A 55630-nucleotide genomic window follows, 5' to 3' on the forward strand; every position below is an offset into this window, starting at 1 on the left:
AATGTTTTAAGTCTTGATTTAAAAATATCCACTGAGCCTGCCTCCCTAACGTTGTACCCTTATGTCATCTAGTGGCTCTTATTGCAGCATTGCAGTCACTGCTGAAAATAAAATGTTTACATTGAAAATTGAATCGTGATTTGGAGTATTTGATGACCCCCCTATTTTCTATGTTCTTCAAAACATGCCACTTTCAGCGTGTAGCTTGGTAGCACAAAGTTTGTGGTTTCCCGAAGCAAACAATCTAGAAAATGTACTTCCATTGATCAAGATTAGCTAGCGGTTATTATACCGATGTATTACATAAGCTTTCAATAACAATTCTGACATGTTCTGTATCTCATGGCTCAAATATTAAACATTCATCCACATTCTTTTGTAACAGATGAGCCGGATTATGTGAATGAAAACGGCTGACTGCATGACTGACTGATGTGGACGCCGGCAGAAAACATCAACCTGCACTCAAAACTTTCTGTTGTGTTAAACTGAACTTTGTTTAATTTTAATTTTTTATTCCTGCGCCAGTGACGTGGACGGATTTGTGAATAAAATGCTCATGATCTCGATTGTGTGTGTGAAAACTGAGGCTGCCATCTAGTGGTGATACATAAATTACAACAAACTGTGAATACATAGAATACTGTGGTTTCTCAAAGGATCAGTTGGGAAACTCAATATTAAGTACTCCTAAAAGTGACATTTAGAACTTTAGTGGCTTATATCTACTCACAAAACTAAAGTGAAAGCTTTAAAATCTAATTTTGGCCACCGCCAAAGGCTCTTTGTTGACACACAAAATGTAAAAAATAAAATAAAATCCAGATAGAGGGCAGAGTCTCTGCAGATAACCGACACCACCGCTCCTAGTGGGTCATATGTGATGAATGAGTGGAGTTACTTTTATAGGACTCTATACATTGTTTTTTTAATGAAATCTGTTACATATACCGTAAGTCATCAGTGAGTTGATGGATGACTGAATAATAACCTGTGTTATCACACCATAGTACCGTGAGTTACCCTCGGATTAAGCCTTAAAAATGAGGAAACAGTAAAGGTTTTACAGAGACGGTTTTATTAATCTGAACAGATCAGGTGAGATCTACACCACGTGTCCGTCTGAAGCAGCTCAGAAACAACCAGATTTAAAGACATAATGTCTACGTACACACACAAAACACAAACGTTTCTTTATATATATCCTGTATGTATACACACGGAGGGTGGTGCAGTGACGTTTCCAAAGGGTAAGTATGCAAAAGTGACACAGCAATCACTCACATTCACAAAGGAGCCGGTGTTTAAGTGCCTAAGGGGTAAAACCGTCGGAATAAACCCAGATTCAGGGGACAGTAACATGTTTTTTCAGCCGTTTAATTTAGCAGGTCAACAGAAAAATATATCATCTGAGCAAACAACAACATCCACCTTAAACCATTTGATCTAATGGTTTCTATTTGCAGCATTTTGACTTTTAGAGTTTCCTCTGCGTGTTGAAGTAAGGCTCGTAGAACTCGTTACAGACAGCATCGACAGTGATTATTCTCTGGTTTTACTTTAAAAACCATCACTGAATAGATGATTAAATGGCTGGTAAAGCAGGTGCGTTTGTTGTTAAGGTTTCAGGAGTAAACCGGAGTAGATACACACCTCTCGCACACACTTCCACGCACACATTCACACAAACGCCAGCGGGCTGATGGGAAGTTTAGGCGCTGCTCAGTGCGTCCACACCTGGCAGCACTTTACCTGAAAGACAGAGAGGGCAAACACAGTCAGCGCCACGCTTTAATAACACAAACGTTGCGGTGAGTTAAGGTTGAGGTTGGCGTTTCGGTGCCTCACCCTCCAGCAGCTCCAGGCTGGCTCCGCCTCCTGTGCTGACATGGCTGACCTTGTCTTCTGTGTTCCACTTGGCGCAGCAGGTGGCGGTGTCGCCCCCGCCTGGACAAACACAAATCATTCACCACTTAAAAAGGTTAAATCACAACATCCTGTAAAGCCAGAGACACACCGAGCCGATAATCGGCCGTCGGACAGTGTGGAGAGGTCAGTGACTCGAGTCTGTTCGGTCATCTGTCCGAGGGGCCGTCCGCCTTCATTTTGGCCGATTTGACATGTTGAATCGGAGGGCGGGCACTGCTGCCAGTCGGACTCAAATTACCAATCTGATTGGTGGAGAGTCTCTCAAAAATCTGACAAAAATCTTTTAATCTGACCTTTAAAAATGTATTCGGAAACACGTTTCAGTGAACTATTTTAGTACAATATGAGATCGTATTCTGAATGAGCCACCATGACAGTCTGGCTTTAAATTTTCCAGAGAAACCAGAACCAGTGGTGGGAAATATTCATGAAAAAAAGGACAAGTTTGTGAACGGGCAACACAGATTTTGATAACAACTAAAACACGTTACACAATGGACCCTCATGCCCTCCTTTTAAAAAAAAAAAAAAAAAAACTCTCGACACCGTGGCAAAAATGTAAACGCACACAAAAACAGTTATTAAATCATCATAATATATTTTTCTGCTTTTTTTTCATAAATCACTTAAACAACTTGTAACCTAATCAAAATTACCAAACATTCAATCATTTTCAGGATTTTAAACCTTTAAATGCCACTTTATTTATTTGAAGCATTTCATTTTTTATTACAAAAAAAATAAAATAATGAATAATATGTAGATGGGGCTTTGGTGGTGATTAGAGGCTTGGATATGTCAAAGATAAGCAACAAAACTGATTTGATTGCATTAGTATTTTTTATGTAGTTCCAGATACTCCCTTTGGACACCTTTGAGGCAAAAATGGCCCCATTCACTTCCATTATAACCACATGTTTGGATCTCCCTGCCTTTACAGTATAAAACCATGCATTCTGCAATGTCAGCATTTCATTTGGAAGAAAACTAGTCATATTTGACATTTTTACAGTATTTCACCAGATTCAACCATTTTGCCCTTGTAGGCAGATGCATGAAGTCATTGTATTTTTGCCAGTTATACTATGGAGCCGTGTGTGTGTGTGTGTGTCTCATGTGTCTTTGAACACGTTTTGTTGCTTATCTTTGACATATCCAAGCCTCTAATCCCCACCAAAGCCCCATCTACATATTATTCATTAAATGGGAAAAAAATCATTTGTGTTTTTTTATAAATAATGACACACTTCAAAATACATAAACTGGCATTTATAGGGTTAAAATCCTGAAAATGATTCAATATTTGGTGATTTTGATTAGGTTACAAGTTGTTTAAGTGATTTACGAAAAAAAAAGCAGAAAAAAATATTTATACTAGTATATAAGATTGTTTGTGTGTGTATAACAGTTTGTGTGGGGACATTTTTGCCACAAAAGGTGTCCAAAGGGTACAAAATGTATCATTTAAGTATAAAAGACATGTAAGAGTAAAAAACACTGGATTTAAAAAAATTTGGCTGAAAAGAAAGGTTCCTACAAAATTTCATGCCGTAAGCAGTAACGCAGCAAAAATGATCACAAAATGAAAAAAAAAAAAAAAGACTTGAGAAAAATGTACAAAAATGACCGAGGAGGGCATGAGGGTTAAGGATAAAGTTGTTGATGACCGTGCCAGCCACGGGACGAATATAGCTTTGTCTTTCTTACCGATGATTGTGATGCAGCCTGATTTGGTCACCTCGACCACTTTGTCCATCATGCTCTTCGTCCCTTTGGCAAAGTTGTCCCACTCAAACACACCTACTGGGCCGTTCCACACGATCTGCTTGGCCCTGCCCACCACCTCCGCGTTGGCCTTGCAGCTCTCTGGTCCACAGTCCAGACCCTGCAGAGGAAAGAAATCATTACCCAAACAGAAGCAAAGAAAAAAAAAAAAAAAAAAAAAAAAAAAAAAGAAAAAAACATACAAATACATCTTGTGGTTCTCACCATCCAGCCGGCGGGGATGCCGGCAGCGACGGTTGCCGTGCCGGTGGCAGCTTTCTCGTCAAACTTGTCGGCGGTGATGAAGTCGACTGGCAGCGTGATCTTGACGCCGTTCTTCTCCGCTTTGGCCATTAGGTCCTTGACGATGGCAGCCCCCTCCTCATCGTACAGGGATGTACCGATCTGACACGAACGAGAGAGAGATTTTATCTATCTATCCATATCTCATTTATCTTGAAGCAAACCTCTTCAGTTGAGAGTTTAGAGGTTGGCAGATTCAAAATATATTCAGGAAGAAAACTGATTAGTTATAAATATTTGATTTAATATGATCAAACAAATTGAATGGTTGTTTAATTTAGTCTTTAAAGCCTGGAAGGGTTACGAATAATGGATTAATTAGCATTGACTTGGATTACTCCAGCAGTGATGTATGAAGTTACATACATACATACATACATACATACATACATACAACAGTGTATTTTTACATAAAACGTTTTACTAGTGCCACTTTTTTACTAGTCCCGTTCAGGACCTAAATTTGATCTCCAAACAAAAAGATTTAAAGAGATAGGCTTTTTTATAAAAAGGGTCAGTTCACCCAAATCACAAAAGAACACATTTCCACACTTCACCGTAGCGTTATCTAGCCATGCAAATATAGGTTGTATTTGTCCATTTTCTGAGATATCAGTCTCTGGAGACAATGGAGTGTCTTTTTCTTGTGATTTCTAAGCAAATCTAGCAACATTTATTCATGGTGTACGTCAGAGATAATGACATCCTCAGGAAGTGTAAGTCGCACTCAATCTAAAAATATATGCATCACGTCTATATGTTTTTTGTATGAGAGTTACGTGCCGGAGAAGGAGTACGTTTATTGGCGCTAAAGGTTTAAAAGTACCTCAATGAGACACTGCTGCAACAGCTGCCTGTGTTTCAGTTCTGTGAGCATTATATTGGAGTGGTTGTGGATGACGATATCTCAAAATCTGTCAAAAATAAAACCAAAAAAATTTCCTTGTCCAGACACTGCTTGTGAGAAAATATGCTCTTTTGTTTGAGTGAACTGACCCTTTTTTTTTTTTTTTTTTAAAACAAAAAGCTTGTCTTTTCAAATCATTTTGTCTGAGGTCAAATTCAGGTCATGAACGTGATTCTCAATCTCTGCTGTGAGACTAACAAAAGAAGGCAGTGTCACAAGACTGTTTGAACACCAGAAACATTCAACCGTGAGCCCAGCAGCTCTATTAGAGAAGCACGTTGGCTTTGCGTCGGACAGTTCTGGCATCCTCGGTTGCCCAGTCGTTCCTGACAAGAGACAAAAGGCGCACAGGAAACAATCCTTCACCGTAAGGACCAAGCAGGCCTGCCATGTTGCGTGATCCAAATTTTCTTCAAAAACTTACTATTTTCAGCATGTAGCTTGCTAGCTCAAAGTTTGTTTTTGTTTCCAAACCCCATTGTGTAACCCGGTGTTGTAAAATGACAAATAAATAAACCTTGCAACCTTAATGTAGCATGTTCAGCTAACTAATATAATCACAGGAGCTGGGTGTTTGGCGAAATATAGTAGGTCATTTGCGGGGGAATTCTTCCTTTACAAATGACAGACATGGCCGATTCATGCGAATAGGGCTCAAGTAGGTAAGTTAAAGCTTTGGTGCGTAACTTTTTGATATTAATGAATGTCCGTTACATTCATCCATTCAGCCATCGCCAAATGAGTTGCTGCAACTCTCTGCATTTCTCAGTATGACTATGTTCAGAAGATTGTGGCGTCCGGCGACTTTCTTGCGCAGAAACTCAAGTGAAGATAATGACCTCTTCTGAAGAGTCCATCATGTTTTTTAAATCCTCAGTGTCCTCTTTGGCTACTAGCAACTATGTGGAGGAGGGTGGGGGGTGGGGGGGTAGCCTCGTGAGACCGTCACCGTAATAAACTGAGCTCCAGTTTTCCACTAGCAGATCAGTCTGGCATCTTTAGAGAGAAAATTTGGAGCCGTTCGCTAAACGACCGACCAATCAGCGTTGGTTTTGAGGAGGGTTTAGGTGGTGATAGACAGATGGTTTATCCAATCAGCTAACCAGTATTTTCAGACAGCGGTAGCCCTAATTCTGTTAGCCACTCGCTAATGCTTTTTTTCTCTTGGATCCTTCTTTTGGAATATGGACCGGGAACCTGAAACGGTGACTTTTATTCCTAAATTCTCGTTAAACGGCAAATAACCGACATGTTGCTTGCTTGCTGAGCTAACGAGCTATGCTTTGCCTGCAGCAGCAGGGACGGGCTTGTGGTTGTATTTTCATACGCTTCGTTGATCCGATTGGTTGATTTGGCCCGTCTATCACCAACTATAGGTGGTGATAGAAAGATTGTTTATCCAATCAGCTAACCTATATTTTTCACCCCTTCCCAAAAGTTCTCCAACGGTAAGTTCCCAGATGGCTATGCCATCTGAGAAAATGTGAAGCAATCCATCTGGCGGAGTCAGGTTAGGGTGGGGCGCGAGCACAGAAGGCTTGTATCATGTGGACTCGCTGACAGTTTTGAGGTCATTGCTTAGAATTCCTCATGGGGGCGACAGAAACTACGCACTACAGCGTTAATGCAGTGTTTCTCAAATGGGAGTACTCCTAGGGGTACTTTGTAATACTGCAGGGGGTACGTGAGATTTTTGTATGCATAATTCCTAAAATATATACTAGGATAACAAATTAATGTATTAATGCGTTCTACACACTTGAGGCTAGACTTTAAGTGTTTTTCAGTTACACGTTTGTTGTTCAGCCTGAACAGGGACAGCATTGTACCTCTTTATACTAGGTTTTTTCCCCCCACTCACCTCCATGTTGTTGAGGACTTTGAGGAAGGTGAAGGCCATGCCGCCACCGATGATCATCTCGTCAACCTTATCCAACATGTTGTTGATCAGCTGGATCTTATCTTTCACCTTCGCTCTGAAACAGACGGACAGAGGCGGCACACATCAGAATAGATAAGAAACACACATATAGAAAGCAACATAAATCAAGGTAAAAACAAAAGATACAGTTGTATTTATGTTCGGACAAGATAGGCATGGGTTTTGTATGGACTGATCTGTACACGCAGTACTAAACCGGTTTAATTACTTCTTATACAATATCTGACCTGGGTTTAAATAGCTTATTAAACTTTATATTCGGGTTTCCTGCGATGCTCTAAAGCTGTGCTAACACAGACCTTAGACCTGCAATCAACAATTAATTTCGTTATTATTCTGCCGATTACTTTGTCGATTGATTGAGAAATCTTTTGGTCTGTGTGTAATAATTATTTAAAAAAAGTTAATAAATAGTGAAAAGTACCATCAGTTTCCTAAAGCCAGAGGTAACCTTTTGAAATTGTTTTGTATGATCGACAGTCCAAAACACAAAAGATATTTAGTGGACGGTCATAAGACAAATAAAAGCAGAAAATATAACCAATCGAGCTTGAACTTAAACTTTTTGGCATTTTGGCTTGAAAATGACTCCAGCGATTAATGAAACCTTCATTTTCCGTTTAATAATAGTTACTGTACTTCATTCAGCACTTTTTCAAAATAAAGTTATTAAATGCTTTACATAATAATTCATTACATTCATATAATGCTTTATCATATACAGTCAAAGTGCTTCAGATATGGTTGAAACAGGATAAAAACATTTCTGGACTGCGATGAGGCGAATAAAATCAGTTACAATAAAATATAATAAAAATGGCATACCCAACAATGATAGGACTAAAACAATAAAACAGAAAAGATATGTTGGAAATTAAACAGCGTGGTAACTAATGAAAAACGTCTTTTACAAAAATAGATGAGAAGTGATTTAAAGAAGATTGGGCAAGCATTAATTTATCTTTGTAGCATGAATGTTTGCCGTTTAGCTCGCAATCGTCGCAACAAAAAGATAAGAGTCGTAAAATGCTGTCTCATGGTATTATAAACTGTTGCGTAGTTGGGTTTTGATCTTTAATAAGCATTCAGATGAATTAAACCGTTACTTAAACTGACTTTCTGGGTCGAATAACATGTCAGTTATTAATAACAATTTTCTTGGGATCATAAATACGGACACATACGAGTCCGCCCAAAAACAATCCAACTCTTGACTGTGCATCAACAAATCACTGATGAAAAAACATCTTTGACCCAAATTAGAGCCATCAAACAAATGATATATCCGTTTCTCTGCGGCCTAATGAACCAAACTCTTCGCTGGCTGATCATTACACACTAATGATCAATGTCCTCTGTCCGTGTCCTGGAAAAAGGGGATTGGTTGTGCTGCTTGACGCTGAGCAGGAGTGACAGTTACACAATGCACTTTAAAATGGACTCTGACACGAGGCCAAAACCCACACGTGGCCAGCGGAAGCTCTGTTAAACGGAGCGTCTGTAGCAGCAGCTTCGCCCGCAGTTTCCTCTTAATTTACCCAACTGGGACGCCACAACTCGGACCAACATAGAAAAACAAATATAAAACCACCAGCAGCACCGACCCATAAAACCACAGGAAGTTGTATAAGGTGGCAACATTTTGTTGCTTTTATTGTATTAGAAAGGAAAGATTGTTAAACCCTCTAACCTCAATTACAGATACATTCAGGATTGTGAAGTCTAACATATTGTAGTTTCTGTCACTGAACCTGCGTAGCATCTGACAAAATACGATGGTTTGCGCGTAAAAAGGACAATACAGATACAGTACAAATATGAATAAAAAGATAAAATAAGTAATGCATTGCGTAATGCCGTGCATCACTCAGTTTGGGGCGAATATGCTCTTATTACTAAAGTCCTGCTTGATGATAGACATTGGCTGTAGTTTTAGGACTGTGTACATTAGAGCTGGGCAATATATCGATATTGTGATATGAGACTCAATATGGTCTTAGATTTTTGATATCATAACATGACATAAGTGTTGTCTTTTCCTGGTTTTAAAGGCTGCATTACAGTAAAGTGATCTCATTTTCTGAAATTACCAGACTGTTCTATTATCTGCCTTTACCCACTTAGTCATTATATCCACATTACTGATGATTATTTATCAAAAATCTCATTGTGTAAATATTTTGTGAAAGCACCAATAGTCAACACTACAATATCGTTGCGGTATTGGTCAAAAAATATCGTGACGTTTGATTTTTGTGTATACAATATTTGTATTTTAGATCAAACTAAAGTGCCCTTCATTTTCACTAAACAAGTTCAGCTCATCTGCTTGTTTTATTTAGAGCAACTTTAAACTAAATCATCCAAACAACCCTGAAAATATCTCTGGCATCACAATAATAATAATAATAATAATAATAATAATAATAATAATACCTAAACTAAAATACAAAACCCTGCGTATGACTTCTCATGGCTGCTACTCGCCATCTGCACACTCAGTGCTGAGCAGTGATCGTGTATTAAAGAGAGCAGTTGTACCGTGACACCCCAGATTACATAATGTGCTTATAGTCTCTATTCCTGGACGGTCACCTGGGTATTTGAAAAAAACAAAAAAAACAAAGAGGCTGCAGTGTGATATCTAAACTGCAGGAGAGGGAGCGAGGACAACGCTGGCAAAGAAGTTTTTACTTTTTAAAAATCAAAAAATGGTCCAGACAATAAACAGGCAGTGTTTAATGTTTGCAGCCTGTTTTTGTTTGGAGGAATCCAACCAGCCGGTACACAATGTCAAACACAACGTAGGAGGTTCAAAATATACACGTTCTACTGGGGTTGAAAAGGTTCCTGTGAGGCTGCGTTCAAAATGAAGAAAAAATAAAATAAACTCAGCCCTCTTATTCATTTCAAGCCAATACGGTGGGTGCCAACTACGGCTGCCAAGGTTATGTAAATTTCAGGAAAATTTGTCCTTTTTTAAAATTAAATTTATTCCCTTCTCATTTCAGGTAAAATATATCAAAGTGACCAGCTTTAATTTAGAGGCATTGGTCTGGTAGGTGGGTTGGATTGCCCGTTTGGATCTTGTATACACCAAAAATGTTTAATAAACAGACCTTGATCAACAAAAAAAGTATTATAAACCTCTGTGCAGTGGTTAGGAGTCTGGTAAGTCTTTAGATTCATGGATCTGATGCTAAAACTGGACTTCCTAGACTGTATTTCATGTCCTTGCATGGTTTCTTTAACGCAGTTCTGTTTACATTCTAAACTCCTGGCAACACATCCAAACTTAATGAACTGTTCTCACCCTCCAAGGATGGCCAGGAAGGGCCTCTGAGGTTTCTCCAGAGCCATGGCAAAGTAGTCCAGCTCCTTCTTCATCAGAAAGCCAGCCGCCTTCTGCGACAGATTGACTCCCACCATGGAGCTGGGAGAGAGGAGGAAGAAGAGGAGCAGGAGACATCACCATCACATCGTCTCAGCTATCACTGCAGCCGTCCTCCATTAACCACCATCCTGCTCACCTGTGGGCTCTGTGAGCCGTGCCGAAGGCGTCATTGACGTAGACGTCTCCGAGTTTGGACAGAGATGCCCTGAAGGAGTCAATGTCCGCCTGGGAGGCCTTCGTCTGAGGGACAAAAACGAGAGAAAAAGAGTGAGAAGAAGGGGAGGATGGAGTACAACTGTTAAGCAGTGCCAGATGGAAACAACTGAAAAGGGCATTTGATTTCCAAGAGAGGATGTTGGCTTTTTTATTCTTTGTAAAGAAAGAGTTACATTTTTATTTTATTGAAACATTGAAATTCAGGCACTAATGTCATTGTTGTGAGCAGCTGCTGCACCTGTTGCATCATTATCCTGATGCAAGATCCAAAGCATGCCTGCAATGGGTTTGTTTTTCACTAAACCAATATCTAGTGTCCATATTCACATCACAACCGTTGCTAACAGGACTACTGATTCCACTATTGAAGTTTCAAACTTTAATCAAATTTCAAAAAATAAAATAAAAAATAAAAATCTGAATGATTGTGCGTTAACTCCCACTTTAATTCGGATTTATGGTGAAATAGAAGCGGGAATAAACCAATCATACTCTTAAAATTCCACAGTCGAAAGCAAAAAAGCTCCTTTTGTTCAATTTTAGATTTAAAGTAAAAACATAAAATAATCGGGACACCCCTGTTAATTTATCAAAGCAAATCACAATTTTGGGAAAATTGGTGCCGGCAAATGTCTCCGTCTTACCGCCCCCACTGATGTGGGTGTGTATGAGAGGCAGTAGGTGGGTCATTGTGGATCAGGTTCCTGCTGCACTTTAACAGTTAAGTTCGTGACTGTGTGACTGGAGGGGAGAGAAAAGGTCAAGAGATCTCTTCAGTGCCGTTCAAATGTCAGACGAGTGCTGCACGCAACAGTTCCCGCATTCAGATTTTACAGTTAATAATGAACGTCTGTGTTTTTCATTTTCACGGAAGGGAAAGGGCACCACGCTTGCATTTGTTGCATTATGCACTTAATAGGATCATACGTATGGAGCTGGGACACTTCTGGGATTCTTCTGAGATAGTTTCAGCCTCTGTCTCTGAGAAAAGTTTGTTTAATGAACTAAAAATAAAGTCTGATACAGTAGACCAGTACAGTAGAAACCAACCCACGCATACCAAGCAGGCCGCTCAGGCCAGGAAAAGTAACAGGTCCAGCCAGGACCTTCAGGGTAAATGTCAGCAGGTCAGAGCTGCTGATCTGTTGCAGACAGTCCTGAGCCTGGATCTGTAGCTATTAATCAGACCATCTGCATCTCAGCTTAACATATGAGAAAGACTCCAGATCATAGCAGACCCACTGCATCCTCTACGGCCTGAAGACGCACATTTGCCCTCAGGGGGAAAGGTCGGCCAAGGTATAGCATGCCCAGGATGTGGACTAAAAGAGGCATCACATCCTTGTTAAGCAGCAATCAGTTATAGTAAGTAATACAAATCATAGAGCACCATGGAGCATCATTGATGGTTTGAATCATCAACACTCCATGGTCAGAGCTTCACAAAATAAATTTCATTTTAAAAACTATGCCTGGTTTTGAATTCTTTGTTCTTTTGATTTAATCTTCTGAAATCTTTTGTTCACAAATGTGTCCGATATCACTCCATCATTCACTAGTTTTCTCTATAGTGAGCAGTAAATTGAGATTTCAGACACTTATGAATCAGCATCATTGACTGGTGCAGAATCACATTAAAATTACACATCTAATAAAGAAAATAAAGTAGTTTACATGCAATAGACACAACATATTTTGTTCCATTCGAGATGTATTTTACAAATAAAACCATGTAACAGTAAACAGGTTGTGAATTAAAAAAGGTGGTTTCGGACACAGCCAGAGTCTCTGCACCACTCCCCACTATGTCATCATCCTCAGACAGTGACGCAGCTATTTCAGAAGACGCTGCAGCTGGAGTGACTGTGCGTTTTCCTCCAGGCGACAAAACAGAAAGAAAAGCACAACCAGTGTGACCAGATTTAACACTAAAAACTGCCCAAAGTACATAAAAGCAGCCTCATTTTTGTGCTTCAAATAGGTTTTTTTTTTTTTATCCTTCCAATTTGTTAAGTATGAAATAATTGTATTTTTTCAAAGTGTGAAATGAAAGATGATATTTTTGTTAAAATAACACAAATCCAGCTTTGTCTGCATCATGACAACATTGGTTTTGTCCCATGAAAATGTTTGGCCCCTCAGAGCCTTTGTTATGATCTGTGGCTGAATATGAAAACTAAAATACGGTGTTCAGAAGATGCATCTCTGGTCTTTAGGGCTATACGTTTAAGCATCCCAAACCAGTTAGGTTACTGAATTGAAAGTCTCATATCAAACAGATCTTTAGGTTTATGAACAAATAGTAATCTTTAATAGGCTTCCATTATGAAGCTGTAACGTTTTGGTCAGTCAGTCAACTGTGATCATCATTGTGAGTTGAGTGGTTGAGCCAAACTCAGTGCCCTGTCAATCCTTTCTTCCTATTCTTAAAGTTGTAGCAGACTGGACACAGTGACTTTGTCAATCTTTATACCAGGGGTCTTCAACATTTTTTTAAACCAAGGACCCCTTAACTAAAGAGAGACTGAGCAGGGACCCCCTACTACATATATCGTAGAAAATTAAGTTGCATATTAAACTGGGCCTACAATAACATGTCGGTAGCCTAAAGCCTTTATACCCTTTTTTTGCATAGAATACTAAGCTATTATTAATTGTTATTAATTAATGTGCCCAAAACCATTTTGACGTGACAAATCAAATACAAAAGTTGCTCAGTGGAGCAGAAAATTCAGTTAACCTTCAGTCCCCAAGGGGGCAATTCAGTTTTACAGCCAACCCATCCACACACACAGACACTTGACAGCTTTGTATATAGCAGAGGGAATGAATGAGTTGGCATAGCGGTTAGTTTTTCATATCGGCACATAGTACCCCCGACCTGACTGCATGATAACCAATCCATTACTAAGTACATGATTTGGTTGGCACAATATTCTGTCTGCTTTCTGGACAACTGGTGTTTTCCAGAAAGAAGATTGATCTTTTAACTGGGTAACATTCATTTTTGAGCATACCTTAACAATGTCGCTCAAGCTCTTTTTGTCTTTCACAGATAGTCCATTAAACCAACAAGGAAATGGTAAAAAGCTCTCAATAAAGGCTTGCTAAAATGTGCATAGAATATGGCCCACTCTGGCAAAACAGAGCACCACAGCTACTTAATGTGAAACAACCATCTCCACACAGACGGGTGATTGACAGACCGGGCTGCTAACAACAGCGTTGCGTCGATGTGTCTCAAGCAGACTGGAAAACCACCCACAGCTGATATGATCATGTATTGTTCGGAGACTGAATAAGATGTAATATTACAGGATACAAGTATAAAATTGCACCAAATTCTGCACAAACATCTTCAAATGCTCCCTCAAATCAGAAGAGGCTGGGAGACAGCTCACCTTGTTTCCGGAGGCATCCTTGCCTTTTCCCTCCTCGGCGACGTGGAAGCGAAGGTTCTCCAGCAGGATGACCGATCCGGTGGCGGGGTCGGCGCAGGCAGCCTCCACCTCCGGACCCACGCAGTCCTTCAGGAAGGTAACGTCCCTGCACAGTCAGAGGAAACGCTCAGGACGTGTGTGTGTGGATTTCTGATGCTTCATTCTCCGCCAACAACGTGTAATGTGTTTGGTGGATGATGGACCCAGTGTGCTGTTGTAATTAGATCTCTTTGATAGGTCAAGAGAGAGATACTGTACCTCCACGACAGCCATACTGCTAACGCAAACTGAACATTTCCAACTTTCCGCTGCTTCACATTAAAAGCGTACCAACTTTTAACCAACAGGGTGGCTTTTATTGTGACGAGGCCACAGGAAATGCAATGCTTTGGTCAGAGAGGTTAGCATTTACTGATTATTGCTCACTAATCAGTGTAACCGGTGTCTACGCATACACCGATAACTTTACCTGCCCCTACCATCGCTTGCTTTTTTTTATAAAATTGAACCCATTTAGATTATTTTCGCAAGCAGGAGTCAGATTTCACTCATCCCCCAACAAGATGGAGGATTTGGTGTCAAAGTGAAAAGCAAAGTGCAGAATCAGGTGATTTACACAATAAAAGAATATTTGTATTATTTATAATAGATTATCAGTGCATTTTGTTGCCAGATTCACTCGCAGAGATAAAAAAAAAGACACAGCAATACACAGTGAGCCTATGGTTTGAACAGCCCAATTGGTTAACACCCATTTTATATCCATGTTATCATATTCTTCTCGGTGCTTTCACCTCCTGTCTCAACCCAGCGGCTGCTGAAACGCGCAGCGCAGCGAAAGCTCGACCAGAAAGTCAGAGAGCCACATTTCATTACTGTGGCATCCCCACTACAGAGCAAGACAATCCTAATTCCCAGTGATTTGTCAGCATATAATTAATTACTTTATTAAAGTGGCTTGTAACTTTCATTTCTTCAATATAAAAATATATGAATATTCTAGTTATGAATTTGCTGTATTATATGTATGTATTTATCCCTAGTTTAAGAAATTAAAAAAGGAGGAAACGGGTTATTAAGTCCATAAACTAACCTCCCCAGCAGGGTCTTGAGCTCGGCAGCGACGGGCTGCAGGGAGTATTTCTCAGGCACAAAGTTCCCGTCGGGGCGGCCCAGGTGGCTCATCAGCACAACGGATTTGGCTCCGTGGTCCAGGCAGTGTTGGATGGTGGGGACGGCCGCCTTGATCCTGAAAAATCAACAAACTCTTCCCTTAAAGAAACTGTGCACTCTGCTGCCAATATAAATTGTTGTTATTTTGAGAACAGACGCTTTAGAAATATATTATAAAAAAAAAAAAAAAAAAAAAAAAAAAAGACTTTACCTCTGGTTGTTTGTGATCTGCTTGTCCTTCATTGGAACATTGAAGTCCACCCTGAAAGAGAAGAAAACTTAATTAACTTAAATACCAGAAAGAAATGGCATACTGAGATACTGTTTGATGCATTAGGGACATCATTTGTCGCTTTGTGATTTCCCAGATTTCTACAATGCACATCTGGTGTTCTCCAGCTGTGGTAAGTAAACATGGAGTCAAACACCATCAGCGAAGAGCCAGGCTTTTTTGACAAGAAATGTACGGTACAGGCCAAAAGTTTGGACACACCTTCTCATTCAATGAGTTTCCTTTTTATTTTCATGACTATTTACATTGTAGATTCTCACTGAAGGCATCAAAACTATGAATGAACACATATGGAATTATGTACTTAACCAAAAAGTGTGAAATAACTGAAAACATGTCTTATATTTTAGATTCTTCAAAGTAGCCACCCTTTGCTTTTTTGATAACTCTGCAAACCCTTGGTGTTCTCTCAATGAGCTTCATGAGGTAGTCACCTGAAATGGTTTTCACTCCACAGGTGTGCTTTGTCAGGGTTAATTTGTGGAAGTTTTTCCCTTATTAATAAAAAAGCAAAGGGTGGCTACTTTGAAGAATCTAAAATATAAGACATGTTTTCAGTTATTTCACACTTTTGTTAAGTACATAATTCCATATGTCTTCATTCATAGTTTTGATGCCTTCAGTGAGAAACTAATATAAATAGTCATGAAAATAAAAAGGAAACGCATTGAATGAGAAGGTGTGTCCAAAGTTTTTGCTTGTACTGTAAATCAAAAGGTCTACTTAAAAAGAAAATAATCAATCAATCAATATAATACATATTCAGACTACTCCAAAACAGTTTAGTTAGCAGTTAATTGAATAAAATAACCTCCCCCCCCTTCTTAGCAAAACTATAAATCCAAAGATAGGGGAAATACTTTATTAGAGGAAAGGTATCAAGGAGGGAGTTTTTACAGGGAAAAAAAAAAAAAAAAAAAAAAAGATTAAATCTTTGAGTGGATGGAAATTGAGTACCACGTTCAAAAGAGTTTTACCACTCATTTCTGAGCAAGTGCATCCAACTGTACGTGTCCATGTCGGAAAAAATACCCAACCCTGCGATCTTTACACTACACAGCTCATTTTGTTGCTGCATTGCATTCTGGTATCTGTAGGATTATTGGGTATCAGTACAAAAAGGCAGTCAACACAGACACGTTCGGATATTTCTATCCAAAATGCCTTTTTGGCTGGTAGCGTAGCTCTGACCACTCAGCTGGTGGCACATGCAGCGCTGCACGCTGGCAGCTCATGAGAACATGCTGCGTCCCTCGTACTCCAGGCAGTTACATAATCAGCAACTCCTTCCTCCCTCTCGGTCTGTCTGTCTGTGGACCTGATGCACTGAGACGCACTGAGACACATGATCCACACGCACACCAACTCATTGTCTTTAGCCTGAATCCCGACAGTCAGCAATTCAGTGGCTCAACAGCTCCCGTGCCAGCTAACAACTGCAGTAGTTTTCCACTCTTACATTGTTTCATCTGTTGCTGCATTGTTTAAAAGAGCACACACTTGACTCACATATTTGGCTGAGGCAGAGCTGCACAAATTAGCTCAGTGGATGATTTAAACCTTGAAATAACTTTAGGGCTGCAACTAACGATTATTTTCTCGATTAATGGATCGGTTGTTTGGCTTATAAAATGTGGATCAGTGTTTCCCAAAGCCCAAGATGACGTCCTTAAATGTCTGTCCACAACTCAAAAGATATTCAGTTTACTGTCTCAGATGTGAGAAGAAACTAGAAAATATAGAGTTTCCTTTAGGATTTTGTTTTTTTTTTAGCAGTGGGGGCAAATCTGTCCGAACAACAACAGTGACGTTTTTGGTGGAGCTGTTCGTTTAATAGTCGACTTGGAAGAAAGGGACAGTTTTGACAATAAACTACATCAACACAACAGTATGTGGAGTTAAACTGGACAGGGCCAATAACATCTGAGTAGTTCTACTTGTTACGGATACTGTGGCGGCAGAAATTTTGCTGTGGTGGGCTGCCACTACAAAAATCAACATAGAGGAAACACTGAAATAATATTCACATTTAAGGAGCTGGAATCAGCAAAGTTTTACTTTCCACCACAAAAACAGATAAAAAAAGTTGGCTTAGTTAGTTAACAAATAATCAATTAATTTTTGCAGCCCTAGGTTAGTTAATGGCAAATCTAAGATCCTAATAATTACAATAAAAATAAAAAAAAAAGTTTTAGATTTGCTCCTTCTGACATAGACAGCTATTCGGTAGGAAGGCTAGTTGAACTCACCATGTCTGCTTGTTTACTAAAGTAACTAAAGACTAACTTTTTTATTGGCAGCAGAATGGTAGGCTTTAAAACAATAATGTGTCTGGGCTTCAGACAGAAAAAGAAAACTTGTTTCGGCTCCATTTTTTGCGATTAACTCAACCAATAAGATTATTTCTGTTTTTACAACTTTAATCCTGTTTTGCTGCAAAAAAAAATAAAAAATAAAATAAAAATGAAATGAATGCTGCTACAGTGAAGGCCGAGCAGGCGTGATGCTTCTCCAGTTAGTCAGTTCATTGCCTCGATTGGATTTGGCGTCTGAACAGATTTCTGTCAGACACTGCCGGTCTCTACAGCAACGTCCCGCCTTCTTCCTTTTAAATCTGGACCAGCAGCTGAGAAAAAAAAAACACCTTCCCATCTACAGCTCCAAGCTCATAAAACACATACACAGCATGCTGGGACAGGCCCTGGGTGTGATAGGAGTAACTTATTGTATTATGGTTTGTCTCTACGCTGAGACTAACTCAACATGGAGTGAATGTGACCTTTTAAACACTGAGCAGTGAGACCTGGAGGCTGCTGCCGGTGAACCTTGTCCTATGCTGCCCGTCGTTGCATCACCAAACTGAGCCAACCAAAATGGCCCTTTGACATTTCCACAGGGTGTCGGTTTCAAGTGCACTTCCATCGTCAATGGCCATGGCACTCTGTAGAAACTAGGTCTGTGCTCGATTGAAGAAATTCTTAGTCGACCAACACTCATTCAATTTTATCGACTAATCAATTAGTTGATTTAAATCGACAGATCTGTAAATCTGAGTTTCTCCGCAAAGAGCCATGCTAAAAGCACCACTTTAATTCTTGTGTTTACCAGAGATGTGCTTGTACGTTTCTTGGAAATAAGTCATTCAGCCTGAAAAAAAGCATCAAACATGACTAAATCAACTAAAGAAATCCAAGTTGACTAAGACCAAAACGACCGATTAGTCGACTAAGAGGGATCAGCACTAGTAGAAAAATCCCACAAGAAAACCTAAGTATAACGCTGGTGTATAAAATGGAAATACTCAAGTAAACTACCTCAAATTTGTACTTAAGTATTGTACTTAGTTACATTCCACCATTGACTAAAATACAATGCTGAGATACTCCGTAATGGGAGTAGCACTCACTACTCAAGTACTGTAACGTAGGATTTGTAAAGGTCAATACTCTAAGAGGTTTTTATAGACTAACCGATAACATTAATTACACATTAATCAAATAGACAACAGATGGATTACTACGGAGATACCTCGGATTATCAATGCACTGTGTGTCACAAATATATTGGATTATTTTGATTATTACAATGATGTTACTGCACCCATAGACTGTAATATTAACGGTCTATGGGTGCAACTCAAAAGATTGACTAACTACCGTTACGTGCCGGATGCAGGCGGTTGCATCCATGCAGCATCTCCCCACAGGCACGTACCGTAACAGGGAAGGACAAAAAAAAACGTGACGGCCAACACGTTAACACCGTTAACCATCAGTTTAATGTCACCGTGGGAATACCACGCAGTCTGTTACCACATGATTTAAAGGTTTGCAGAGCAGAGCACCTCCGAAATGTCAGGTACCGTCACGTTTAGCTAGTTTAGCAAACGGTGAATAATCCAATTTCCGCGTTGGTTCGGGGCAGCTAGGCGATTTCCGCTTACCTCATAATGACTCGCTTCCCCTTGACGTCCACCTTGTCCAGGGTGAGTTTTGTAGACAGAGACATGTTGCTTGTTTTTGCCGGTTCTTTCCTGCACCTTCCTTTGCTGGGTCTCCTCCGCTGCCTTCGGTCGTTAGCTACCGAGTGACAGCAGTGACCTTTAATGCGCAGCGGAACGGCGGCAGGGCGGCGACAGTCACAGAGCACGCCCCCCACCCCGCTGCTGATTGGCTACAGCGGGATGACAGCCTTGTATTCGATTGGATCTGGTTGCTGTCTGTTCTCTGACGTAGACATTTTGCTGTTGCTGTTAAAACAATTTTGATTGGATTGAGGTCGCACCCCTGAAGACTACAAGTACTTTTACTTAAGTACTTGTACTTTACTTGTGTTTCTATTTTCTTCTACTTTATACTTCTACTTCACCACATCTCAGTGACAAAAATTGTACTTTTCACTCCACTACATTTGACTTTTAGTCACTTTAATCATAAAAAAACCTGTTTATATATGATGCGGTTTACTATACTACTTTTCACTCGTCACCTGACGAAACCGACACGAAGATGGGATTTGGAAAGTATCTTAAACTGGTTCCACATTAATGAACTACATTAAACTCTTAAATGTTAATTACAAAAAATGCTCTTAAATGTGTTAGTAATTCATTAGAATTATAATATTCTATACATTTGGTCATTTAGGTAAAATCTTGAATGCATGGCTTTTCCTTGTAAGATGTGAATTCAACTTTATCATCATCTTAACATGTCAACTTAGGGAACCAAAAACCTACTATGTTTGAGTTTAGAGCTGTGATAGATAATGGTAGCTTTTGATGCCGAGAATTCACACAGCTTGAAAAAAGAAAAAGAAAAGAAACAATGACCAGTGGAATCACACTTAATTTATTTGGACAAAGTAACATGTTGGAATAAACACAGGCATTCATTGTTATTCATCTGTACAACCAGAAGGTTTATTAGGTGGGATGCAGGTCTGTCATGGCAGCTCTTTACTCGTCGGCCTCCCTCCACGCTTTGGGCATGACCTTCCCAACAGGTGACAGATTCCAGGTGATGCCAGTCTGAGTCAACACCTGCACAAAGACAGGAGGAACACTGTTTTTTTCCAAGGGCAATGACACACTTTTTGGGACCTTGTTACTGCGAAGAAATTCAACTATAAATCCAAGTTCACGCCAAAGTTAAGATAAAGACTAAAGAAACAGTATCCAACTGAAATGTCCCCATAGAAGTACACTGCACATTAGTGCCGCATTGCCAGACTTTCCTCAACAGCGCTGCAGAGGAAGGTCTGGCTAATCCGCACAACCTTTCTGGATGGGAGAAAAACATGCTCTGGTTTATTGGCATTTCTTTAAACCAATCACAATTGTCTTGGGCGGAGATAAGCGCCGAACGCAGCAACTCAAGTAGGGTAACTGGTGGGGGATTTTGTAGTTTATGAAGCACATCATATTTCAAGGAGGATCATTAAGAAGTTGTAATGTTTGCAATTTTACACGCATTTTATTTGAATTAAAATTAAAATTTTCAGCATTGTGACTGAAATCCCAGAACTCCAAACTTCTTTTTCCACCACCACTTAAACCCTGGAGGTATACTATATTACTTGTTTATTCTCATTGCCATATTACGTTCTTTACAGTAACAAAGTTTATTTTTCAATCGAATAACTACAATTGCCATAGAGGATATTATTGTTGTTTGGTTGTGCAGCTTTGTACTATTTGAATACCTGTCATTTATACTGTATGTTAACCAAACAAAAATAAAGTTACATAAAAAAAAACTAAAAAAAACCTGCACTTTTGATTACATCTATGTAAAAATTTGTCAGCAAGCTGTGTGTTCATGTCATACATATAAATGAATGTGACCTAACAGGACAGCACTACTTACGTATGACCACACAGCAACGCAGAAGACCACGCCACCAGCAATCACACCGTTGCCGTACTTGGCGTGGAAGTCCTGGGGGGCGGAGGATCCATGCCTCACCTGCCTGGCGGCCTGACCTGGACGACAACAAAACGCAGCATCAATACACTGCACTATTGCCATTTGAAGTCCTCCGCCCCTTCTGCACATCACAGCAATCACAAGTATTAACTATATGATTTTTTTGGTAAAATAAAACATTTTACAACACACTGACTACGAATGTCTTGCCCCTTTCTTTTAAAGACAAAGAATCTCTAAAGAGTCCATTTTCTCTTGATGTGTTTCTGCTGTATGCTTACTTTTCATATGTATTCACCTGCTGTGCAATGGCTGATCTGTTTGATAAACTCAAGATATTTTTTAATAAAAAGTGCAATTATGTCCTGTGGAAATTAAAACTGGCAGACACATAGTTACACAGTAAATCATAATAAGGACACAGGATGGAATCATAATCAGGTTCATTGCCAAGTAGGTTTTCATAAACCATCAGATAAAAAGCGAGTACTGCAAAAGTCAAGCAGCAAGAAGAAAAATAGACAGTAAAAATACGTACAATGTTTATTTTTTAAAACGAAAGCTGTACCGTTTTGTGCAGGAATGTACAAAACATTGTCCACATTGTGAAGCATAAAGAATGCATGTGTTCAATGTACAGAGATGATAATTCAAAAGATGTGGAGACTGTAAATGCAACAAAGACGTTTTGAGGCCTTGATTTAACTACTGTATGATCTATAAAACCACCCGAATTTGTGGGTTGCGATAAACTGTGCAAGTCATTGTATTGCTTTCCACAGAAAAAGGTAACATATCCAATCAAGGCAGTGAAATGTCCCATAATTGAGACCCTTTATTAAAATTATGAATGACAAATCTGAAAACGCTGCAAGACAATTAGTCCAAATCCTTTCAAAATGATTTCTGAAAGTTATCCGATGCTGTATGTCCACTGCTTCCACACAGTTTTGTGTCTGTTGCGTTCACAACTTATGTGAATAATAATAATAATAATAATAATAATAATAATAATAATAATAATACGCATGTGTATATGCCTTAAGTGTGTGCGTTATTCCTTCTATTATGAATTCTATTATTTAAAAACATTCAAGTCTGTGTATACTTTTTACGAGTGATAGTTTAACTCAAAACTAAAATACAAACCAGTTTGTCTCACGGAAGAGAATTCGGGGTATTTAGTTAGGCAAAGAACTGTTTTTAAGACATTTCACGACTTTTCCGGGAGTTGCTAATGTTAGCTTGGTTAGCAACTTTAGCACCCTGACCTCGGTCACCAACCAAACAAAGGCCGGTCAAATTTGTAGTCGCCTGATATTTAAACTGTCGAACGACATACATATACACAGATAACATACATTTATATAAACACTAGTTTCCTTACCGCTGATGTTGACTGCAGCTTTAGCAAACCTGTACATGTTGTGTAGCTTGGTGCCTTCAGATACCCTTGAAGAACGGAAGTGTAATAAATATGGCCGCCACACGTAGCTAACGTTAGCGGAAATTACGATTGCCAGTGTCAGCATCCGCCGACTTAAAATTTACATTGAAAAAGGTGAAAAGGAAAGTGAAATACGCACTTTCAGACATTAGACAAAGGAAACACATACATAACGCAATTCGTAGTCATTAGTGTTACAAAAACATCAAAATATATGATGACTAACTGTCGTTGTATAGTGGATAAAAGCTAACAGATAACCCTGATGAGCACCGTGTCAGGATGGCCGAGTGGTCTAAGGCGCCAGACTCAAGGATTAAGCTCCTTCCGCTGAAACGGGACTTCTGGTCTCCGAATGGAGGCGTGGGTTCGAATCCCACTTCTGACACATACCTTTTGTTGTTGTAATTGTTTTCGTGTATGGTTAAAAATAACAGAACAGCAATAAAATAAACCTTTACTGATCCGCAGAGGACAAATTAGATGTTTTAGCATAACAACGACAGAACTAAGTACAGGTACAGAGGGGAGCAAAAACATTAAGAGGCATACAACTAGAATAAGAATAGAAGTGCAAATAAAAAACTATACAGAGACATAATAAAAGACAAACTTACGAGGTAAAGTGACAGTAGTGTGGTTAGCATACGGGAGAATAATATATAATGTGTAATGATACTTAGTGATGCCTGCATTAATAGATAAATAAATAAAATAATAAATAAAATTACTATAATGTGGTAAGATAGACCTATAACATATTAACACAATATACAGTATGATCTAGAACCGTATAGTATGGGATATAAAATACAGCATTGTTAGAAAAATTGTGCTCAGAACGGTTTTGCTTCAGTTTCTTTGTTAAACCATTTGCATCCGAACTGCTGTTTAAGTATTTCTGTCTTTCATGTGTTAATCGTGGAAGCTGAGTGACCTTGTGACATGTATCCCTGGGGGCAGAGCGCATCATGTGGAGGAGATGCCGGTCTGACCAGAGATAAGAAGAAAAGCTACCGATTGCATAAACCGAATAACTAACTTGACTCCCAACTCCTTTAAAAAGACACTGTTGCGAACAATCTTCAGTCATTTCCTGTACTTATGCTGAAGTGCTGTAAACTGACTCTACTTGCTGCAAGTAAACAAACTTTCAAGAGAACTCCAGTGATTTGGTCCATTCTTTGATAAATAATTATCCTAACAAGCATGAAGTGCAACGTAATGATATTATAGTACAGCAGTATAACACAAAATATCAAATGTTCAATGGTATGATATCATATAATATAAAAAATAAGATATTACAAAACTAGTCAGTTATGCAAAGCACTAAATATTACTTATTTAAAGGTCAAAGGTCATATCTGATTTGAATTGTGTAGAGAAAAGTTTTTACTGCTACTTCTTATATTTTTTGGAAGGATTTCCTAAATACAATGAAATAAAATTGTCTTTTTAAATTGGAGACGCTTTAATAACATTTTGTGAAAAGAAAAAAACCCAAACTAGTTATTAACTACTGTAACTAATGTCAATTACACAGCGGTGGAAGAAGACATTGATCTTTTAGTAAAAAGTAAAAGTAGTAATACCAGTAAAAACACTCTTAAGTAAAAGTAAAAAGTATTAGAATCAACATAAAAGTACGAGTAGTGTGAGTCAATCCAATCAAGCCAGAATATTGTATGTTAGTTGCATCAACAGGTCATATTATTTCATTCAATTTCTGTCCTTACATTATACATATATAATACAAATCTTATAAAAGTATTCAAATAAACAGACTGACTTCATTTTGGAGTTTTCTTTATTTAATCAAAATTGACATTTAGTTCATGTATGTACATGCATACTGAAAATATTCCCTCATTGAATGTGTTTTTAATGAAAAGTGTCCAGTGGATCTGGTGGACGATGGTGGGAAAGAAAAAAAATATGAACAGACAATTAAACACATTTAACATTAAAACTAACTTCTTCCGTATAACTTGAGGATTACAAATTAACAATATTTTCTTGCAAACAAAGTTTCTGCAGCACTTCACAGACACATTTGTGGGTGAAAAAAAAAAAGTTCCTGGTTTATTATTATTTGCAGCCTGGGAACACGAACTGTAAAATATAGCTGAAAGAAATGCTCTGAGTGGCAATCTCAGCTTTTAATTATCTAGTTGACAAGAATATGAAAACAACAGAGGCCTCATAATAAATGATTCTTTTCCATCATTTTAGTATCAAAAAGAATGCACACATAGCCTTTGTAGTGTTTTCCTAAATGAAGCCATTTCTCTTGTACTTTGAACTTTTGGACACGTTTCGTTTGCACCATGTAATGAACTACAGTTGTGAGCACTACAAACAGTACTGCATGCAAGTGAGGACTTCATATTTTATCATTTTCTGCATCCGAGAAACCACTGCACATTATGTGTTCGACCGAGAGTCGAAAAACAAATCTGAAAGGAATTCACATTATGAATGTGTAAAGCAAAGAAAAGCAAAACATTGTATTATTTGAGAAGCTTAAACCAGAGAATGGTAAATATTTTTTGCTTGATAAATGACTTCAACGGTTAATGGATTACACAGTTAGGATCTGCAGCAAACAACCTGGATTGTCATTGTATTACACTCAGAAAATCGGCCAAAAAAAAAAGAAATCTCAGTATTAGTTAAAAAAGTGGTGAAGTGGCTCAAAAGAAATCCACATTTATCAAATCAGACAGACGTATCAACAAACAGGAGATTTTACAACAGCAGATGGATAGATTGGATAGGGCTGTGCAATTAATCAAAATGTAATCGTGATTATGATTTTGGCTCCCAATGATCACAAAAACAGAATAATCGAGAAAAACAATTATTTAGCTCATTATGCACGTTACATTTGCAAGTAAACTCTTACGGTCTCTTGTGTTCTGAATTAAATAATAAAGTTTACAAAGGACAAGTATTAAGGCAATAATTAAGTTTTTTTTTTTACCGTCGATTTATTTAACTTTTTCCACTGTCTTTAAGTTCAATAATTGCAGCATCTTTCCAGAAGTCAACGAGTAACCGTGTTAAATTATCGTGATTTCAATATTGACCGAAATAATCGCGATTATATATTTTTTTCCATAATCGAGCAGCCCTAAGATTGGATGGGTTTACAAAACCATCTGTACGTCGTCATCCTCTTGGCTTGATTGGGGACAGTTCACACCTTATATAAATGGTAAATAAAGTCAATGTTTATCAAGAAAAAGTGCTCAAAAGAGATCTGTTTAGCAGTGTTTATGTGTTGACATCTTTAATCTTTACATCAGCAACCCTCTTAAAAAGATATTTTCCTGGATTTATCAGCCTGGGTGTTCAGGCTGCGTTCGCACCAAATCAGACGCCAGCCATTTGGGTCTCCGTTTGGGTTTTGTTCGCAGGTTACCCGTTTGGTCAAGTTGCTTTTCCTCAAAAGTTGATTTGGTTTCAACTTTTCGGCATCGCCTAAAACACATTGAAATGGATGGGAGGACTGGCGTTTTCACCGCAACACCTTATTTTGGTGTGAATGGAGTCTTATTCTCCATAAAACAGAGCCTGGTTGACACCAGACCCTTCTCGGTTGTAACAGAGAGAGCAAATCTCAAATTTGCCGGAAGTTCGTCGGGGTTTTCCCAGGCTACATAAAACATATATTGTGGCAGGGCAATGCAAGCCTACTAAAGCTTTCCAAATAAACTTTCATTTTACATGAATCATTTCAAACGCTTGTCTCGGAGTCTGACCCAAACTAGACACAGATATTAGTCCCCTGGACAGAGATCTAACTTCAGTGGAACTTTCTAGCTAAACCAAAAACTAGCTTTTGGTCGGACTCAAAGGCGAGCGCTTGAAATGATTTCTGAAGTTTATTTGGAAAGACCCAGGTTAAAAAAAAAATGAAAATCTGCCCTCTGGCTCCAGACCCTCCATATGTTTTAATTTTGAGTCAAACTACTTCCTGAGATCATTTATTTCAACGCGAGCTGAGCCGAACTTTGGAAGAAAGGAATGTGTACAACCTGCAGAACGTCAGCAGCGATATTAACAAAGTGTACAACAGAGCTGTGGATCTCCTTCAGACGACCGACTAGTCTCAACCAACCGGTAACGTAGAACCGTCAGTTTGGATTGGTCCAAGTTCTTGACTCTCCACAACAACCTTCAAAACCACTGGAAGTTAACTGATAAACTCTAACAACGCTACAGCTCTACAACAGAACGCAGCATCTATAACTGTTAATGCCGTGAGATAAATGGGAGATAAATGGAATAATAAATGGAAACAGTAAGGCATCGATCATTTCCCCTCCGTTTTTTCTAGTCGGCCTTTTTGTCTTTTCCCTCCTCGTCGTCTGTGTACTCGGCTGGCTCCTCTCCTGGTTTGAGGAGCTTGCCGACGTAGTCGTACTTCACTGTAGTAGAGGAGAAAAAGAAAAGGATTTACGCTCTCAATGAGGACACATTCTCAGGCAGAGACACGGCATTAGGTTTTGTCATACGGTTAAATATCTCCTTTGCTGTCTGATGCTTCCAGTAAAAAGTAGGATTGGGCATCAAGAACCGATTCCTACTTTGGAATCGGTTCAAAAATTACGATTCCAGTAGAACCGTTTCTTTATTGGGATCGTTTGGAGGATTTGGTTTCAAATCTGATCGTCGCTTCCAAATTCAACGTGCGCAAGTTTAGGTTTCCGTAGCGGCCAGGTGCTTGTTGTGTTGCAGCCGTGGAGCACAGTAAGCAGCGCTCTAGTGTGGCTTTATTTTACGTTGAAAAAGCTGTAAAACTACAAACTAAATATATAAAAATAAAACGTTCCTCTTATTTGTGAAAATAAGCATGTGACCTGTTTCATCTCCACCCCTCAAAGAATCGGAATCAGAATCGTTAAAATCCAAACGATGCCCGACCTGAGTAAAAAGTCACAAATGTCTGTTAACCATCAAGAGTCCTCCGGGAAAACTCATTTGTTGGAACTAGATGAGGGAGTTAATATCTTCTTTATTATTATTTATTATTATTATTATTATTGAGTCTACAAAATGTCAAATAAAACAGAGAGCGTGGTCCATCACATCGTCTTCCTGCTTTAAAAAAATTATCATTTTAAACTTTAACACTTAACAAGAAATCAGAACATGTATGAAAACATGAATGGAAGCGGATAATTGGAGACGTTAGCCAAGTATTCATCCAAATGTAGCGCAAACTTCAACTGAATTTTCTAAAAAAAAATCTGCAATAGAAAAATGTGAATTTGTGTGCATTTCCATCCACTGCTGTTACGCAAATACTAGGAGTTGGTTCAGCAGGGTGTGACGCCATTAAACCATCGCAGAAGAATGAGGTCATTTAAAGAGCGCCAGTCAAAGGAAACCACGTGGGGAACATGGTGGTGGTGATGTGACGAAGGTGATCTGATGTGTTCAGCTCTTCGGTGGATGTTCAGCTTTGATCTAACCCGAGGCAAACATGGACTGAAGTCATTTTGCTACGGTGTGATACACTTTGGTGAGATTACCGCTTCTCGTGACATTTTTTTTTGGGCCACAATAACTGCGGCGTTTAAATGTGCTACCGTCACGTTGTTGTGTGAAAATGTGATCAAATCTGGTTTATGATTAAATTGAGGGCAAATATATGCTGTGTGCCTCGGAGGTGTAGACCCGGTGACGTTCTGTCACCGCCAGAGAGAAACCCCGGGGTTTCCTCCTCCTAGTCACACCTCCGCACAGCTCCAGACTCAGAGACTGGAACAGGACCAACAGCCTGAGGGGTTGGCCTGGGAAACGTGAAGTCGATTAAAAAAAGATCATAGTCAGCAATATGACATCAACAGAGGACTTTCCTAAGGAGGCGGTCCTTAGACTACAAATAGCCAATTGGATTCTTAAGCAGCATTTCCCCGTAAACGGTTATTGGAGGATTTCTTTGGGGAAAAGTCTCTCTTTTGGCAGATATAAAGGCAGAACTAGACAAAGAAATCTCCGGGTTTTTTTATGTGTTGAACTCTTTTCGAGCACAGTAAACTTTTTTTTTTACGTCCGATTCTGACTTTCGTGGATTTTTCTCAGACTTTTTGGCATGTTGTCATACGTTGAAGAGAAACGGGAAAAGCATTTGAAAAAATGCTTGGGTCCGAGCCATTAATCTGGCCTTGGCGTCGGATCTCTAACTTACTACGGCGGCGTCTGTACTCACCGGTGAACTGAGACTCCCACTCAGAGAGGCCCTCCTGCTGCATGGCGTTCAGGTCCGACAGGTCGTCGTGTTCGTCTTTCAGGGCCTCCTTCTCCAGGCAGAACGTAGCCAGACCTCTGGACGCATCTCTGCCTGCAAACACTCCATACGGCCCGTCTGCAACACAGTAAAGCTACATGGTGAGGCGGCTGCAGCAGCAACAATGGCAGCCGGCAAAACGGCTGAAAAGTGATCATTTTGAACTTGTTTTACTGAAAAGAAAGCATACTGAACACAAAGAAGGTCATTTAAAGAATAAGCCTGGTGTAGGGCTGGGTGTCCTTCAAAATAAGTCAATAATACCGTGACTTCCTACCGGTTACTGAACGATACTTCTTTCTTTCAATACCAATTTTATAATCTTTCAATACCAATAACAATCTTTCATTTTTTATTTTTTTTGCCCACCACCACCCCTCCTCTTCGGAGGAGAACTTTATTTTTTAACACAGCAATATATTTATGTATATACAATATGTTACGTTCAGATTTTGATTTACATTCAGTGCATTTACTTTTGTCCCACCGTGAAAATTCACCCTGTTTTAGTGAGACCCTGGATCCATATAAGGGCAGGGGGGGTTAAAGCACCACGTACAGAGTGTAACACGTAACACAAGACAAGGTGACAGACAGACAACCAAGGGAAGTGAGACGGGACGATATCAGAAGTGACAAGACGGGACTGGACAGGACAGTTGACAAACACAGAGACGTATTATTAGTGATTGGGTAGAATGAAGGAGTTGGCAAACATGTTATGCGTGAGTGTGGATAGAATGTGCCTATGTGTATGAGTAAAGTGGTAACTGCAGGGGCAAATAAATAAATAAATAATGGAAAAGAAACCGGGAGAGCGGGGTATTACATAACGGAGGAGGGAGGCATATGTCTGGTGATGTACACGGCTTGGAGTTATGTTTTTGTTCGCTTCCAACATGTCGGGGAACCTGGAGGACTTTTTTGAAAGGATTATGATGTAAAACTTCTGTGTGGTTTTACATGATAATCATAAGGAGTAAACCGGGTTTTCAAAAAAGTCCTGAGCGCTTTTTTATAACGGCAAGACCCACGTTGTTTTCTGCAGCTCGGAGCGTCTTTTTGAAGTTGAAATAAAGTTTTTTGGACAGTCGACAAATGACAAGCGTTTCCATGACAACAAGGACAAAAAATGGAGCTGGAGCACAGCGAGTTATGCAGTATGAAATGGTGCTCCCTGTACAGGGAACTCGCTTTAGGATACTGTAGCAGTAGCTGTTGTTGTTGTGACACTCTTGGCTGCTTTTTGGAACCAAAACGCTACCAGCTCTTTTTTATTTATTTTTTATTACAAAAGCGCCCGTGTCTTTTTCTTGTCAAAAAAGACGCCAAGTGTGAACACAGCCTTAGACTTAACAACTGCTTGATTTTTGCATAAAATCTACATAATATACACATAATATAGATACATATCTATAACTGATAATGACCCTTTAGGAATCATGCAGCAGTGAATATTTACTTTGATACATTTATTGATAATCATTTACTCCACAAAATGATAGAAAGCTGAATATTTTTTTACATTTCAGAAATTAAATTCTTTGATCAAATATTTCCTGATTTTAAATAAATATTTTGTCATTTTTAGATTGTATTTTAATTAAAGTTCTTGTATGGTTGCTTGTGTTAAGATGGTATTTAACATTTGAAGCATTTGGCTTCACTGTGTGAGATCACTGTGTCCTTTTATATGCACGTACCAGGAGAACAGCCAGTCCTAAAGGGTTCAACAGCCATGAGTGCTACTAAAGTGTCCTTGGGTGCCCGGGTAGCTCACCTGGTAGAGCAGGCGCCCATATACGGAGGTTTACTCCTCTCCCCCGGGTTAGACTCCGACCTGCGGCCCTTTGCTGCATGTCATTCCCCCTCTCTCTCCGCTTTCATGTCTTCAGCTGTCCTGTCAATAAAGGCCTTAAATGCCCCAAAAAAATAAATAAAAAATAAAGTGTCCCTGAGCACCAAAGCCTTTTCCCATGGACACATAGAATTCTTTTTATTGACCAAAAACCAAAGCACGATTTCAGGCTTAAGGACTGGAAAAGTTTGCATGATAGTAAGATATGTTGGTCAGAGGTTACAGGCAACAGAGGTTACAACAATCTCTGAGATAAGATAAAAAACGAAGAGGCCACACTCTGCGTTACAGAGTACAGAAACTGTAGTCTATATCTATGATGTTCAAATTCAGGGATTGCTCCGTTGCCGCCGGAAAATCTGCCGGATTTCACTCACTCAGGCCGAAAAATTAAAGTGGTGCTTTTGCGTGACTCTTTGCAGAGAAACTCAGATTTACAGATCTGTCGATTAAATCAACTAATCGATTAGTCGATACAATTGAATGAGTTTTCGATCCCCCGCAGGAGTGTCTCTAAATGGCCTTTTTGTGTGACGTCCTGTTATGTTCTTTAACCTCTCAATGTAGCCCACTTAGAGTTTATATATTTATATTTTTGTTGATATTTTCCCCATTATTGTTCCGTCAGATCGTTTTTAGATCTTGACATTTTCAAGCGCAATTGAAGGAAGCTTCATTTCAGGAAAAGAGAGAAAGGAAAGAGCTGTTACACAAACTCACATTCATTCATTCATTTTTTACCCTCATAGTGTTTTAAAACCTTCTTGTGGCAGCGACAGAGGCAGCGATGTTTCCCGTTTACTGTACGGGACTCTCACACCGCCTCAACACGGACTGACATTACCGGTAGGACAGACTGATTGGCGGTTACATGATTGGCCACCGCAGAATGACATCGGGTTGGCTCTCTCTAAAAGTTGAATCCGTCTCAACTTTTCCCCGCAGGCCGCAGCATTTTCCCCAGCATAAACGCACTACCCCCATTCAAAATTTAATAGAAAGACGCGCGTTTCTCCATGTTGACGTTTCTGCTGCCTCTCGATGTTACGAACACTCTTTCCATGAGACCGTTGTTTAGCTTTGACAAAGCGATGTCTCATGTTTTCCACACCCTTCGTCTAAATGCCTCTTCTCTTCTCAGTGTGGTGTCTCTTTCTTACCAAGAATAAAAGGGCCTTTTGACTCCCTGTGGTCTGTACATAATCATACAGATGTTTGCACAGCTGACCCAGGCCCCCGAGCAAATGCGCTTAGCCTCGCAGCCAATTTTAGTCCAGTGGCCACTTGCGGTGTTGCAACAAAAATTTCCCCTTGTGGCCCAAAAAGGATTTTCTCCATAGGCCACCGTTGTAACAGTGGCGCCTGTAAAACTGGTGACCGGACACATCGAACTGCAAACAAGGTAGAATATGACTCTTCCTATTCTGGATATTTAACCATGGACTTTTTATATTTTCAAAACTTCCCTTTAGTCAACTGCGCATCTTCAGTGGGCCGCATATCATGGAGCTTAGAAACGTTTTTTGGCATTTGTGCCAGACCTGCAACTCCACTGAACATGCAACTCTATTATTATTATTATTATTATTATTAATTATCATAATTATACAGTACATCAATCGCGATTGCTACAGCGGGTTCCTTGCTTTTTTGTGTTCGGCAGCTGGGGGCGCTACTAGGGGTGGGAATCACCAGAGGCCCCACGATACGGTATTATGACGATACTTATGGCATGATACGATGTTAATGCGATTTTAAACATATTGCGATATTCTGCGATATATTGCAATTCAATACCTTTTTATTTGAACTTCAAATGATGTCCCCGAAGATCTGTTTTACCATCTCACTTCAATTTCATTGCTGCAACATGGGATTGTCAAGGCGACAAACTGACCAACACTGTCATAAAAAAAACTTGTTATAAATTATAAATTGTATAAGTTGTAAAAAAGTTACATTCTCATGTGCAATGTATATGATAAAAGGTTGACCATCGACCCACTCCCCACTGCACTTTTGCAAACATGGCGGCGGCAGTTTTTAATTTATTTTGTTTACTACGCAGTAACTCAACTTCTATCTATAGACCATCTATGGTTCCAGGCCACAGCAGCTCCTCTGTTGTGAAACCGGGGCCAGCTAGCTTGCTGAAGGGGGTGTGGCTTCAACTTCCAGACAGTTATAAAAACTCCGAGTTATATTCGGTAATAATGTCAGCAAATTGCTATCAATGTATCAATTAAATACCACATCAAAGCCAACGGCCATCTCACGGGCCGTCGTTGACGTAACGTTCAAAACACCAGAGGGTGACGACACATTAGGTCATAGGCTACCACCTTAACGGTGACGGCTCCGTTATTTTCGATACATCCGTGGACTGCTCGGGTAAAAGTTACCTGGCCCGTAAAACTTCTTCCCTCTGGTCACGTCGAACACTTTCCCGTTGACAGCCATGAGGATCCTCGGATCCTGGATACCATCGTAGGGCTTCAACTCTGCGAGGGTAAAATCTCTCTTTTTCAGTTTAGGAAGCGGCTTTTCCACCTCGCCGAAGTCCTGTGGTTTGTCCCCGCGGAAGATTTTGTACAAGAGGAACAAACAGAGGCTGAGCAGGGTCAGGTTCAGCGGGGAGGTGAATATCTCCTGGAAAATACCACCAGAAGTTATTTCGCTTCCTTCTGTTTCAGCCATGTTGAGTCCTCTCTCTGCCCGTGTGTGTGTGTATGTGTGTGTGTGTTGGGTGGGACCGGTAGCAAAATTACGAATCCCACTATGGCCACGCCAAGACCCGCCCTACGAAGCAGCTCGATTGGTTGGGGTTAGGCATGTCACCTCGAGTGGTTAGGGGATTGGTCAGGGGATAGGACCTGTACATGTAAGCATGGACGCCTGGCCAATAGTAGCGTGTGAATGCTATTGAAGGGCGGGTCTTGGCGTGGCCATAGTGGGATTCGTAATATCGCGGACCGGTAGAGCTCATGGATCCTAAACCAATCACAGCTGCAGCCTGAGAGGCGTCTGGTAACTGTTTAAACCAATCAGGTTCGCTGCGTGCCAAAAAAAGTGATCGACATCCAGATAGAGCTAGATCCAGATATTGCATTATATTTAAACTATCACAATATAGGCTACTTCTATTTCTGTTTATATTCTTAATTTAAATCATTGATTATTCTTGTCAGAAAATAGTCAAACATATAAATAACTGAAACAACTTAAACACATGAAATCCCTCCTGTAATAATTGTATTTTGATGTAAATAAACTAAATGTAGCTGACTGAATGTGACAACTTATTTTACAGTTTTTCTCATCTTTTGCACAATCCCCATATTACTAAGTTCTCTAAGCAATATGTAGCCTACTTGTACAGTACTTTATATTGGAGCTTTAACGATAAGTCGATTATATTTATTTTCATAATCAACTAAATCATTTGAAAGAAAAAACATCTAAATGTTCTGGTTCCAGCTTCTGGTTTCTTCAGTCTTCTTCAGTGTGGCCTTTTGGGGATCCCACTTTTTGTTTTTAACCAGGGTGACTTACAAAGATACAAAATAGCTACAAGTGTGTATGCACTATACAGGATTTACACTATTAAACTTTATCGACAGGACAGCAAACAGCCACCCACAAATAGTCTATAAACAAAGCATCTTTGGGATTTCACATCAACAACGGTTAAAGTTACCCAGGCTATCGAAGAATAGCATAATTCCTCCGTTCAATTAGGCCTAAGCAATGCACCCCAAGCTTCCATCCTTAACCTTTTTGCCTGCAGCATGTTGGCATTTGAAAAAAGCGTCTGTGTGTCCAGTGCGTGCAGACTGTAGTTACAGTATTGCCTGAGGCCTTTTGGAGGAGCAACACTTAGGTTTTAGTTTGTGACCTCCCTGCAGGGGAAACAGCCTCTAACATGTTCTGTTTGAGCTTCAACTTTACTCTGCAGACAAAAGTGTATTATGAGTTGCACCTGGAATTGCCTCCAGCCTGAAAATAAACAAGAACTTTGCTATTAAAATGTGAAAAGGTGAAGTGAAAAACATGCAGCTGTTACTTGCATCTATTCTGAATAAAACCAAAGGATGCAGCCAATGGCCAAGTGTGACTTTGCTCAAGATGCAAAGGCGTCATACGGTCAGCTATTCCATCAATCAATAGATAATCTCTCTCAAGGGTTAAAGACAACACGAGGGTTAACAAACCAGTCTCTCCACTGCTGGCTGTTCTAATTTAATGGGAGAGAGGAGAAAGAAGGGTTAGGATCTAACGAGCGGTTACCACCACCATCTTCAGCCAGAGAGGTCATTATTTCTTCAGCTTCTTAATGTGCTAACAGGGCTTGCAGCAGATGAACCGGTCGTGCTATTAACGTCATCGCTACACAATTTCTTAGTAAAACCAAAATGAATTAAACTGCCTGGTTTTCTTTTTGCCATGGCTATATGATGCTAACTGCAGAATGGATTTCAAGGACTTTGCGCGCCGATGAATGGACTCAAAAGTTTATAGTTTTTCTAGAAATCTTTGAGTTGAAGTGCTCATATTATGCTTTTTGGCTTTTTCCCCTTTCCTTTATTGTGTTATATATCTTTTTTGTGTAAATTATAGGTTTACAAAGTGAAAAAACCCAAAGTCCACCCCAAAGGGACTTACTATCTCCAACAGAAAACACTGTTCACAAACTGCTCCAAACAGCTCTATTGTAGTCCAGCCTTTACTTCACTTTGCGTGACTTTGTAACACACATTATAATGCTCGCCTAGTTGCTAGCGTGACACGCCCTCATACTCTGCTTCTGACTGGCTAGTAGTCCTTACTTAGGTACTGCGCATGTGCGACTCCCAACAAAGATGGAATAGAAGTGAGATGTCTCACTCTGTAGCTAAAACAAAGAGCTCAACACACAGGGTGAAAAGAGGAGCAATGTGCAGTACAACAAAAATATGGTGTTTTTTAAAATTTCAACCATGTAAACCTATTCTGATATAACCTTTAAATACAATTATGAACCTGAAAATGAGCATAATATGAGCACTTTAACACGTACTAAACATGAGTTGAATTTGCATTGCAGCGCCGCCAATCCTTGATGCTCATGACAAGAATAGCATGTATAGTATAGTATTGTATACTATATAGAATGTATAGTTATCTTTATTGAAGTGAATGGGGTTTGAATGAATATTTTTGCAATTTTAAACATAATAATCCACGATGATCACATTACAAAAAACTGAAATTGCACTTCAAAATGACACACTGTTAATATTTGTAGAGACACAAATCATTTCACAAATCACGTTTTCAGGGGGAGCCCATGTCTTATTAAGGGTAGCCCCCTAGTTCCCCCATAGTCCGGAGCCTGGTCTTCTTCAAATATAATACATACATACAAATATAAAATATAGCCCTGTTGTAGTACAGTTGTTGTAAATATAACTATATTTGGTATAAATGATCTGAACCTGCAAAGTAGGTAGTAACGAAAGTGATCAAATAAATGTAGTGGAGTAAAAAGTAGTATTAATGCTTAATGACTAATTGATCATTCAAAGACAGAATTGGAACATGAACATGAATTGGCAAATTATTTTTTAATTCAGAGTTATTAAATACATTTATAATATTTCATTCATATTTCATAGATTAAGGATTTGCATACAGGGAATTTAACTCTGGCTTTTTGCTCTCAGAGTACATACACAGAAATAGACATCCGGCTAAAACAAGGACAACAAAGCTGAACATGGTAAACATGTAAGTGCTATGTACAGACTACTATGTAAGTTTGTATATAAATAGTCTCACTTTGCCAGACCAGCCACATGCTGCAGAGCGGAGTATATATATGTACAAATGTATATATAAATATACACATACATACGCCTACACATATGTACATAGACGACACATATAAACAAACAGCTCTATGCAAAAGTTCAAATGGTGCTGGAACAAATTATTGCTGGAAGGAATTATTAATATAACATGTTGCTTATATATCTTAGGAAGGGGGATATGACAGTATATACAGTGTTTATTTGACAGACATTTACAGGTTTAAATGATGTAATTGATAAATTATAGCAATTAAATAGTGGTTACATACATCCGGCGATTGCCTCACTTAATCCGGGCACTTCCGCCTCCTGGAAACCGCCGTGTGTCGCCTCTTTGGTTCCCACCCAAACAAACAAAGCTCATGGAGATTTCCCCCCTCTCAGAAACAGCTCTGTGTCCCGGACAGCTGATCCCTTCAGTTAGCTGGACTTGTTATCAGAAAATCAAGCTCCTGTTAGCCGGTTACGATATCTTTCTGTAACGGTATTTAACTGACGGTTTGTAATTCCAGCCGTTGCGCAACACTAACGTTAACCTAGCTAGCTGCGAGTCTCCAAACAGCAGCAGGAGAGATGACAAGCCGTTTGTCGGTTACAGGCTGTACTTTAAAACGGGTTTGACAAGAACGGATGACAGCCCCGGTTCGGCTCCTGCTCGGAGAAGATCAGATGTTGAAGAAAATTTGTTGAGTCAAGCTAGTTACCAGGTGAGTGTTTGGCGTTAGCTAGGTTAGCTAACGTTAACGTTAACGGCTGCTATGTCATGTTTGTCCCGGTGAGGCAGTGATGGGACAAGTACTCAGACCTTCTAACGTTACTTGAGTAAAAGTAGTAATACCAGAGTGTAGAAATACTCGTGCTGCGCTCAGTTAAAGTACAAAGGCATTAGCATCAAAATATACTAAAAGTAAGTTACTCTTGATGCAGAAAACGTAAAAATGTATACCTCCAGAGGTGTAGAGATAGCTAGCTAACTAACTTGGCTAATAGAGTAACGTTACAAGTATAAAGTAGAAGACAATTGAAATACTCAAGTAAAATCCAATTACCTAAACATTTTATTATTGAAGTACAGTACTTGAAAGGTGAGGTGAATTGAAGACGAATACGTTTTTATATAATTTAATAAAACGCCATGTTTGTTTTTATTAAGTTGTTTTAGATAAATTCCAGAGACAACAGTCACTTTGCTAGCTAGCTAGCTACATGTTATCACATCTTGAAAATGAAAGTTTTAACCTTAAGGGGCGACATGGTAAACAGTGTGACGTCTGGTAATACAGCGAAAGCTAATGCTTTGTGTGCAATTCATCCATTTACAGTAGAGCTGAAACGTAGCTAGTCAATTAAAGCCTCGGTCAATTTGATTACAATATGTTTTAACCATGATCAAAGTGTCATCAGTAATATTTTAGTCATGTCACTTAGAAATACAGATTATAGAACTAACTTTTCATATCCACATCCAGTAATGTGGAAAGTAACTAAGTACACTGATTCACGTACTGTACAGTACAATTGTGAGGTAGTTTTACTTGATTTTTCTGCTACTTTATACTTCTTCTTCACTACTACTATTGTCATATTTGACATATTCTTTAGTGGCGGTCCTTATTACAATTTGGCTGGAAAGACAAAATTATGAACAGATTCTTTGCAGACAACAGAAGATAAGAGGAACCACCACCACCACCCCCCCTCCTCCTCCTCCTCCTCCTCCTCCTGTTTCCTCTGCTGCGGTCCCATCCTGTGCTTTTCCACTCCAGTTACTATGAGTGCAATGCGTGTGGATGCCAAAGTGGTGATGCTGGGGAAGGAGAGCGTGGGGAAGACCAGCCTGGTGGAGAGATACGTTCATCATCGCTTCTTGGTCGGACCGTACCAGAACGTGAGTGTCAGCCGCTCTGCTTTAATTTCCATGTCAACGATGAAAGGCCCACACAGAGATTCTGGTAATCAGGCTCAAGTCTGTGATCATCTTAAAGCTTCAAAGTAACTGATGCAGTAATGTTTCGGTATGTTTCTTTAAGCAGATGGTATATTAGACAAGCATTTTTCGAGGCATTGATATTAACGTCACGTGGAAGTTATTCAGACATGCCTCTCTCGTAGGGCTGCACGATATGACCTCAAATCAAAATAACGATTAATTGCACATTTTACCTTTTTTATAACGATAAATGAACGATAGGCTAATTAAAATTTGTTTTGATTTGATGACGGACACTGCATTTTTGTTTTTTATAAAGTTTTGAAAAACTTCTTTTGCGTGATTAAAAACGTAAATAGGCTATACAATCAATCTTAACTGCTAATTAACTTGTTAGTCCTAACTTTGAACCTGCAAGTTGCGTTTTAAGCTCTTCTTTTTTTCTGCTCGTGGAGAGCTTCGTGACACATGAAACTATATCGATGAGGACCGGCGAGTTAAATCGGCTTTAGTTCAGCATTATGTGCACAAACACATTATTCGTTACAGCTTTTACTTTTTGCCAATCTGCCAATTCACAGCCAACTGCAATAAAAATGTGACTAACAACAACTTAACTGCTGGTTTGGAGCAGGAGCTCCATGTTAGCGTATGACAAGGAAGGATATTCTGACTGCGAGTACCCACAGTCTACAGGGACTCATTTGAGTTTCTGGTGCTTGTTTTCTCTTCCTGACAGACTATCGGTGCTGCTTTTGTTGCCAAACCAATCCAGGTGGGAGAGAAAGTGATCACCCTGGGAATATGGGTGAGTCTGAGTTACACCACTGTCACATCATCATGTTGTCTGTCTTCAAATGCTCTGTATGGTTTATAGTTTCTACGTTTTATTCTATTTTATGTACGTCTTATTATTTATTTCTGTTACTTTCTATACTTTGTTGTACTGCTGCTCTGCTGGGGATAAATAAAAATGCGTCTTAACTTATCTTAGAGGCTACTTGATATGAATTTGAGTATTTGTACTACATCAGTGCCACAATAACAGCCTAGCCTAACTCAGCCCAAAGTCACGATGAACAGTTAAAAACAATATCAAAATTGATGCAGCAGAACCAGAAAGTCTTTTTTTATTCCCCGCATTTTTCCTTTTTTAAAACTTAGTGCATACATTACCCACAATTAGGGCTGCACAATTAATCCCAATTTTTATGAAATCTCAATATGGACTGGTGCAATATCCAGATCGCAAGTAGGGCGCAATATTTGTTTAAAGCAAAATATGTGTCAAACTATTCTGAATGAAGTATTGTGGTGCTGCAGAGACGTCCCGGTCGACAAATTGTATCCTACAGACTATAGAAAAAAAGAAAAGAAAATAATGATACAAAAGTGATCATTCCCTACAATAGTGTCAATCATACCGCAATCGCAATTAGTTTTTTCCCCTCACATGGTACAGCCCTACCCACAATGCAGTCTCTCATTGCCAGACCTATCTTCACAGCGCTGTGGACTAAGTTCTGGCTACACCACACATATATTCTAGGAGATAGGAGAAATAAATGCTCCGGGTAGTTTGGACTTCTTTAAACCAATCACAATAGTCTTTATGCCAAAAGAAACAGCTGATGTTTAGGTGATTCCACAACTTTAATAGCATTGAGGGGAAATTGGCTCGGAGCTGCAGGGTGTCTCACACTGGGGATTACTCAGCATTTTATGCCTGCATGGGGGTTGTAGGAATGTTGACTATGAGATATACAAAGGCTGAGGCATTTCATGCATGTCAACAGGAAGCTTATCTCAGTTTCTTTCTTTTTCTCTTTGTCTCACTCAGGACACAGCTGGATCCGAGCGCTACGAAGCCATGAGCCGAATCTACTACAGAGGAGCCCGGGCAGCCATAGTCTGCTATGGTAAATCTATTCGCTTCCTAGTCATCTGAAGGAGAGCTTTCAGGTGTCATTACTACACTAGTCTTGCATTACCAGACCTTCCACCAAAGTGTTGCGGAGGAAGGTCTGGCGAGTCCGCCCAGCATTCTGGGATGGGAGAGAAACGTGCTCTGGTTTGTTGGCATTTCTTTAAACCAATCACAATCATCTTGGGTGGCGCTAAGCGCCGCACGGAGCAAAAGCGCCTCGGCAAAATAGCCTCGGGAAGGAACTTGTTTTGGTGGAACATGTGTACGTCCAAAAGTTGTGTTAGTCGTGCAACAGAAAACTCAGATTGGACAGATAGTCTAGCTAGCTGTCTGGATTTACCCTGCAGAGATCTGAGGAGCAGTTAACCATAGTCCTCACAAATCCACCAGAGTTTAAAATTCTAACACAAAGAAAGACATCCGGACAAAATGAGGGACATCTGGCGGCACCTTAAAAAACCTGGACATGGAACGTCGTAGATTTAGACTATTACTCCACAACTGGTGGCAGTACCGGAGGTCTGCTAGTATTTGGGCTGCAACAGCTGGATGTATTTCTAAATTAACTTCACAGCATAGAGAACTGAATGCACAATGCCACTTTTTGTGGTGTTTTCAATGGGGAACTGAGCATTGTGCCACAGATACCAAATATACCCAGGGAATTTGTCTTGGTTTTGGTTTGTAGCTCTACATTACATTTTAGCTGACTTCTCAAGATAGGTCGGTTAGTACAGTCGATTTGAGTTTACAGTTTAGTGTCACAGAGGAGTGAAGAAACAAGAAGAGTGAGTTAAGAGTGAAGAAACAAGTTTTAGGACAAGGTCAGTGAGGATGCGAAAAATCTGACATTTCTGTGCGAACTTTGCCCGCCGGCTTTCAAAAAGAAAATCCGCACTTCAGTCACATCCACAGCAAACCTGAAGCGGCACGTTGAACTGAAGCAACATATGGACAAAAATAACTATGAACTAAGTTCAGTGTTTCCTCTATGTTGATTGGCAAGTGGCGGTACGCCACGGTTAGATTTCTCCCGCCACGGTATCAGAAATGTACAAAAAGCCGTCTATCAGCAGTGGTCGTTAAAAAGCACGTCCAAGAATAGCCCGGACACGCGCTTCACAACGCGAGTGGGCACACTTGCCACTCACAGAAAAGGGAGAAAGAAAAAAGAGACAGGCTGTCCGGAGGACCCGGTTGAGATGGCATGTGTGCATCCTTGAGAACTGTAAGTCGTATAACTTATGTTGTCAGTTCATTTAAGCCTGTATTAGTCTATAGTTCTCGCACATTTTTAGTTTCACACTCACCTGCTAGCTAAATTGCACGTGGCTGTTGATTCTATACAACGCCCTTGATATCATATCATGGCATAGTAGGCTAAACCGTGATTATTTCATACATTCATGTCCCGAAACATATTGGGGGAAATTCATTCAACATAATTCCAGCCAAATAACAATTAAAAGTATGTTATTTGAACATTTATAACCTAACCTAACCTGGCACTGCCTCCGTTTTGGTGTCTGCTGCGGTGCGCAGCGCTGCTCGGACCGGGCGCCGCTGCCCTTTTTTCCTCCATAAACTCCGCTCTCAGCTCCTCTGCCAGTCGCTGCATGAACTTCCTCCGGGAAATTTTAATAATAATAATAATAATAATAAATTGAATTTATATAGCGCTTTTCATGGACTCATCTGCTCAGCTGGTGCACTCCTTGGAGAGGATGTGTGCAATGATTCCAGCCAGTTGTAGCATGTATAAAGTTATATGAACACGTAGACAGCTACCGGCCATCTACGTGTACCGCACCTTTCACAGAGCGATCGCCCGGTGCTTTTCTTCTGATTCAGAACCGAGTCCATCCACGCCGTAGTAGCCTCCGTTACCGACTCTGGCTTTGCCTTCGGCCCATCGGCGATGCCAACACTTGTTACTCGATACTGCTAGTTACGTTTCTCTGACAGAGATTATGATTATTACTAAGCAACCAAGATCCATCTTCAACCACGCAAAAGATTAAAAACAAAACCGCGAAAAAATGGTCAAAATAGGTAAAAGTGATTTGTATTTGTCTGTATGTATATAAAAACAATTTTAAATAAAAATACAGACTCTTTTAGGAAAAGTCAGGTACCAGCGGGATTGTATTTCTTTTATTTAGCAAAGTTATTACACATATATATAAATTTCAAAACGGTCCTGGCCATTCTAGTGTTAAAGAACAGGCCACAGAGGTACCATCTAGCAGCATGTATGCTACTCAGCATTAATGGGCCACCTCTTTCTGAATTCCCCTATAGCCGAGCCTTGGAGCTATTTTTGCAAAAGCCAAGAAAAATCAAATGCACACAGCAAGGCTGCAAATTTTGCCACTGAGGCAAATATGCAATTAGTTTCATTATGAATGGTTTCATACTATAGCCTACTTTGGGTTTTGGTTTCCCTATGAAGAATTTCTTGTAAAATTCCTTTTGTAGACCTACAGTTCCTCAAAAATACAGTTCAATCAAAACGAAATGAAAATATGCCTCATGTGCAATATGCCATATGTGTCGCAGCGAAGCATCCGTTCCGTTTTAATACATAAAACATTTGGTGGCGGGGCGCAGGACTGGGGGGGTTTGCGACAGATCTGCCCCCACTGCAAAAACAAAAATCCTAAAGTAAACACTGCAGTTCATTTTTGGAACTGTGAACTTAGTTCAAAATTTTGAAGTATGAACTAAACTAGTTCATTTTAAAATTTGTGAAGTGAACTTTGAACTAGTTCATGTAGAAAGTGAACTTTCCCAACACTGGTCATCTTGGGCTTCGGGAAACACTGATGGACATTTTTCACCATTTTCTGACATTTTAAAGACTACAAAAGTAATTGATTAATCCGGAAAATATTTGACTGATTAATCGACAATGACAATCGTTGGCTGCAGCCCTAGAAGGGACATTATTTCAATTTTTCATATTTTTTTCAGGCATTTAAAAAATAATACATTTCAAAGTTGTAATTGCAATACCGTGGTATTTTTGCTGAAGGTTATCATACTGGCCCATGCCTAGTCTGTTTCACATAGGGGAACTTTGTCTCTTTTTAGGAAACAGCTGTTGGCATGTCCCAGCAGATTAGTCACACTGCTGTCACGTTTTATTTAACATCTTCCGTCAAATCTGCTTCTTCTTTACCCTTTACCCTGTTTCTGTTTGACTGTTAACCCTTTACGTCGGTTTCTTTTATATTCCTTTCATTTTACTCTCCATTGTGAAAAATCTGTGAAATAATAATAGGAACTGGGAGACTAGTTGTGGATTCTAGTTTTAATATCACCGTATGCAGAGTTGTGTTTTTATTTACGTTTCTTACTTTTGGACTTTCAGACCTGACCGACAGCAGCAGCTTCCAGCGAGCTCGGTTCTGGGTGAAGGAGCTGCAGAACTGCGAGGAAGTAAGCGAGCGTTTCTAGTCGCGAGTTAAATGTAGCAGCTGAATACATAGGTAACAAAGTGGCAGGAGCGCTCCGGGTATCCTTTTTACCACCGGTGCTCATGTAAGGGAATAAAGTACACGGAAAGGAGAAAGTATTTTGACTGAAGAAGTCATTAAAGGAACACGCTGACTTATTGGGACTTTAGCTATTCACAGTAACTCCCAGAGTTAGATAAGTCCATACATACCCTTCTCATCTTCATGTGTGTTGTAACTAACTGTCCGATGGCCTCACCGGTAGCTTAGCCTAGCACGGATCCTGGAGGTAACCGGTTCCAACTAGCCTACTGCTCCCAATAAGTGACAAAATAACACCAACATGTTCCTATTTACATGTTGTGATTTGTATAGTCACAGCGTGTACAAAATGGTGTTATTTTGGCACTTATTGGGAGCAGTAGGCTAGTTGGAACCGGTTACCTCCAGGATCTGTGCTAGGCTAAGCTACCGGAGATGAGAAGGGTATGTATGGACTTATCTAACTCTGTGGGTTACTGTGAATAAGACAAAGTCCAATTAAGTTGCCATGTTCCTTTTTAAAACAACCATGTCCAGGCACTCTAGGTCGGTTCTTTTCCTGGACATGGTTGTTTTTTTTCAGCAGCTGAATGGTTTTAGGTTTTACAGGACAGTTATCATTACAGAGCTTCTTACCAGTTCGTGAAGCTATAGTAAACCATACAGGAGCGGTAAAAGTCTGTTGTGTTGTCGATTGGAGACCTAAATTTTGAGCACTGATACTAGAATTTTATTCCTTCTTTTGAGAAATATAAACATGTTTTTTTCTAAAACAAAATCCTTTTTTAAATTTCGCCTTGTACAGAGTTGTGTCTAAATGGAATCAGTGTCGTCTGGCTCTCTTTATGGTCACGGTATAAATACACAATCCGTGGTCGACTCGTTGAAGAATACTTACTCTCAATACTGCACTCAGTAACGTGTTTTTATCTGTGCCGTGTACTCCAGCACTGTAAGATCTACCTGTGTGGCACTAAGAGCGACCTGATTGGAGGAGACCGGAGCCTGCGGCAAATCGACTACCACGATACTCAGGACTTTGCTGACGGTAATTACAGTCTCCCTGTTATCTTACTGGTCCCTGTACTGATACTTTCACCGGTTAGATTTATGATTTACATGTGAATATAATCACTCCCTTGGAATGTGTTGATGTAGCAGCCTGGTCTCAGGTCAGTTTTATGTAAACAGTCAGTGGTTTCTGATCACAGTACCGTTTTAATGCTCTACTGTCGTGCTGCCGTCATTAAGATGTCTGACCAGCTGAACACAACCGATCAGTGTGCTTATTTTGGCGTCATTTTTGTCTTTTGTTTATACACTGTAAGAAATCTGTTCGGTGATATTATGCTAACATTTTCACAATCTTTGAGTTAGTTTTAAAAAAACTAAAAAAATTATTTATCAGAGCTGCAACTGGGAATTTTCTCATTCATTTAATTAATTGTGTACTCTATAAAATGTCCCAAATTGCTTGTTTTGTTCGACGGAAGCTGGGATCAGTGAAGTTTTGGCATTTGTGCTTAAAAAAAAAAATTTGTTGATCGACTCTCTAAATTGTTTATTTGTACATTTAGCTTGCACTTCTATACTTCTTGTATGAAGTGGATAAACAGGGTCTCTAGAGGGCAAATCACTTTAGAGTTTTCCGGACTGAGAGTTTGTTTACGCCGACGGTTTCAACTCTAGTTGGGACACAGATGCCCTCGTCAGAAGTCTTTTAATTTGATTTACAAAAGTAGATGCCTGCCATGGGCGGTGATGTTGGTTACGAAATGTTTTTGTGCCTGTTTGCCAGCTGCTATGAGACGTTATAAGACTATAAACCCAAAGGGAGACTGGTGTGACAGTGGCTTATGCAGCAGGAGGCCGTTTAATCCATTTTTTGTGGAGTTTCAGTTTCCTCAGACTGCAGTGAATCTTAATGTATCATTTTTTTTTAAATGGTTAATTAATAATTGTATGCCACTTATCGGGGTCCAGATATAATTTAACTTCTGAGAAGTACTGAAAAGGCCTAATACTTGGCCAAATGGTCCCTACGGGTATAAAATTGCATTACTTGTGGTGTTAAAGTCTCAGATTTAACCTGGGGAACCCTGCAGAAACCAGTTTAAGGAGGTTCTTTTAGGATTAATCACACTGGGTTAACAACCTGAAAAAAGGGAAACCAAGTTTTTCACAGACATTTCTGAGATAATTTACTGCCCAAAAATTTACTCTGTGTGTGGTTTGCTTTCACAGAGATCGGTGCGCTTCATTTTGAGACCTCCAGTAAAACAGGAAACAACGTGGGTGAGTCACACCTTCAGTCACCCTGCAGAACACATTTACTACGATCACAGCTGTATTCTTTCACAATCTGTCAATTGAGGAAGTGGGTTTCCCTTTGGAACTCTGATATTGACAAATCTGGGCACCTTTTCACGTGCGTGAACACACTCGATCGGAAGAGAACCTCCAACCCAACATGGCAGATAGTTCTTCAGGGAAGACACTGTATTAAAAAGACCAGATAGTTGAGATTCTTCAGAACCCCACGGTGTAAAGGGAAAAACCGCTCTTACAACCTCAAAATAATCAGACCACTACTTCCTCTGTATATTTTCGAACTTCATTCATGCCGAGTTAACATCTTTTCATTCTACTGTCGAGCATACGGTTGGGTACCGAAAACCAGTGCTTATTTGTTTCAGTATTGTTTATTTATGTTTAATATGTCTGTTTGTGTATGTATGCACCTATCACCAAGGCAAATTCGTAGGGTAACTACTGTGGTAATAAACTTCTTTCTGATTCGGATCAATATGGCACTGGTTCCTAAATGACTGGTATCTATCTGACCGAATGACAACGCAGATTTCGGTGCCACTTAAATGCCTGCGCTGCCGCCTGGCTCCGAAACGGACGTTACAGGAAACGGAAGCATCACTGCACGTGACGCTAGTTAACGTTACACTTGGGCATCGTAAAATATGCAGCAGAATGGTCGAATAAAACATGAAACTGGTGAGAAATGGTGCTTTTCCATTACATGGTACCTACTCGCCTCGCCTCGACTCTACTCGCCTTTTTTGGTTTTCCATTACGAAAAAAAGTCCCTGGTACCTGCTAACAGGTACTTTTTTTAGTACCTGCTCAGTCGAGGTTCCAAGCGAGCTGAGGCGAGCCGAGAAGGTGACGTGATACCCTGCAGGCTGCTGATTGGTTGGAAAGAAGCGTCACTGATCACTGCGTTGCTAGCGAGAGACGGCATTTTTAAATAGTTTAGCCAGCGGTGTTTTTTTGCTGCCGGAGGCTCCACGCAGAGCTTTCTCCGTAGCATACAAGTGGCCTGATGGTTATACTGGTGCGCTGGTGTGTGCATGTGTGATGTGTGTGTGTCGAGTCGCCGTGTGTGTGTGTGTGGGGAGCTAGTGAGCGAGGGAGAAGTGAGAGAGTGACGGCAATTATCTCCGCAGCGAGTAGCGACTCTAGAGTCATATATATGTGAGAGAAACAAAGCGAGTAGCGACTCTAGAGTCATATATATGTGAGAGAAACAAAGCGAGTAGCGACTCTAGAGTCATATATATGTGACCACGTTGGGAAATCTGGAGCAGTAAACGTTAACTATCTCTTTGATATCATGTTGTTTACGGAGACGGAGAACCAGGAAATGCGTCGGGGATATGTGGGGATATGTGGGGATATGTCAATGAAAAAGCAAGCTACTAAGCCACGCCCACGGCAGTCGCTAGGACGACCAGCCACGCTGAGGCAATACTAAAATCTGCAATGGAAAACCGACGCACGGCGAGGCGAGTAGGTACCATGTAATGGAAAAGCACCAAAAATGTCCCAGTATTATTATGAGGATGAGTGTCCCAAACGCTCACAGTGGGCATTAGTAAGTAAGTAATTGGGCTGCAGAATTAATCGCCATTGTATTGAAAATCGCAATATGGACTAGTGCAATATCCAAATGAAAAGGTAGGGCGCAATATTTGTTAATAGCAAAATATGTGTCAAACCATTCTGAATTAAATATTGTGGTGCTGCAGACGTCCCGACCTACAAATCCTATCCTACAGACTAGAAGACATATACATATAGAAGACATCTTTGTTTGTTACAGTTACTCGTGTGGCCGGGTTGGTTCAGTGGGTAGAGCAGGCGCACGTATATTTAGAGGTTTATGCCTTCGACGCAGAGGTCCAGGGTTTGACTCCGAACTGTGACGATTTCCTGCATGTCTTCCCCCTCTCTCTCTCTCCTCTCTCACCTGTCCTGTACATTAAAGGCTGAAAAGCACCCCCCCCGGCCCGGAAAAAACGGAAAAAAATCCTGTTTTGCACAGCTGCATGTAAACAGGAATATTAGTAGAATATTCACTTTCATTAGCCATGTAAACAACTTAGTCGGAATATCGTCTTTTTCGGAATATAGGGCAAAAAACGGAACATTATGTGCATGTAAACGTAGTCCCTGACTTCTGTATTCTGGGATAGTGTAATGGTTAAAGTTCACTAAGGTTAGGGCTGTGCAATTAATCAAATTTTTGATCACGATTTCAACCCCTAACGATCACAAAAACAGTGATCGAGAAAAAGTTATTTTGCACATTACGTTTTGCAAGTTAACTTAACTGATTTTGTCTTGTGTTTTGAATAATAAAAAAAATAAATAATCAAAATAGTTCAAATGGGAAAAGTATTAAGGCCAATGAGTAATCGTGCTAAATAATCGTGATTGTGATTTCTTATGCTAACTAAGGTTAATGGGGCCTCTCTGAACAAACTGGTTCTAAACCAGGTACTGTGACTTGAATGTGACTGGGCCTGTTTTTATCACATCTTCTTCTTCCTCTGCTTGACAGACGAGTTGTTCCAGAGAGTTGCTGAGGATTACAACAGCACTGCCCTCCAGTATATGACCGGTGAGTGTTTCCAAAATCAAGCCGTGGAGAACTGTAATATGCAGCGTTTTTTTTGTTGCATTTCTTTTCGGGGATTGTGTGCTTTTCTATTGCATTGTTTCTGTTTTTGCAGCGCGTTTGTGTATTTGGTTGTGTTCTGTGTATTTGCAATGCGTTTGCTTAATGCTGCACATGTGTTGTCAATCGAGTTGGGAATCATTTTTGAGTTTTTTATAATTTTAATACCGGTGCTAAAACGATACTTTTAAAACGGTGCCAGTGCCTGAAGCGAAATATATATATTTATAATATAAAATATAAAAAAAAGGAGCACAAAACAACAGTTGGTAACAGTAAAGAACGGCTTGTTTATTGCTAAGGCCATATGGTCAAAATTAAATGATTAATCAATCATGGAATTACAATAACTTATTTCACTAGTAAATTGCTGGTAAACGACAAAAACAACCACTGAATGGGAAAAGGGTATTTTACAATAACTTAAAGTTCACCACAAGGCTGGCGAGTTTCAAGTAAACGCACCGTCTGTGTTTTTCCGACAACGTCAGCTGCTGACTGTTACGTCTCGGTGTTGGAATCCTCTACAGGGAAATACAGACACACATTACACCGCTTAACGTAAGCTGTCAGCATTTTAACCATTGTGTTCAATCCAGCTACTAGCTAACGTTAATGTAGCGTCCCGTGCAACGATACTTCTGAAATAAAAAGAAAAAGTTAGGCATCGAAATGAGGTACCGCAATTTTAGTTCTTATTCGGTCTCGTTACTACCGTTTACGTCGGAACTGGCGCCCTATTGGCACCGCGTTTCAGTACCCAACCCTAGTTGTCAAATTTATGAAGAGGTTTTCTTAATTTGCTTGCATTTTGTCTATTTGCGTGTGTTTCATTGAGTTTCAGTGCGTTTGCTCCTGTCGGCCACCATACAAAATAGAATAAAAATAAGAGGTTTATACATCCAGTAAAAGTAAATGAACTATACGAGAGCAATGAAACACAAAAGTAATAAAACTAACCCTAATATCTTGTTTGTTTAATCCGTACCAGAAGTCCTGAAATAGAAATAACTGAGTGTCTAACTGGGTTTCAGCGGAGGAAACAGGCGTGGACTTGGGCCAGAAGAAAGACTCATATTTCTACTCCTGTTGTCATAACAACTGATGCCGAGCAACAGGAAGGGGATCACCTTCCCTCGGCCGGAGCAAAAACCTGGATATGCTGGACGGACGGCCAGATGACTCGGCTCTGGAGCTGGGATCCAACTCCCAAGAGGAAGAAGACATCAGTACTGCTTCCTGTTTATACCTTACTGTACATGTTCATTACTTTAGTGCCATAAAGAACTGACTGCTGCAAGACCACGGAAGAGGCTCTACTGCTGCTGCAACTGTTACTGGGTGGGAGAGGGACCTAAAACCCTGAACTCTCACCCAGTTAACTCCCTTTTTTCCTGCAGCTTCTTCTGAGCTGGACCCTGGAAGTAAACCTATCTCTGAAGCTGCGGAGTTCATCAATCTGAAGTTAAAAAGAGGGATCCCGCTGAACACGGACTGGCAGAGACAACCTGGTTGTTGGGTGAATGCTTTGTTTACAGCGCTGGGTTTTTGTTTTCGTATTTAACCTTGCTGTGGAAACCCGTCTGTTAGACCTGCACTTCTGCAATGACGCCAACGGAGCGACGCCAACTACGATATAAAAAAAAAAAACACTCCGGTGTTTACAGTCATACTTTAATTAAAATAAATTCCCTTTTTTGTGTGCAAATCTAGTATATAATGAAGTGATACCAATGATCTTTATGAAGGCCTTAATACCCACAGTAGAAGGGTTTGTGTGTCCAAAATTCAACTTTCCAGAGCGTTGGCTCTTCAGCGTTTACCACCACATTATGGATGAATTACAGCTGCTGGATACAGCGCCACCACGCAGCCAGTGGCCACTCACGGTACTGCAATTTAGAGCAACTTAGAGCTGCAAAGATTATTTGATTAGTTGTCAACTCATGAATGAATCGCCAACTATTTTGATAATTGATTAATCGGTTTGAGTAATTTTTTAATGAAAAGAAATTCTCTGATTCCAGCTCCTCAAATGTGAATATGTTCTAGTTTCTTCTCTCCTCTGTGACAGTTAAAGGTGCTGTAGGTAGTACTTCGCCAAAAAATTTGAACATCGACAACTTCTCAGTCCCTCCCCCCTTTCTGCTAAAGCCCAAAACGGTCTCCTAAGCCCCTCCCCCCCCACAAGGGAGAATGAACGTGTGTGCATGAGCAGTGATTGATACGCAGTTAGACACCCCCCCTGGCCCTGATTGGTGCATCTGAACAGAGAGCTGTGGATTTTTGCAAATCACACTACAGGCTGTAGGTGGAGCTAGAGGAGCTGGATTTGTTTTTAAATGACCTGCTTCATGTAGTTCTACTGGAACATAGGGTCAGTTTCAGCAAATATGACAGAAAGGTAGTTTTAGAAGGCTTACCTACTGCACCTTTAACTGAATATCTTTGAGTTGTGGACAAAACAAGACCTTTTGAGGATGTCCTGTTGAGCTTTGGAAAGCAGCGATTGACATTTGTCACCAGTTTCGGAGATTTTATAAACCAAACAACTAATCGAATAATCAACAGATTAATAGCCAATGAAAATAATCGTTAGTTGCAATAAAAACACAACAGTTCTTTTCCACATAGACGACCATCCTAAAAGAGGCCCCTTTTAAACGTCTTAAAGGGGCCAGCAGGTGAAGGTAAACCCAGAAGCTGGAAAACGTTTTCCCGGCACGCAAAAATGAATGGCGGATATTTTTGGGAGTTAGGTATCCAGTAGGCTGTAATATATCCACAGTGACTGAGAGCACAACATGTATCGGATACGTTATCTTTTTCAGCATAAGCTACCGTTCTGATTTTAAGGTTCCTAAAACGCCCAACAGCTCTGTAATTAAATTGCGTGGGCTGAGGTGACTGGAAGAACATTTTAACAACAGTAAACTTTTCTACATTTAAATGCACCGTACACACGTGGAAATGTGACTGTCAGATTTTCTTTCGGTGTCTTGTGGCAATGAAATGTTCCTTTTTAAGAAACGCTTCTACAGAAAGCTGGTCTAAGCAGCCCCCCCACCGTGGTGAGAAACTGCTTCCCAACGCAGAGAAAAAGACAACGTTGTGGGTCAACACGGCTCAAACTCTCATTTCAATGTCCTCAGAACAATATCTACAGCTGTATTTAACCTAAGACTCTAATTTATTGCCTTTTTAAGTTGTGCTGCCAGGAAGATGTGCGGAAATAAAAAAGAAAAAAGGACACCGTATCAGTTTCCTCCGTATTGCTGCTTCACGTGTTGATATTTCGATGCACCGTATTTTATAATGAGGTCTGTCCGGTGTAAACTACAAATGTTTTCTGTTGATTATAGTGCGTTCCATTTGTAGGCTACTCGGAAGTCAGATTTCCCGAGGTCAAAGTGGGAAACGGCTGCCCCGCACCGTAACGTACAGTTATTAGCACTTCTGTCTTATTTGTGTCTCACTAAATCAGTGGTACACACAGTCCTGTCCAACTTCTGTGTTTTTTTGTGAAAACAAACCGCATAATGCGTTGTTATCCACTGGCATTGCTAACACGGCTAGAGCTAACGGAAACAATGAAAATCCGACTTGTAAATGGAACGCATTCGACTCGGGTGTGACGTCATCGTGGTAAATGGAACGCACTATAAAAGCTTCGTGTTTGAAAGCTCTGATAGCTTTTATAGTGATTGATCTACAGTTTCTTTGCCTTTGTGTGTAATCTGAGCTTTTTATGCATTCAAGTGAAAAATAATGGCAATCTACTGTTTGTAAAACATATTGATAATCATCACAGACCTTAACATTAATGCATCATCGCCTACAGATCTGAATTTCTAGTCTGGGGTTTCCAGATGGTTTTTATCTCATTCCACTTGCAGATAGTTTTATCTATCCCCAACCTGAAAGGGAAAAAAAAAAGCTTTTGCCTCAAAAAGGGACGTTATAATAAGCCAAATAAAGTGAAACTGTCCCCAGGAAAAAACAAACCCACAAATGGTTTAGCCTATCACCTGTGCTTTATATTGCGAAAGAACGGCTGTTTTTTGGCTTCCTTCAAGGTTGTGGGCATTTTCTAAACTGTCCTCGGTGGTGCGTTGAGGGACGCTTTGATGTGTTAGAATTATCATTAGCCAATAAAACAGTCGTATTACAGAGTAGCTACAGGTCTCAACATATTAAAAAGCATTAATTTAAGGCCTTAGGTTTGTAAAAAGTCTGACATTTAATTCACAAAAGTGTCAGTCTCATGATGGTGTTAATTTCAGCAAAAAACTTGAATTGATTCATTATCTTTTTCTGCTGCTCATCACTTTTGAATTGATTCATTATAATATTAGAAATTATGGTTATATACAGCTGGGAACTATGGAAAAAAGTAATTCTTTGACCGGTATGACTGCGAAATATGTATTAGACTGCAGTCTATGTGGTCTAAAAAATAAGCTAAGAGAAGTGAGTACTGCAGAAACCATGTGACAAGAATAATGAAACTAGAAATCCATAAACCTAAAACATGCTTTGGAAAATGTAGAATACATAGGTGACATAGGTTATTTTTTTTAGTTTCTTCACAAAATGTATTTTTAAAACAAGTGGGAAAAGAAATGTGTGGAAACTCACCTTTGTTTTGTTTTCAGCAGTGTTGGTCTCACCTTCTCCATCTTCACGATGCTGCAACAAGAAAAAAAAAGTACATGAAGTGATTTACTGTATGTCAACTTTAAAACGTGGATAAAATGAGAAGTAAAACTTACTTGGTTCTGGTGCGGTGGGAAGAACTTTCTGGACTCTAAACAGATGACTACACAAGCTGATTTACACCGGAGAGCTCATTCACAATGTTCCTGTTATAAAGGCAGATCTATTTATTGAAAACCATTATTTTGGAGAGCTACTGTATGTATGTACTGTGAATGTATTGCTACATGTTTGCACTCATTTTCACAGTCTGGCTTGTGACTATTGATTATTTTCTTTGCAAAGCTTAATTTAAATACAGGGACAGCCGAGGGTTTCGGAGTGCCAATGCTGCCTTTTCTTTTCCACTGTTGATTCACCAACACTAAATCTCGGGCTTATTTTTTTTTACTTTTGTTGTTTTACTCACCTGTGGCTAACCCACACAGGTGTTTCTACTTATTGTGGCTGGTTAGACCTCTTCTCTGGCCTCTGAACAAACGGGACCTTCTTCTTTCTAATGGCTGAATCCAAACAGTATTGCACACCGTCTCCCGCAACAACTTAAAGCTGTGCAAAGTGAATAATAAAGTTTACCACAGCATCTCCACTTCCTGCTGGTGTTTGATTATCTGATAATGAGAGATTGTCGCTTGCATCTCCGATTTTTTTTTTGCCGCTGACAGGCTCAGATTATTATTCTAAGTGTCTGACAACATTATGGAAAGGATCCCTTCAGAGATAGACCTTTTAGTTAAAGAGCAAGATCCTTTTTGTTTAACATTAATACATCCCCAAAAACACTATCGCCAAACCCACCAGACTCCATGTAAATAAACTTTTATCATTATTTTATCATCGTAACACACCCTTCATTCAAAGTCGACAGAAACAAAATAAAACTCAAAAGCCATCTTGGTTGGTCTTTATATTGTTCGAAGAATCACCACTCTAGTTTGGTCGAAAAAAAAACATAACCTACCAATTTATATGTGAAAAAATGCTGGCTCTTTATACACTAAAATAAGTGTTTATTTAAATGGAGTCTGGTGGGATAGGCGATAGCGTTTTCTGGGATGTTTAATGTTAAACTAAAAGGATCTTACTCATATTCCATAATGTTGTCAGACACTTAGAAGAAGAGTCTGAGCCTGTCAGTGGCAAAAACGAGTACTTTTGGTGGATGTAAATTGACAATGCATCTTTGCCCTATAGGGTTACATGGTAGCCCGGTTCACGCTTAATACTGGACCAATTTCAAAGATCTTTGTTCATATTAGTCACTTAGACACAAATGCATGGGAAAATAAGGGTTGGAAAAATAACTAAATGACCCTTTAAAGCACTTTGATGGTGAAATTATTTCCTGTTATGTTGAATTTTCATCTTATTAAAGGTGCTCTAAGTGATGTCACGATTTTTAGGCTATAACATTTTTTGTCACATATAGCAAACATCTCACTATCCGCGAGCTGCCTGTCCCCTGAACACACTGTAAAAAACATCTCCTCACTATGCGCAAGCTGCCTGTCCCCTGAACACACTGTAAAAAAACATCTCCTCACTATGTGCTAGCTGCCTGTCCCCTGAACACACTGTAAAAAACATCTCCTCACTATCAGCTAGCTGCCTGTCCCCTGAACACACTGTAAAAAAACATCTCACTATCTGCTAGCTGCCTGTCCCCTGAACACACTGTAAAAAACATCTCCTCACTATCAGCTAGCTGCCTGTCCCCTGAACACACTGTAAAAAACATCTCCTCACTATCAGCTAGCTGCCTGTCCCCTGAACACACTGTAAAAAACATCTCCTCACTATGTGCTAGCTGCCTGTCCCCTGAACACACTGTAAAAAACAT

At 39.8% G+C, this 55630-nt stretch overlaps 4 protein-coding genes and 1 non-coding gene across 5 annotated transcripts; 2 read left to right on the forward strand and 3 right to left on the reverse strand.

Moving 5' to 3' along the window:
* Window positions 1-1055: 1055 nt before the first annotated feature.
* On the reverse strand, window positions 1056-19368 carry pgk1 (phosphoglycerate kinase 1). Its single transcript, XM_028594806.1, has 11 exons — window positions 19304-19368; window positions 15280-15330; window positions 14989-15144; window positions 13857-14001; window positions 10376-10479; window positions 10159-10278; window positions 6765-6879; window positions 3919-4098; window positions 3637-3814; window positions 1849-1947; window positions 1056-1752 (listed from the first exon to the last, which is right to left on the reverse strand). Exons 1-11 carry the CDS (start codon window positions 19366-19368, stop codon window positions 1712-1714), a joined length of 1254 nt encoding a protein of 417 aa, XP_028450607.1. The 3' UTR covers window positions 1056-1711.
* Window positions 19369-20189: 821 nt separating this feature from the next.
* cox7b (cytochrome c oxidase subunit 7B) lies at window positions 20190-22781 on the reverse strand. Its single transcript, XM_028595840.1, has 3 exons — window positions 22675-22781; window positions 21228-21343; window positions 20190-20401 (listed from the first exon to the last, which is right to left on the reverse strand). The coding sequence occupies exons 1-3, from the start codon at window positions 22709-22711 to the stop codon at window positions 20318-20320; spliced, it is 237 nt and encodes a 78-aa protein (XP_028451641.1). The 5' UTR covers window positions 22712-22781; the 3' UTR covers window positions 20190-20317.
* A 229-nt stretch (window positions 22782-23010) lies between these two features.
* Window positions 23011-23122, forward strand: trnal-caa (transfer RNA leucine (anticodon CAA)). Its single transcript has 2 exons — window positions 23011-23048; window positions 23077-23122. It is a non-coding gene; the product is annotated as a tRNA-Leu (tRNA).
* Window positions 23123-24526: 1404 nt separating this feature from the next.
* Window positions 24527-33646, reverse strand: pgrmc1 (progesterone receptor membrane component 1). The gene is made up of 3 exons (XM_028595612.1): window positions 33296-33646; window positions 28958-29113; window positions 24527-27170 (listed from the first exon to the last, which is right to left on the reverse strand). Exons 1-3 carry the CDS (start codon window positions 33588-33590, stop codon window positions 27076-27078), a joined length of 546 nt encoding a protein of 181 aa, XP_028451413.1. The 5' UTR covers window positions 33591-33646; the 3' UTR covers window positions 24527-27075.
* A 3388-nt stretch (window positions 33647-37034) lies between these two features.
* On the forward strand, window positions 37035-51054 carry rab24 (RAB24, member RAS oncogene family). Its single transcript, XM_028596293.1, has 9 exons — window positions 37035-37449; window positions 38509-38630; window positions 39412-39480; window positions 40513-40591; window positions 43973-44040; window positions 45048-45147; window positions 46344-46394; window positions 48958-49017; window positions 50109-51054. Exons 2-9 carry the CDS (start codon window positions 38514-38516, stop codon window positions 50177-50179), a joined length of 615 nt encoding a protein of 204 aa, XP_028452094.1. The 5' UTR covers window positions 37035-37449; window positions 38509-38513; the 3' UTR covers window positions 50180-51054.
* The last annotated feature ends 4576 nt before the right edge of the window (window positions 51055-55630 follow it).

This window comes from Perca flavescens, chromosome 13, assembly GCF_004354835.1.
Source record: "Perca flavescens isolate YP-PL-M2 chromosome 13, PFLA_1.0, whole genome shotgun sequence".
Classification (NCBI taxonomy): Eukaryota; Metazoa; Chordata; class Actinopteri; order Perciformes; family Percidae; genus Perca; species Perca flavescens.

Excerpts from the sequence above, each read along its gene's own strand:
- pgk1 (XM_028594806.1), bottom strand. The coding sequence starts at position 19,368 with ATGTCTCTGTCTACAAAACTCACCCTGGACAAGGTGGACGTCAAGGGG. Across the intron at positions 14,002-14,988 it reads CTCAAGACCCTGCTGGGGAG|GGACGTTACCTTCCTGAAGG; the intron begins GTTAGTTTATGG and ends CTGACTGTGCAG. Across the intron at positions 1,948-3,636 it reads AGGCTGCATCACAATCATCG|GCGGGGGCGACACCGCCACC; the intron begins GTAAGAAAGACA and ends GTGTTTGTCCAG.
- cox7b (XM_028595840.1), bottom strand. The coding sequence starts at position 22,711 with ATGTACAGGTTTGCTAAAGCTGCAGTCAACATCAGCG. Across the intron at positions 21,344-22,674 it reads AGCTGCAGTCAACATCAGCG|GTCAGGCCGCCAGGCAGGTG; the intron begins GTAAGGAAACTA and ends GTTGTCGTCCAG. Across the intron at positions 20,402-21,227 it reads GCGTTGCTGTGTGGTCATAC|GTGTTGACTCAGACTGGCAT; the intron begins GTAAGTAGTGCT and ends GTCTTTGTGCAG.
- pgrmc1 (XM_028595612.1), bottom strand. The coding sequence starts at position 33,590 with ATGGCTGAAACAGAAGGAAGCGAAATAACTTCTGGTGGTATTTTCCAG. Across the intron at positions 29,114-33,295 it reads GAAGAAGTTTTACGGGCCAG|ACGGGCCGTATGGAGTGTTT; the intron begins GTAACTTTTACC and ends ACTGTGTTGCAG. Across the intron at positions 27,171-28,957 it reads GTGGGAGTCTCAGTTCACCG|TGAAGTACGACTACGTCGGC; the intron begins GTGAGTACAGAC and ends CCTCTACTACAG.
- rab24 (XM_028596293.1), top strand. The coding sequence starts at position 38,514 with ATGAGTGCAATGCGTGTGGATGCCAAAGTGGTGATGCTGGGGAAGGAG. Across the intron at positions 38,631-39,411 it reads TGGTCGGACCGTACCAGAAC|ACTATCGGTGCTGCTTTTGT; the intron begins GTGAGTGTCAGC and ends TCTTCCTGACAG. Across the intron at positions 49,018-50,108 it reads TGCCCTCCAGTATATGACCG|CGGAGGAAACAGGCGTGGAC; the intron begins GTGAGTGTTTCC and ends ACTGGGTTTCAG.